Source organism: Anomaloglossus baeobatrachus, chromosome 3 (genome assembly GCF_048569485.1).
Source record: "Anomaloglossus baeobatrachus isolate aAnoBae1 chromosome 3, aAnoBae1.hap1, whole genome shotgun sequence".
NCBI lineage: Eukaryota > Metazoa > Chordata > Amphibia > Anura > Aromobatidae > Anomaloglossus > Anomaloglossus baeobatrachus.
This window is the reverse complement of record NC_134355.1, coordinates 182,437,988-182,510,076: the sequence shown is the minus strand read 5'-3', so window position 1 is coordinate 182,510,076 and position 72,089 is coordinate 182,437,988. Positions and strand designations below refer to the sequence as shown.

Here is a 72,089-nt window from a genome sequence, read left to right as displayed (position 1 = left end):
TTGGCCCTAGGCTTGGAGGGACCGGACCGACGGGCGGTACGCAAAGTCTCAGTGTCCCGTATCAAGTCCTGTGTAGCCACATGCCGCTCTACCAGGGACACTAATTGGTCCAGGGTACTCGGGTCACCCTGTCCTTCCCACCGTTGAACGGTGACGGGTAAAGTGCGCACAAAACGATCCACTACTACCCTTTCCACCATTTGCACAGGGCTCAGAGTTTCAGGCTGCAACCACTTTTTTACAAGATGCAACAAGTCATAGGCCTGGGAGCGTACGGGTTTGGCTTCCTCATAGAACCACTGATTTACCCGCTGAGCCCGTACATAGGTATTCACCCCCAACCGAGCCAGTATTTCGGCTTTTAGGGTCACATAGTCAATGGCGTCCTCGGTACAGAGGTCAAGGTACGCTTTTTGGGGTTCCCCCGTCAGATAGGGCGACAATACCTCAGCCCACTGGGGGGTCGGCAGCTTTTCCCGCTCAGCCACCCGCTCAAACACCGCCAGGAACGCTTCCACATCATCCCCCGGGGTCATCTTTTGCAACGCTTGTCTCACCGCTTTCCGGACGCTGCCGTCGTCACCCGGTCCCGGGGTTGTTGCTGCCGGTCCGGCACGGATCGACTTGGCCAGGAGAACCATCTGTTCTTGATGTCTTTGTTCCTGCAATTGCAAGGCTTGCTGCTGACGTGCATTGGCCTGAACCAGCTGTTCTTGGTGCCTTTTGTCCTGCACTTGCAAGGATTGCTGCTGACGTTCCAACGCCTGGAGCAGGTGTGCATTGATCTGTTGCTGCTGCTTTAGTATGTCCTCCATGGCGTCACCGGGTTTGGGCTGTAGTATAGCCGCTCGAATCCAGGACATGTGCTACCGGGTCACCAGGGATGGATGCTACACCTCACCGGGCTGGCATGCCCGCATTCTCCACCATATGTGAGGTAGCGTGGTGGGCTGCGCAGCAGAAGACACGGGATCCAGGCATTAAGGTTCACAGCACACGGTTTAATCCAAAACAAAAGTCCACAACAATATACATGTGCCTCTCCAGCCGAGAGCTCAGGGAGTTGTGTTCACTCCCTCACACCCGGCACACCTGCCCTTGTTCCTGTTTCCATTTAACCCTTCCTTCAGCCTGTAGGGAAACAGCATTAACCCTAGAGTGGATTTACTTTCTATCATGGAGTGAGCACAACCGGGGCGAGACATACCGGCCGTCATAGATAACCCCGGTCACAGTCTCACAGCATGTACAGTATATATATATATGTGTGTATATATATATATGTGTGCGTATATGTATATATATGTGTGTACGTATATATCTGTGTGTGTGTGTTTGTGTGTATAGGTGTGTGTGAGTTTGTGTGTGAATATATATATATATATATATATATATATATATATATATAGCTACTTACATAATCACCAGGTTCTCCTATTCCGTGATGCACTGCGGCATTGTCCGTTGCGGAGCCGCAGTTCGAACGATGCTCCGCCTTCCGGGTCCTCACTGCATGCATGCATGCATACACACACATACACACACAGCAGATACACATAGATACACCGAGCACATACACACACATAGCGCACATGCACACAACACAACCACACACACTGCTGTATACTCACCTGTCCGGGGCCGCCGCTGATTCTGCTGTCAGCCCTTTACTGCAGTTGAATGCTTTGTGGCGCCGTAAAGCATTTAACTGCAGTAAAGCCATGACATCAGCCTGCAGCGGCCGCTCCGTACACCGCACGCTATCATGGAGGAGTCTGTGTGCTGCAGCTGGAGGTTCCGCGGGCACGGAGCACAGGTGAGACACGACGTAATAGGGCACAGAAGGGAACCAGCAGGAGCACATTACTAAACAATGTGCTTATTGCTGCAGGGGACATCAGCCTCCCTCCACCAGATCTGTATACCCCCAGCCCCCCTCCCCCAGATCTGTATACCCCCAGCCCCCCCAGAGCTGTATACTCCCAGCCCCCCCAGATCTGTATACCTCCAGCCCCCCCAGATCTGTATACCCCAAGCCCCTCACCAGATCTGTATACCCCCAGCCCCCCCACCAGATTTGTATACCCCCAGCCCCCCTGCCAGATCTGTATACCCCCCACCAGATCTGTATGCCCCTAACCCCCCACCACATCTGTATGCCCCCAGACCCCCCACCAGATCTGTATGCACCCCACCAGATCTGTATGCCCCCAACCCCCCTACCAGATCTGTATGCCCCCAGCCCCCCCACCAGATCTGTATGCCCCCAGTCCCCCCCCCCCACGAGATCTGTATGCCCCCAGCCCCCCCACCAAATCTGTATGCCCCCAGCCCCCCCATATCTGTAGGCCCCCAGCCCCCCCACCAGATCTGTATGCCCCCAGCCCCCCCATATCTGTATGCCCCCCACCCCCCCACCAGATCTGTATGCCCCCAGCCCCCACACCAGATCTGTATGCCCCCAGACCACCTCCCACCAGATCTGTATGTCCCCAGCCCCCCCACCAGATTTGTATTCCCCCAGCCCCTGCACCAGATCTGTATGCCCCCACACCAGATCTGTATGCCCCCAGACCACCTCCCACCAGATCTGTATGTCCCCAGGCCCCCCACCAGATTTGTATGCCCCCAGCCCCTGCACCAGATCTGTATGCCCCCAGCCCCCACACCAGATCTGTATGCCCCCAGACCACCTCCCACCAGATCTGTATGCCCCCAGACCACCTCCCACCAGATCTGTATGTCCCCAGCCCCCCCCCACCAGATTTGTATGCCCCCAGCCCCCCCACCAGATCTGTATACCCCCAGCTCCCCCCCAGAGCTGTATACCCCCAGCCCCCCACCAGATCTGTATACCCCCAGCCCCCCACCAGATCTGTAGCCCACACCACCAGATCTGTAGGCCCCCCAGCAGATCTGTATACCCCCAGCTCCCCCCCAGAGCTGTATACCCCCAGCCCCCCACCAGATCTGTATACCTCCAGCCCCCCCAGATCTGTATACCCTCAGCCCCCCCAGATCTGTATACCCTCAGCCCACCCAGATCTGTATACCCCCAGCCCCCCACCAGATCTGTATACCCCCAGCCCCCCCACCAGATGTGTATACCCCCAGCCCCCCCACCAGAGCTGTATACCCCCAGCTCTCCCGCCAGATCTGTATACCCCCAGCTCTCCCGCCAGATCTGTATACCCCCAGCCCCCCACCAGATCTGTAGCCCACACCACCAGATCTGTAGGCCCCCCAGCAGATCTGTAGGCCTCCCAACAGATCTGTACGCCCCCCACCAGATCTGTAGCCCCTCCCATCAGATCTGTAGCCCCCCTGCCAGAACTGTATTCCCCTAGCCTCCCCCACTAGATCTGTATGCCCCCAGTCCCCCCACCAGATCTGTATGCCCCCAGCCCCCCCACCAGATCTGTATGACCCCAGACCCCCACCAGATCTTTATGCCTCCCCACCAGATCTGAATGCCTCCAGCCCCCCTCACCAGATCTGCATGCCCCCAGCCCCACTCACCACTGCTCCTGTCAGCAGCACTAAGTATAGACAGATATTTTTTCACCGTGGTCCCGATACGATAGCATCGGGCCTATTTCTAGTTTATATATGTCACGCTCCCCGGGTCCCCTGTGCTGCCCTCCGGCTCACCTGTCACGCTCCCCGGGTCCTCCGTCTCGCTTCCCGGTTCCTTGGTCCGGTCACCGCCGCTCCCCGCTCTCCAGCACCCCTTGCCAGCGCGTCCCCAGCGTCCTGGTCCCCGCACCCGGCGTCCGTCGGCTTCACAGCCCCATCCTGGCCCTGCTGCTTCCTCCTCGCAGCTTCCTGCTCTGGCTTCTGGCACTCGGGCAGCGCGCATGCGCATTAGGGCGCGCGCGCGGTCATTGACCCTTTCTTAAAGGGCCAGCGTCCATTAACAGGAAATGATGCAAAACAGGTACAGGGTATAAAGGGGGTTTATGTCCAAGGGGGCGGGGCCTGATCTTCGTGTTTCTTAAGCTAGGAGTCAGGTCTCCTGGTGTATATGTGTATATACTCACCTATCTCTCTTGTAGAGCCGTGCCTGCCTCGCCATCCGGTCCAGACCGAATCCCGAACCCCGAACGCAGTCCATCTGCCATCCTGACAGTCCGTACCATCTCGGATCCCTGCGGGGACCTGTCATCTCGCTCCAAAGGTTCCGGACCCCGCCTGACATCTTCTCGGCTTTCGAACCTGAGCTGCGTCACCCGGACTACCACCAGTGACTCCGTAGTCCCAGGGACTTCTCCGTTATACTCCTGTGCACGGACTGTTCTGCTGCCTATAGTGCTCCAGCTACCGGACCCCTTACCACCATCTAGGAGTTCGGCCCAGTGGATCCACCTCCTGGGTCTGCCCGTCCACCTGGCCCTGACAGTAAGATCAGGCCATGGATCACGCTGCAGCACTAGCAGCCGTACAGGAGGAACTCCAACGCCAGCGTGAGACTCAGACCCGCATGCTGCAATTTATGTCTTCTGTGGACGCCCGCCTGAACACGCTACAAGCGGCAGTCACGTCTTCAGCATCCCGGGCCTCCACTAGTCAAGCCACGGCTCCAGCTCCCGTGGCGACTTCTTCAGATACTTCCAGACTTCGTTTGGCCTCACCACCCCGGTACGCCGGAGACCCCAAGACCTGCAGGGGATTCTTAAACCAATGCTCCCTCCATTTCACGCAGCTGCCGCATTTGTTTGCCTCTGATCAAGCCACGGTCGCCTTCATCATGTCCCATCTAGAGGGTGAGGCACTGGCGTGGATGAACCCCTTGTGGGAGAAGGGGGATCCTGTGACCACGAACATCCAGGACTTCCTGCAGGCATTCCGTGGCACCTTTGATGAGCCCGGACGCGCCTCCGCGTCTGCTTCGTCTCTTCTCCGGCTGCGTCAGGGGACTCTGACGGTGGGCCAATACGCAATCCGGTTTCGCACCTTGGCTTCGGAACTCGGGTGGAACAACGAGGCCCTAACCGCCGCCTTCTGGGAAGGACTCTCGGGGCGAATTAAAGATGAGCTGGCGGGTCGTGACGTACCGACCACCCTGGATGCCCTGATTACCCTAGCGACCCGAGTGGACATCCGCTTTCAGGAGCGATCCAAGGAAGTGTCCCGTGAGAGACGTCCGGTACGGCATTCCTCTCCTCCGCAGAAGCCCTCCGTACTTCAGTCATCAACAGCTGGGGCCCCCGTCCACGAGCCCATGCAGATCGACAGAGTGCGGCAGTCTGAACAACGTAGAGCTGAGCGGCTCGCCAAGGGCCTCTGCTTTTACTGCGGAGAGGACACACACCTGCTACGCTCCTGTCCTGAGAGGCCGGGAAACTCCAAAGCCTAGGGTTGGTAGGAGAGGCCACCCTAGGTGCTGGGACTCTCTCAGACCCGGTTACATGGACTGTGCAAGTGACAACGGGAGAGACGCGGTTCACGGCTGAGGCATACCTCGATTCCGGGGCAGCAGGCAATTTCATCCAGCAGGCCACGGTGGACAAGTACCAGGTGCCTGTTACTCCACTTGACAAGCCCCTCGTGATTGCCTCTGTGGATGGGAGACCCCTCTCTGACACCATCTCCTGGATCACCAAGCCGGTGGAACTGCGTATCGGTGCCCTGCACACCGAGAACATCGCTCTCTACGTCCTCCCACACATGTCCCATCAAATCCTGCTGGGACTTCCCTGGTTGCGGACACACGAACCATCAGTCAGCTGGGGCACTGGCGAAATCACCCGATGGGGCTCTTCGTGCCATGAGAAGTGCCTGAAGACCATACAACCCATCCGACGACCTCCGGTTCCAGAGAACCTACCGGGGCTGCCCTCGGCCTATTGGTCCTTTGCAGACGTCTTTGATAAAAAGGAATCCGAGGTACTTCCGCCACATCATCCCTACGATTGTGCCATCGACCTGCTCCCTGGAACTACACCACCTCGAGGACGGATATATCCATTGTCTCCAGCCGAAACAAGGGCCATGTCTACTTACATCACAGAGAGCCTGGCAAGGGGATTCATCCGGAGATCCTCCTCTCCTGCTGGAGCAGGCTTCTTCTTCGTTAAGAAGAAAGAGGGCGACTTACGCCCATGCATAGATTACCGGGGTTTGAATCAAATCACCGTAAAAAACAAGTACCCTCTGCCGCTCATCCCTGAATTGTTTGACCGGCTTAGAGGAGCTCGTGTGTTCACCAAGCTGGATCTTCGGGGTGCTTACAATCTGGTCCGCATCCGCTCTGGGGACGAATGGAAGACCGCGTTCAACACTCGCGATGGGCACTATGAATACTGCGTGATGCCCTTCGGCCTGTGTAACGCCCCAGCCGTCTTTCAAGAACTGGTGAACGACGTCTTCCGGGACCTTCTTTACCTCTGTGTGGTAGTATATCTGGATGACATCCTTGTCTTCTCTCCGGACCTCCAGACCCACAGAGAGAACGTGCAGCTGGTTCTACAAAGACTGAGAGAGAATCGTCTGTACGCGAAGTATGAGAAGTGTGTCTTTCAGCAGTCTTCTCTCCCCTTCCTGGGGTACATCATCTCTGATACCGGACTGCAGATGGATCCAAAGAAGGTCTCCTCCATTCTCAACTGGCCTCCTCCTTCTGGACTGAAGGCAATCCAACGCTTCCTGGGATTCGCCAACTATTACCGCCAGTTCATCCCTCACTTCTCGGCTCTGACTGCTCCTCTCTCCGCTTTGACCAAGAAGGAGGCTAATCCAAAGGACTGGTCACCTGCGGCCGACGCCGCGTTTGGCTCGCTGAAGCGGGCATTTGCCTCCTCTCCTGTACTTCACCGTCCGGAGTTAAACCGCCAGTTCACCTTGGAGGTGGATGCCTCCTCCTCAGGAGCCGGAGCAGTGCTCATGCAGAAATCCTCCTCCGGGAAGATGGTGACTTGCGGATTCTTCTCCAAGAGCTTCTCAGCGCCTGAACGCAACTACACCATCGGTGACCGAGAGCTCTTGGCAGTCAAACTGGCTCTGGAGGAATGGCGCTACCTTCTGGAAGGAGCAGTGTACCCCGTTATCATTTACACGGACCACAAGAACCTGGAATACCTGCGGTCTGCTCAGCGACTGAACCCACGGCAAGCCAGGTGGTCCTTATTCTTTGCCAGGTTTGATTTCCAGCTCCATTTCCGACCCGCGGACAAGAATGTACGCGCTGATGCCTTGTCCAGGTCTTTCATGCCCATGGAGCAGGAGGAGGAGACTACCCAACCCATCATCTGTCCTAGCAAAATCATTCCGGTGGCCCCTGTCACCCTGGCCCAGATACCGCCCGGGAAGACCTATGTCTCTGAGACAGACAGGCAAAAAGTGTTACACTGGGGTCATGCCTCGAAAACAGCCGGTCATGCTGGTCAGAAGAGAACATGGGGTGCGATTGTACGCCATTACTGGTGGCCATCCCTTCGCACGGACGTCGCTGCTTTTGTCTCTGCCTGCTCCTCTTGTGCCAGGAACAAGACGCCCAAACACCTGCCATATGGCCGTCTTCTGCCTCTGCCGATACCTTCAGTTCCGTGGCAACACATAGCGATGGACTTTATTACAGACTTGCCATTGTCCTCCGGACACACAGTCATATGGGTCGTGGTGGATCGATTCTCTAAAATGGCTCATTTCGTCCCTATGGCTGGATTGCCCTCTGCTCAGGAACTCGCGGACGCCTACATACATTACATCTTCCGCTTGCATGGCTTTCCATCTCACATCGTATCCGATAGAGGAACTCAGTTCACCTCCCGCTTCTGGAGGGCTCTCTGCAACCATCTGGGAGTGACTCTGGACTTTTCATCTGCATACCATCCTCAGTCTAATGGCCAAGTGGAGAGGGTCAATCAAATATTGACCTCTTTCTTACGTCACTATGTCAACGCCCATCACGACGACTGGTCCACGCTTCTTCCTTGGGCTGAATTCTCCCATAACCACCACATCAGTGAGTCGTCCTCCAGCTCTCCCTTCCATGTCGTTTACGGACTTCAGCCCTCCGTCCCATTGCCTGTATCTCCTTCTTCGGATGTCCCTGCTGCTGATACTGTAGCCCGTGACTTTGCAACCATTTGGGACTCTGTCAAGGCGTCCCTTGGGCGTGCTTCCCTGCGGATGAAAAGACACGCAGACAAGAGACGTCTGGATCCTCCGTGTTTCTCTCCTGGAGATCTAGTCTGGCTTGCATCCAAGTACGTCCGATTGAAGATACCATCCTACAAGCTGGGTCCTCGCTACATCGGGCCATTTAAAGTCCTCAACAAGATCAATGAGGTCTCCTACAAGCTACAGCTCCCGGCCACGATGAGGATACCCAACTCATTCCACGTCTCCCTGCTCAAGCCGGTTGTCCTGGGTTCCTTCTCCGCTGCTGCCAGTTCGGCTCCTCCACCTATTGCCGATGACGACATCTATGCGGTAAGGGATATCGTGGCCATGAAGACCGTACGGGGTCGACAGTTCTTCCTGGTGGACTGGGCAGGGTATGGTCCTGAGGATAGGTCCTGGGAACCCCGGGAGAATGTGGGTACTCCGCTGATCCGTGCCTTCCTGTCCCGGTTGCGGGGAGGGGGGCGTGGGGGGGGGTACTGTCACGCTCCCCGGGTCCCCTGTGCTGCCCTCCGGCTCACCTGTCACGCTCCCCGGGTCCTCCGTCTCGCTTCCCGGTTCCTTGGTCCGGTCACCGCCGCTCCCCGCTCTCCAGCACCCCTTGCCAGCGCGTCCCCAGCGTCCTGGTCCCCGCACCCGGCGTCCGTCGGCTTCACAGCCCCATCCTGGCCCTGCTGCTTCCTCCTCGCAGCTTCCTGCTCTGGCTTCTGGCACTCGGGCAGCGCGCATGCGCATTAGGGCGCGCGCGCGGTCATTGACCCTTTCTTAAAGGGCCAGCGTCCATTAACAGGAAATGATGCAAAACAGGTACAGGGTATAAAGGGGGTTTATGTCCAAGGGGGCGGGGCCTGATCTTCGTGTTTCTTAAGCTAGGAGTCAGGTCTCCTGGTGTATATGTGTATATACTCACCTATCTCTCTTGTAGAGCCGTGCCTGCCTCGCCATCCGGTCCAGACCGAATCCCGAACCCCGAACGCAGTCCATCTGCCATCCTGACAGTCCGTACCATCTCGGATCCCTGCGGTGACCTGTCATCTCGCTCCAAAGGTTCCGGACCCCGCCTGACATCTTCTCGGCTTTCGAACCTGAGCTGCGTCACCCGGACTACCACCAGTGACTCCGTAGTCCCAGGGACTTCTCCGTTATACTCCTGTGCATGGACTGTTCTGCTGCCTATAGTGCTCCAGCTACCGGACCCCTTACCACCATCTAGGAGTTCGGCCCAGTGGATCCACCTCCTGGGTCTGCCCGTCCACCTGGCCCTGACAATATATATGTGTGTGTGTGTGTGTGTGTGTGTGTGTGTGTGTGTGTGTGTGTGTGTATATCTAATATATAAAGCTGAATGTGTGTGTGTGTGTGTGTGTGTGTGTGTGTGTGTGTGTGTGCTCTGTCCGGGATTGGCACCTGCACCGTCACAGTTACAGCCACAAAATTTTGCATAATCGCACTTCTGGACCCCGAGAGCATCATAGGCTATGTTTTGAGGGGAAATTTTAACCCCGCGCTTTACAGTTATTCACCAAAAAACCTGCCTCCATTAAAGCGAATGGAGCTGGGAGCCACAGTGCAGCCAGAGCTTCAGAAGAATGCGCAGCCCTTATATGGAATGTTGGCGTGTCACAATGCAGCCAGGGAAAGAGACAGACAAGACAGGGAAACAGGCAGACACAGACAGGGTAAGAGACAGACACAGACAAAGAGACAGACTGAAAGGGAAAGAGACAGACAGGGAATGAGAGGGAAAGAGAGAGACAGGTTAAGAGACAGACACAGACAGGTAAAGAGACAGACACAGACAAAGAGACAGAGACAGATACAGGGAAACAGACAGACAGGGAAAGAGAGCGAAAGAGACAGGGTAAGAGACAGACAAAGACAAAGAGACAGACACAGGGAAAGAGACAGACAGGGAAAGAGAGGGAAAGAGACAGACAGGGAAAGTGACAGAGATAGATAGACAGACAGGGAAAGAGATAGACAGACAGGGAAGGAGATTGAGACAGACAGAGAAAGAGACAGTCAGAGACAGACAGAGAAAGAGACAGACAGACAGACAAAGAGATAAAGAGAGAGACAGAGAAATATATACAGAGGGGGAGACAGACAGAGAATGGGATAGAAACAGAGAGACAGTTACTATCCCGGGCGTTAATACATTCGATTTATACATTCTATCCCGGGAATGTTAATACATTCTATTTTGTTAACAACAGTTATTACCCCAGGCGTAGCCAAATCCAGGAGTGGGTGATAAATACAGAAGTGGTGCTCATGTTTCTACGTGTTTCTATTATACTTTTCCACTGATTGTTCCACTCCTGGTTTTGACTACACATACTGAGGTAAACAACTGACCAAATACTCAACATGTGCACGGGGCTTTAGAAGAGAAAAATGGACCTCAGATAGTTCTCCATATAGTATAATGAAGAGGCGTTTACTAGTTTTCACCAGACAACCTCTGTAAGTGCATATGTGCTACAGTGTAATAATCACAGGACAGGGAAGGGTTAAACATTCAAGTATTTAATCTCTATTGGAAATAAAGAATCTTTCCCATATTGATATCAGAGAGAAAAAGTGACCTCCATACACAACACAATCTACTATACCAAGACCAATAATGCCACATACAAGGGGGAAATACCGCCACACCATGACCAGACAACATATTACCACCACATAGTGACCGAATACAACCACATACAAAGGAAGAAATAGTTCAACACTATGACTAGACCACATAGTGACCGAATAATACCACATGCAAGGGAGAAATACCGCCACACTGTGACTAAAACACATGGTGACCAAATAATACCACATAAAAAAGTAAAAAACCACCATATCGTGACCAGACCATATATTAACACGACATAGTGACTGAATACAACCACATGCAAGGGTCAAATACCAACATGCCATGACCAGACCACATACTGACTGAATAATACTACAATAATGATCATGAATAAAAACACAATACTAATAAGACTAATATTACCATCAGTGCCATTATACACAGGAGCTCTGTATATAGATAGTGTCAGTGTACAGGTAATACAGTGATCACCGTGACATTATACACAGAAGCTCTGTATATAGTATATGTGTATAGTGTACAGGTAATACAGTGATCACCGGTGATATACATAGGAATTCTGTATAGAGTGTACAGCTAATACAGTGATTACTGGTGAGTTTATAGACAGGAGATCTGTATATAGGTAATACAGTGATCACTAGTGACATTATACACAGGAGTTCTGTATATAGTGTATAGTGCGTGTGTGTGTGTGTGTGTGTACATGTAATACACTGACTTACCAGTGACGTCTCTAGCTGACGTTGTTCACCTTCGCTTTTCCTCAACATCTGGTGCTGACCGCCATCACTTCTTCCAGCCAGAACATGCCTCTGCAGAAAATAAAACACAGTCACCTAAAGCTGATCACTACCAGGGCAAATTCCACACTGTTTCCCCGATTTCTTCACTACATCAGACTTTTGTTCCCACCATGGAAGATAGTATCCTAAAAAATAAACTATATTTCATCAGTAATAATGTCCCCTAATTTGCCCCTTCAGTAATTATCTCCACTATTTGCCATCATAAACCAATGATGTATGTTCCTCACTCTGGCCCATATAGTAATTATGTCCCCCATCCTAGCCCCATATATTTAATAATGTCTCCCATTCTGGCCTCCTATGTTCCTCCATCCCAGGCCCCTAAACTGCCTCATTCTGGGCCCCTATGTTCCTCCATCCCAGGCCCCTAAACTGCCCCATCCTGGGCCCCTATGTTCCTCCATCCCAGGGCCCTAAACTGCCCCATCCTGGGCTCCTATATCCACTACTCTGTCCATTCACAGAGGGAAAAACAAAAAGATTCTTCCCACCTCCCTGCGCTCCCCCCCTCCACCCTGCGGCTTCATATCCCGTGTGATCAAATGGCCACCCCACCCATCCGAGGCCACGCGATGACATCAGAGCGGGGCGCATAACAGCGATATTTAAAGATGTGATGTAGGCCCACATACATGCATACACATGCAGACAGGCACACACTGACACATGCATGCAGACATGCACACACGTACACATATGAAGATGCACTGGCATGCAAATGTATGTAGACACACATACATGCACACACGCTTACATACATAGACAAACATATACAAAGACAGACAAATGCATGCAGACAGGCACACAGACACATGCAGACAGGCACACAGACACATGCATACAAATGCACACAGACATGAACACTCATGCAGACAAGCACACACACTCATACATATCTAAACACACACGCATGAACACACAAAGACATGCACACAGACACGCATATGCAGACACAGAAATGCGCACATACACACATATACGCTTAAATACATAGACACAGAGACAAATGCACAGACCTGCTGACACACACACAAACAGGCACACGTACACATAGGCAGGCACACAGATATGCACACATGCAGAAAAATTTACATACATGCAGACAGTTGCACGTAGACACACATGCACATATTCACATAGACACGCACATGAACGCAGACATACCCACATACATAATCATGCAAACAGATGCACGCACACAGACATTCACAAGAACGCAGCCAATCACTTGCACTCACACGGATACAGACAAACATGTCTGCTAACAATGACACTAGGCCAACACACAAACAGAATTAAAAGGTGCAGTATTGGACTGGCAGCGTCACTACTAGCAGACACATCGCAGTGTACTATGTGCTGCCATTTCTTTTAGTGATGAACATCACGCAGTGCAGCCTGCTTAGCCACATGCTCTGGATAAGCTGCATGGGAGAAAAGCAGTGAAGGTGAGTGAGGCTGCTGCCAGTTTCCCCATAATAAAAAGATCTCTAATGTGTCTTGTGTGTTCATGTATGATGTGTGTATCGACATGGCTTTCCCGAAAATAAGCCCTAGTTGCAGTTCAGTAATGAAGTGTCCATGCAGCTAAAAAGGTGAAAGAATAATGCAGGGCACTTCATTATAGAAATCATACACCCACAAAAGAGGGAAGACCCCACAACCATACTCACCCGACCCCGAACCGGAGGACCTGTGGTGGAATGTGCACACACATACTGCATACCCATACTGCTTCGAGGACCTGGGACGCAGTGGAACGCAAGAACCTGCGATTGAACGCATTGATGCATTCCACCGCAGGTCCTCCATGTGTTCCACGTGCTCCACTGCGTCCTAGGTCCCCCTGCCAGCCGAAAGCAATACAGTATTACCGGTTGTTTTGTGTGTTTGTGTGCGCTGTCTGATGTGTGTGTGTGCTGGTTGGAAGGTGGGGAGGACCACTGTAGAGCACACCCGTTGGGAGCACCCACCGAGCATTGCAGGAGAACCTGGGAGCAACACAGATGTCCAAATTCTGGTATGATTCTCCTCTGGGGGGGGGGGGGGTCTGCCTTCCCATGTTTACCCAGGGAATAAGCCTTATCCCAAGAATAAACCCCCTCTTTCTCCCCTGAGGAAGCCACTTCTCTAAGTGGCGATACGCGTGGCGTCGGGCAATCACGCCAGAACCCACCCTCACTCTACCTGTGCCCGGTTAGGTAATTCGTTCCTATGGGATTCTATACCTAGCTCTACTTTTTGATGCATCACAATTGCTATCATTAACCGTGGTTTGCTAGCCTGTCTATCTTGCTTTGCAGCAGATAACCTGAGCACCATTGGCTCAGCTTACTATAGGTGGCTATCATAATTTATTGTTATCTGTCCTTTAGCTCCTTGGACACAGGTGCACCTGTGTTTCCTGGGAACTACTTTAGAACAGTGTTATTGTGTGTCTATCGTACATTATTCTTTTTTATACTGTACCTACACTGACATTTGCACTTGCACATTTCTACCATAATTTATAGAGTGCATAGGACATAATTTGTGTATGTACACTGTATTGTACTGGGCTAGCACAAATTTGTTAAACTAACAGTTTGATCACCTTGGTCTGAGCTCCCATTACCTTTATATACGTACCGGTTAGACCTGGGTCATTCATCTATCTCTGTCATCTTACGGTATTATATGAGAATGTTTTTGCTCCGCCCATAGGTGGCAATGTTATTACAGAACTTAATGTTTAGGTTTTATCAATCCCCTACCTACCGGTTTCACCTTTGAGAGGCTTTTTGAGCATATTATTTGCCATTATTTTTTCACTAGGGGTTCTGACTTTGAAATGAATGCCTATTTGGCTTTTTAACTGTTTTTAATGTACAATTCATATGTGTCCCACATTACCAGTGTGTTTGGTAGTGCGGTCTTTGTCCTCTCTAATAAAGATTTTTTGTACCTATTTAATATTTGTTTTTGGTGATCCCTATTTTGGTATATTCCTTCCTTTGTTTAAAAAATAAACCCTAGCGCATATTTTGGAAAAAGAAATAATTTAAGACAGTGTCTTATTTTCGGGAAAACACGGTATGTATGTCATTGTATATGACTGTTCACATTTATGTATGTTTACTAGAAGGTAGCCCCATTCTAACGTATCGGGTAGTCTAGAATGTGCATGTAGGTTAGCAGACTGAATAATAAGGTAATGAAGGGACTGGATGGGTTAGGTTTAATTTAGTATTCTTATAATTGTTTATTGGTTTTAAAATGACAAACAACAGAAGGAACAGTTTTAATAGGTGAGTCTAATGTTTAATGATGTCCATGGCTTGTAATGAAAGAAGGCCTTGAACAGTGTAAAGTTAAGTAAAAATATGCTGATGCTGTGATGTGGCCCAATGCTGGTATGTGCCCCCATCGTGGTGCAGCCACCATCCTGACATATGCCCCCTTCCTGCGGGGTAAGGGCGCTTTCACACTTGTGTTCAGCGCAATCCACCACTATGGAGAATAGCGCAGTCCGTTAACGCACTGCGCTATTCTCCATAGACTTGTATTGACGACGTACTGTAACGCAAGTGTCTGCGTTGCATCCGCTGGACAACGTTGAGTCTTTATTTTGACGCAGCGTCGGGAGGGAACGCTACATGTAGCGTTTTTTGGGTCGTTAAAATAACGCACATTGACAGATTCCGTTCGAATCTGCCAAGGTGTCTAATGATTGTATATGGTAGCGGATTCCGCCGCTATGCGCGAAGCGGCGGAATCCGCTGACAAATTCTGTCACGTTCTACTGAGCATGCTCAGCATGTCCAGCAGAACGATCTGAATCATTTAAAATCACTCCTGGTTTCTCTCCCCCCCTGTCTCATACTCACCGATCACGGGCGCAACGCTGCATAGTTGTCACAAAGCTCCAGCGGCTTTTCCTCTTTTGAAAATGCCGGCAACTCATTATTCAATCTCGTATTCTCTGCTTCCCCCGCCCACCGGCGTCTATGATTGGTTGCAGTCAGACCTGCCCCCACGCTGAGTGACAGCTGTCTCACTGCAACCAATCACAGCCGCTGGTGTGCGGGTCTATATAGTGCAGTAAAATAAATAAATAATTTAAAAAAAAAATCCACGTGCGGTCCCACCCAGTTTTGATACCAGCCAAGATAAAGCCACACGGCTGAAAGCTGGTATTCTCAGGAAGGGGAGCCCCACGTTATGGGGAGCCCCCAGCCTAACAATATCAGCCAGCAGCTGCGCAGAATTGTCGCATCCATTAGATGCGACAGTCCCGGGACTCTACCCGGCTCATCCCGAATTGCCCTGGTGCAGTGGCAATCGAGGTAATAAGAAGTTAATGCCAGCAGCTGATAGCTGCCACTAAGTCCTAGGTTAATCATGGGAGGCGTCTCCCCGAGATACCTTCCATGATTAACCTGTAAATTAAAGAAAATAAACACATACACCCGAAAAAATCCTTTATTTGGAAAAAAAGACAAAAAAACCTTCTTTCACCACTTTATTAAACCCCCAAATACCCCTCCAGGTCCGACGTAATCCACAGAGGTCCTACGACGCTTTCAGCTCTGCTACATGAAGCTGACAGGAGCGGCGGTAGAACACGACCGCTCTCTATCAACTCCACGCAGCAACTGAAGTGAGCCGCGCGATCGGCTGTGCCCTCATTCAGTTTACCTGCGGACATAGCTCTTGGGTGGAGGACTTCAGCTGTGGCCGCGGGTCACCTGAGTGACGACACAGCTAATCGCGCGGCTCACTGCAGTCACTCAGGGGATTTGCGGTTACTTCTCTCTCCTCCCGACCGCAAATCTCCTTTTCCCGGCAAAACATTAAAAACAAAAATAAAAACGCAAAACGTTTTTATACAGGAATCCGTTACTTTATTAGCACACTATTTGCAACGCATCCGTCACGTGCGTCACACAACGCACTGTGATGGATGCCTCACAACGCAAGTGTGAAAGCAGCCTAATGTGTGCGGGAGGCGGAGTGCGGGGTGGGTGGAGTCGAGCGGGGCCATGGCGCTGAGGACGTCAGTGCCAGGGACTGCATGGCTGGGGACAGATGAGTGTGTGTGTGTGTGTGTATGTGTTCTGTGTATACATGTGGAGTGCGGGGGGGGCCGAGCTGGGAAGTGTCGGGCGTCGACCTGTTGGCCCGTAGTTCAGGCTGTTCAGTGAGGCTCCCTGCACACGTAACCAGGGTAAGTATTGGGTAACTAAGCAAAGCGCTTTGCTTGGTTACCCAATATTTACCTTTGCTACCAGAGTATACCGCTTAGTGCTGGCTCCTTGCACACATAGCCAGGGTAAATATCGGGTAACTAAGCAATGCGCTTTTCTTAGTAACCCGATGTGTACCCTGGTTACGTGTGCAGGGAACCTTAGCTGAACCGTTGGTCGCAGGCTCTTTAGCTCACGCGCTGTGGCGACGGTTGTCACTGTAATGGTGTCATTGTGGAGCAAGACAGACAAAGGCAATTATATACTGTACTTGAAGGTGGTCCGATTCTACGCATCGGGTATTCTAGAGTTTACGTATTGTGTAGTTAATGTATGATTTTTGTTTATATATATATATATATATATATATATTAGATATTATTGTCTGTAAGTTACCAAGTGTTTGTGTAGGGCGCTGTACATGTTCTGGGTGTTGTCTGGGTGTGGCGGGGGGTGAGAGCGGTGTTGTATGTGTGTTGCGTGTGTTGCGTTGTTTGTGGAGCGCTGTGTGTCTGTAGCGTTGTGTGTGTGTGTGTTGCGCGGTTTGTGTGGGTGTGGTGTGTTTTGGGGGGAGGTATGTTTTGTGCAATGTGTGTGTGTTGCGCGGTATGTGCGTATATTTATGTATGCCGCGGTGTTTGTGTGTAGGGTGTTGTGTGTGTGCAGCGTTGTATGTGTGTGTGGGTGTCTGTGTAGGGCGGTGTTTGTGGTTCCCAGTGTGTGTGGTGTGTTGTGTGTGTGTGTTGGGGGGAGGTGTGCACCTCCCATCGTGCTCCATCCCCCATGCTGCGCACACCCCATCGTGCTCCATCCGCCAAGCTGCGCACTCCCAAACGTGCTCCATCCGCCATGCTACGCACTCCCAAACGTGCTCCATCCGCCATGCTGCGCACTCGCAAACGTGCTCCATCCGCCATGCTGCGCACTCCCAAACGTGCTCCATCCCCCATGCTGCGCACTCCCCATCGTGCTCCATCCTCCATGCTGCGCACCCCCCATCGTGCTCCATCCCCCATGCTGCACCAGCATCAGCCTCTCTGCCCCCAGCATCAGCCTCTCTCCTCCCAGCATCAGCCTCTCTCCTCCCAGTCTCAGCCTCCCCCAGCATCAGCCTCTCTTCTCTCAGCCTCCCCCCTCCCAGCCTCCCCCAGCATCAGCCTCCCCCTCCCAGCCTCCCCCAGCATCAGCCTCCCCCTCCCAGCCTCCCCCAGCATCAGCCTCTCGCCTCCCCCAGCATCAGCCACTCTCCTCCCAGCCTCCCCCAGCATCAGCCTCTCTCCTCCCAGCCTCCTCCAGCATCAGCCTCTCTCCTCCCAGCCTCCCCCAGCATCAGCCACCCTCTCCCAGCCTTCCCCAGGATCAGCCTCTCTACTCCCAGCCTCCCTCCTCCCAGCCTCCCCCAGCATCAGCCTCCCCCTTCCCAGCCTCCCCCAGCATCAGCCTCTCTCCTCCCAGCCTCCCCCAGCATCAGCCTCTCTCCTCTCAGCCTCCCCCAGCATCAGCCTACACCCTCCCAGCCTCCCCCAGCATCAGCCTACCCCAGCATCAGCCTACACCCTCCCAGCCTCCCCCAGCATCAGCCTACCCCAGCCTCAGCCTACCCCAGCATCAGCCTCTCTCCTCCTAGCCTCCCCCAGCATCAGCCTCCCCCTCCCAGCCTTCCCCAGCATCAGCCTCTCTCCTCCCAGCCTCCCCCAGCACGCCGTGCTCCTCTGCCGACACTCACAGATCCGATCACATACACTCACACACACACACACACATCAGAACACACTCACACACACCCGATCGCATACACTCACACACACACTGACGATATCGGACATACGCGCTCACACTCACAACATCCGGAGATACCACATGCTTCTGGCCATGTGATCCTCCGGCAGGTCCTGGAAGCTCACAGCACAGTATCGCCGCCGAGAAGCAAGCGATATCCCAGGATGTTGTGAGTGTGTGGATGCGATGTGATGTGTGTGTGAGAGTGAGTGTGATCTGATGTGTGTGTGTGTGCTGTTATGTGTGTGCGTGTGTATGTTCCGCCGCTGCAGGACCTTGATGCGCTGGTAACTATGCTACCATGGTTACCAGCGTATCCCGTCCCCCGCTCGCACGGGAGCCCACACCAGCATACGGCGGTAACCCCAGCAATGCGAGGGTATGTGTCGGCTGGGTTGGCGGCGTACGCTGATGTGGGCTCCTGGGGGTACAGTACTCACCTGGGAATCGTGGCTCCATGTCGGTTCGGGGAATGCGTGCGGGGCCAGAGCGAGCGTAAATTGCGTGAGGGGGCGGGGCGTGGCCGAGTTGCCAATGCGTGCAGGGTGCCGGGGCGAGAGGCCAATCCGTGTGGGGGGCGGAGCCTGGGCGAGCGGCCGGCCAATCCGTGTGCGGGCGGAGCCTGGGCGAGCAGCCAATCCGTGCAGGGGGCGGGGCCATGGCGAGCCCAGCGGCCAATCAGCTTTGTGTCACCGTAAGGACACAATTTTGGAGCAAGACAGACAGACAGACAGACAGACAGAATAAGGCAATTATATATATAGATATGTTTGTGAATTTGTCTTCAAATATGTACGTATGCCTGTATGTGTATGTGCGTGTGCATGGGGCCCACAAAAACCTGGACCCGGCCCTGCCACTCGGTCTTGTCACTGACACTGTGGGTGCTGTGAGGATTTACAAGTCTGCAGTCACCTAAAATGACTGTCTGCAGGACATAGTGAATCACATGCACAGCCCCTTTAGGAGCACAGGATCAGCTCCAGCCTGTTTTGTGGGGTGAGGAGAGTAGAATACATCCCCTCACTCGTCACCTCAGCACTGAGCGGTCTATAATGCCCACAGCAGCAGCTCGGTTCTGGGGCCCATTGTCTCTCACAACGTCTACAACGAAGATCAACGCAGAACGGGCATGCGGTAATAAGGACCAGAGAGCTCGCAGCCTATCACAGATCTTGTTAGTGTCCTCTGTTGAGAGACATCCACAGCTATTGGCTGAGTCGCTTGTACATAGGCGGAGTGTGCGGCGAGGGCGGGCGCAGGGAAGTGTTAGTAGTGTTGCTAGCCAGCTGGGCAGTTTCCGGTGCGCGGTCTGCAGTGCTAGTAACCAGGTATTTATCGGTTCCCCCGGCTCCGCCTGTGGGTCAGCGCGTCTCCATTGTATTGTGACCGTGTTGTATTGTGCAGGTGCCGGAGTACCGAGGCCCCCCCAGCATGGATGCCGAGCAGAGCATGGAGGGAGGACAGAGCCAGGTATTTTGCCGCACCATTACCGCTCATCAGCCGTGCTGTGGGTTTCCTGCCTGACGCTGACTAGTCTTTTATTTTACAGGTTGCGGAAAATCCCCATTCTGAATTTGGTCTCACAGAAAATGTTGAGGTACCAGACCAGCCGCTGCTATGAGGTCCTTGGTGGTCTGCTCTCCCTGCAGTGTGTAGTGGTGGTCTGCAGCTAGACAGGAGGGGTGCTCGCCCTGCTCTGGACCGGTGCATAGCAACGTCTATCCTGGAACACTGTGGCCCCTGCCGAAGGGTTACCCTGCTCTGGACCTGTGTATAGGGGGGGGGCGGGGTTGCCCTGCTCTGGACCTGTGTATAGGGGGGGGGGCGGGGTTGCCCTGCTCTGGACCTGTGTATAGGGGGGGGGGCGGGGTTGCCCTGCTCTGGACCTGTGTATAGGGGGGGGGGGCGGGGTTGCCCTGCTCTGGACCTGTGTATAGGGGGGGGGGGGCGGGGTTGCCCTGCTCTGGACCTGTGTATAGGGGGGGGGGCGGGGTTGCCCTGCTCTGGACCTGTGTATAGGGGGGGGGGGGGCGGGGTTGCCCTGCTCTGGACCTGTGTATAGGGGGGGGGGGCGGGGTTGCCCTGCTCTGGACCTGTGTATAGGGGGGGGGGGCGGGGTTGCCCTGCTCTGGACCTGTGTATAGGGGGGGGGGGGGGGGCGGGGTTGCCCTGCTCTGGACCTGTGTATAGGGGGGGGGGGGGGGGCGGGGTTGCCCTGCTCTGGACCTGTGTATAGGGGGGGGGGGGGGGGCGGGGTTGCCCTGCTCTGGACCTGTGTATAGGGGGGGGGGGCGGGGTTGCCCTGCTCTGGACCTGTGTATAGGGGGGGGGGCGGGGTTGCCCTGCTCTGGACCTGTGTATAGGGGGGGGGGGGGGCGGGGTTGCCCTGCTCTGGACCTGTGTATAGGGGGGGGGGGGGGGGGGGGGCGGGGTTGCCCTGCTCTGGACCTGTGTATAGGGGGGGGGGGGGGCGGGGTTGCCCTGCTCTGGACCTGTGTATAGGGGGGGGGGGGGGCGGGGTTGCCCTGCTCTGGACCTGTGTATAGGGGGGGGGGGCGGGTTGCCCTGCTCTGGACCTGTGTATAGGGGGGGGGGGGCGGGGTTGCCCTGCTCTGGACCTGTGTATAGGGGGGGGGGGCGGGGTTGCCCTGCTCTGGACCTGTGTATGGGGGGGGGGGGGGCGGGGTTGCCCTGCTCTGGACCTGTGTATGGGGGGGGGGGGGGCGGGGTTGCCCTGCTCTGGACCTGTGTATGGGGGGGGGGGGGGGGCGGGGTTGCCCTGCTCTGGACCTGTGTATGGGGGGGGGGGGGGCGGGGTTGCCCTGCTCTGGACCTGTGTATGGGGGGGGGGGGGGGCGGGGTTGCCCTGCTCTGGACCTGTGTATAGGGGGGGGGGGGGCGGGGTTGCCCTGCTCTGGACCTGTGTATAGGGGGGGGGGGGGGCGGGGTTGCCCTGCTCTGGACCTGTGTATAGGGGGGGGGGGGCGGGGTTGCCCTGCTCTGGACCTGTGTATAGGGGGGGGGGGGGCGGGGTTGCCCTGCTCTGGACCTGTGTATAGGGGGGGGGGCGGGGTTACTCACTCTACTATAGGGGTGTGTGTGTGCGTATATAGAAAGGGGAATGATTACTCTACTATAGAGCTGTGTATAGAGGCATGGGGGGGGGAACTCTATAGAGCGAGGGGTGACTCTAGACCTGTGTATTTTGCCTAATGTGCTTTAGATCTCTTTACCTTAAATGGAAATTACCTCTGTAGAGCACCTGACCTGAACATGGCTAAGTTAAGAGACTGCACCACTTGTTCTTTTGAAGTCAAATCTTTTAGGCTATGTGCACACTAGCAAAGTGATTTTTCTCAAGAAAATTGCATGAGAAACTTCTGGGAGTTGAAGATTACCGCACCTGTGGTAAAAAACCGCACCAAATCCGCGGGAAAAACGCATGCATTTTGCTGCGGTTTTTCCGCAGGTTGGTCCCTGTGTTTTTTTTTTTTATGCTGTAACTGCAATAAATAATATAGATAATAGTAATGGATAGAGGGATAGATGAATAGATAGATGAGAAAGACCTATATAATGTCCCACCTCCCTGCATTTTCTAAGCTGGCACCCTTTAGTGACTTTCATGTGGCACTAAAGGGTGCTTAGCCTTGTATTTAGCCATAAAATAAATAAATAATTTAAAAAAAAAACCATGTGAGGTCCCCCCCCATCTTTTGTAGCCAGCTAGGGTAAATCAGACGGCTGCAGACCACAGCTGGCAGCTTTACCTTGACTGGTAATCCAAAATAGAGGGCACCCCACGCTGTTATTTTACATTAAATAAATAATTTAAAAACAAAAAACGTGGGGTCCCCCCCCAATTGGATCACCAGCCAAGGTAAAGCGGACAGCTGTGGTCTGGTATTCTCAGACTAGGGAGGTCCACTGTTATTGGAAACTACCCAGCCTAAAAATAGCAGGCCGCAGCCGCCCCAGAAGTGGCGCACCCATTAGACGTGCCAATCCTGGCGCTTTGCCCGAACTCACCCCGTTGCCCTGGTGCGGTGGCAAACGAGGTAATATATGGGGTTGATGCCAGATGTGTAATGTCACCTGGCATCAAGCCCTGGGGTTGGTGAGGTCAGGCGTCTATCAGATACCCGACATCACCAACCCAGTCAGTAAGAAATAAAAAATAGACAACAAAAAAAGTGTTATTTGAAAAACCACTACCCAAAACATTCCCTCTTTCATAATTAATTAATTATAATAATTTTATTCATTTATATAGCGCTATTAATTCCACAGAGCTTTACTTACATTTCACCAATTTATTGAAAAGAACAATCAATTCCACGTCCGGCGTAATCCAATGGGGGGGGGGTCCCACGGCGATCCATACCATAGTCACTGTCCCATTCAGTGAAGAACAGAAGGTTCCCCATTGGCTGGGAGAGCAGTGCAGTGACCTGAGCTAACATCAATAGCCCAGGTCACTGCAGGGGATGACGAGCGCTGCTGTCGGGAGGATAGATGAGATCATTACCTGCTGTGACTATCTCCTAGAGTCCTGCCATCAGCGCTGTCACTGCCTTCTATGCCCGCCGCGTTGTCAGCAGTATCGCGAGAGCCCGTGACATCACTGCTAGTGACAGTCTTGGGCCGCTCGCGACACGGGCATAGACAGCAGTGACCGCGGTGACGTCAGGAGGCAGGAGATCGTCACAGCAGGTAATTATCTCATCTCACCTCCTGACAGCAGTGCTCGGCATCCCTGCGGCTTCACGCACTGCTGTGTATCAGTGTCTGCCTGCGCTGCAGGGTGACAAGTGCTGACACTGTGGGCAGACACTGACACACAGCAGGGCTGGCAGCGGCGGGGCCAGAGCGGGACACAGACTGCACGGGCACCTGAAGGTCACACTGAAGCGCTTCTGTGCGGTGTCCAGGGAGTGTGATGTGTGTGTTTACTCTGCTCCGCTTCCTCTTCTGTCATAATGACATCACTTCCTGCAAAACCGCAGGCAGCGATGAGCATTACCGCAGGTAAATCGCAGCTATACCGGGGGGTATACCGCACATCATTTGCTACCTGCGGTATACCCCCGGAATTTCGCGATTACATTACAGTGAATGGAGTTAAATACCGGGGGTATACCGCAGGTACCTGCGGAAAAGTGACATGCACATTTTCAAGAAATTTTCACACAGCTATTTTTTTTTTTTTTTTTTTTTTTTTCCTTCCCATAGGTTTTGCTGGGAAATGTCTGCAGAAAGATTTCAAACATTTCTCAAGAAATTTCCACAGCAAAACCGCGGGTAAATACGCGGGTAAAACTGCCTAGTGCGCACATAGCCTAAATTGCTCAGTTCCATGGGCAGGCGTCACAATGTAACGGCCTGTTTCGGCTTGAGCACAAGCCTTTCTTAACCCCTTCAGCCCCCGGGCACTTTCCGTTTTTGCGTTTGTTTTTTGCTCCCCTTCTTCCGAGAGGCGTAACTTTTTTTATTTTTCCATCAATCTTGCCATATGAGGGCTTGTTTTTCGCGGGACGAGTTGTACTTTTAAATGAAACCATAAGTTATACCATATAGTTTACTGGAAAACGGCAAAAAAATTCCAAGTATGGAAAAATTGCAAAAAAAGTGTGATCGTACAATAGTTTTTAGGATATTTTATTCACGGTGTTCACTATATGGTAAAACTGAGATATGTGATGCCTCAGGTCAGTGCGAGTTTGTAGACCCCAAACATGTATAGGTTTGCTTGTATCTAAGCGGTTAAAAATTCACAAGCTTGTCCAAAAAACGTGGTGGACGTTTTGCGCCATTTTCCAAAACCCGTAGCGTTCTCATTTTTCAAGATCTAAGGCTCAGTGATGGCTTATTTTTTGCGTCTCGACCTGACGTTTTTAACGGTACCATTTTTTTGCGCAGATGCTACGTTTTGATCGCCTGTTATTGCATTTTGCGCAAAATTTGCGGTGACCAAAAACGTAATTTTGGCGTTTGGAATTTTTCTTTGCCGCTACGCCGTTTACTGATCAGATTCATTGATTTTATATTTTGATGGATCTGGCATTTCTGAACGTGGCGATACCAAATGTGTGTATTTTGTATTTTTTTTTTTAACCCTTTAATTTTCAATGGGGTGAAAGGGGGGTAATTTGAACTTTTAGGTTTTTTTTATTTTACTAGTTCCCCTAGGGGGCTATAGCGATCAGCAATCCGATCGCTCTGCACATCTCAGCTACAGAGCTGAGAACTGCAGATCTGCTGCTTTACTTTCAATGGCGGCTGTATTCCGGCATTGAGAGGAAGTGAGTGAGGTTAGCTACAGGCGTCATCACATGACCCTGTGCTACCATAGCAACCACCGAAAGTCACGTGATCATGTCACGTGACTTCCGGTGGGGGCGGGGTAAGTGACTGTCATGGCGGCGCCCATATACATATCACTGCCAGATTTTGGCAGCGAAATGTAAGGGGTTAATGGCCGTGGGTGGAAGCGATTCCACCCGCGGCTAGCAGGCACACATGTCAGCTGATATGTGCGCGGATCGCGGCCACCTGCAGGGGGCGGGGCTTACCGGCACATGATCCATGACGTACCCAGTATGTCATGGGTCGTTACGGGGTTAAACAGAAGATTATGGCTAGGTTCGCACACTGCGTCTTTTTGACGCTGCGTTTGTGCGTTTTTGGCCTAAAACTCAAACGCACCTGCGTCAAAAAACGCATGCGTTTTTGCTGCGATTTGGTGCGTTTTGCTGCGTTTTTCCAATGCATTGCATGGGCGAAAAACGCAGGAAAGAACTGACATGTCCATTTTTTTTTTTTTTTTTTTAACAAACGCAGGTAAAAAAAACAATGTGTGCGGACAGCAAAAATGAAAACTTATAGACTTTGCTGGGGAAGCAAAGTCCTGCAGTTTTGAGGCCAAAAACGCGCAAAAACGCTGCGAAAAATGCACTGTGCGCACATAGCCTATCACTGCAAAGGTCAAACACTAAAAAAACTTAACTGACAATCGCAGCATTGTTTTTTTTTTTTTTATTCACTTTCTACTCATCCAATTTTATAAACTCGTGTGCAAGAGCCTCTGTAGGGACTGTAGTTTTAAAACTGCCTTCTAGTCATTCATCCAAGGCTCCCACTTTGAGTTTATGGTGACTGTACTTACCCTGCTTCAAAAACACAGCATGTTACAGTTCCAGTAAAGTGAGAATTTGTAAAAACTTCCTGCATGCCATGGTTTTTTTTTTGTTTTTTTTTTTTCAACTCTGCATAAACTGACCTGCGGTGTGTGGTTTCATTCAAATCCGTAGCATTTAAATTTCTCTTGTGGGTACCCTAAGTTATGTGCAGATTTTCCTCATAGACTTGTGTTAGAAGTGGAAATTCCACAGGTAAACGCACATACACTTATTGCATTTTTGAGGCGGAAACACATCAAATGCATGTGACCAGCACATAAGTATCAGTCTTTCTTCAGCGCTCTATTGGGAGACCCAGACGATTGGGGTATAGCTACTGCCCTCTGGAGGCCACACAAAGCACTACATTAAAAGTGCAAGGCCCCTCCCCCTCTGGCTATACCCCCCCGTGGTATCACGGGTTCTCCAGTTTTAGCTTTGTGTGCGAAGGAGGTCAGACATTCCATGCATAGCTCCACAGATTTTAGTCAGCAGTAGCTGCTGACTGTTTCGGATGGAAGAAAAGAGGACACATATAGTGTCCCCAGCATGCTCCCTTCTCACCCCTGGATGGTGTTGTAAGGTTGAGGTACCTATTGCTGGTACAGGGCTGGAGCCTGACATGCTGTTTTCCTTCCACATCCCCTGGTAGGGCTCTGTGGAAGTGGGATCCTGCCGGCCTCTCAGCTCTGATGCCGGGCTCCATCCACAGACCCATTAGAACCTGATGGAGACGGAGCAGGAGTACGATCAGGGACAGGCCCTGCATCATACAGGTACTGTGTCCCCGGCAGGCACAGACACACTCCGGGCTGGCTGGGTGTTGTAGTGCGCCGGGGACCGCAACGTTGGAGTTAGTGTCCCTACAGATTACTGGGGGACTTTTTTGTGTATGGGAACGCAGCGCCGACCCCCTCTGGACCGGGCGGCGCTGCTGTGACTTGTGGTGCGCCGGGGATCCGCCGTCCGCGCTTTTACGGCGGCGGCGGTTATAAATTTAGTCCCCGGCTTTTTGGGCCTAGGACGCCGGCAGCTCCGATTCGTTCCCGCCCCCACCCTGTCATTCAGGGTAGGGGAGAGACGCTGTTCGCTAGCAGCGACGAGGGCTGGAGCCTGATTTACATGCTCCAGCCCTCTCACTTGGCACAGAGGGAAGCAGGCTTCCCGCTCTTGGCCAGGAACGCCCAGGGCCCGCCCCCCTTCCTCTCTCGAGACGCCGGCAGCCATTACATGCATGCCTGGCTGGAGGAAGGACGCAAGGCTCTGGGAGACCTGGACTAGGGGCTATCTGGCGACCACACACCCGCTTTTTTAAGCGGGCGGTAAGCGATTTTTCTGTGCTGGTCCCTCTAGTGCCTCACGGTGTATCGGTGTACTGTGTACAGATATATAGATATTGTATTTCTTGCACTGTGAGGTGCGCTTCTGGCTGCATATCCCAGATCGCTCTGTGGAAGCAGCAACATGTCATCCTCAAAACGCAAGGCGGCCAAGGCAAAAAGGGCTGTGTATACTGCGTGTGCTGCATGTGGGGCTAATCTACCAGCAGGCTCCGATGACCCCCATTGTGTGCAATGCTCCGACCCGGTGCTGCTTCGCCAGCCGGAGTCAGGAGAGGTAGCGACCCAGGCTGAGACGCTTGTAAGTTCTGCCCCGGTGACAGGGACAGACTTTGCAGTTTTTGCAGATAATATGTCTGTGTCTATGGCAAAAATCCTTGAAACCTTGCAATCTATGCAGGGGGCTCAGTCTCTGGGCACGGCGAGGCCTCTGTCCTCAGGTCCCCCTTACTTGGAATGTATCCAGCCCACAGGGGGGTCCCCGGCTTCACAGGCCGAGGATTATGACTCAGATGATGGCCCCAGCCACCCTAAGCGAGCTCGCTGGGAAAGACCCTCGACGTCTTCACACTGCTCAGGGTCTCAGCGCAATCAGTCTCCCTGTGATGTGTCTGATGAGAGTGATCAGGAATCCACTCCTGGAACCCCTCTCAACCTGGATACCCCGGATGGGGATGCCATGGTAAACGACCTTATCTCAGCCATCAATAGGCTGTTGGATATTTCTCCCCCAGCCCCTTCAGCAGAAGAGGCGGCTGCGGAGCAGGAGAAGTTTCGTTTCCTTTATCCCAAGCGTAAATTGAGTGCCTTGTTAGATCACTCTGACTTCAGAGAATCAATCCAGAAGCACGACGCTCACCCAGAAAGGCGTTTCTCTAAACGATCTAAAGATACGCGTTTCCCTTTCCCCCCTGAGGTGGTCAAGCGCTGGACACAGTGTCCAAAGGTAGACCCCCCGATTTCCAAACTTGCAGCTAGATCCATAGTTGCAGTGGAGGATGGCGCTTCACTTAAAGATGCCAATGACAGACAGATGGACCTTTGGTTAAAATCTGTCTATGAAGCTATCGGCGCGTCGTTTGCTCCGGCATTCGCAGCCGTATGGGCACTCCAGGCTATTTCAGCCGGCTTAGCAAAAGTGGATGCTATCATGCATCCAGCAGTGCCGCAAGTGGCGCACCTTACCACGCAGATGTCGGCGTTTGCGTCTTACGCTATCAATGCGGTCCTAGAATCTACCAGTCGCACCTCAATGGCGTCCGCCAATTCGGTAGTTTTGCGCAGAGCCTTGTGGTTAAAGGACTGGAAAGCAGATGCTAGTTCCAAAAAATGTTTAACCAGTTTGCCTTTGTCTAGAGAGAGACTGTTTGGCGAGCCATTGGCTGACATCATTAAGCAGTCCAAGGGTAAAGACTCCTCTTTACCACAACCCAGAACATCCAAACCTCAGCAGAAAAAGTGGCAGCAGAGGTTTCAGTCCTTTCGAGGTTCGGGCAAGACACCATTTACCTCGTCCAAAGGGACTCAGAGGACGCAAAGAAACTCAGATTCGTGGCGGACTCACACACGCCCCAAGAAAGCAAATGGAGGTACCGCTTCCAAAGCGGCTACCTCATGACTTCCAGCCCCCCCCCTCCGCATCGCCGGTCGGGGGCAGGCTCTCCCGCTTTTCCGGCATTTGGATGTCACAGGTCAAAGACCGGTGGGTGACGGACATTTTGTCTCGCGGGTACAGAATCGAGTTCAATTCTCGTCCTCCAGCTCGGTTCTTCAGAACCTCCCCACATCCAGACCGAGCAGATGCTCTGCTGCAGGCGGTGGATTCCCTAAAAGCGGAAGGAGTGGTGATCCCAGTCCCTCCTCAGGAACAAGGGCAAGGGTTTTACTCCAATCTCTTTGTGGTTCCAAAAAAGGACGGCTCGTTCCGTCCTGTTCTGGACCTAAAACGGCTCAACAAACATGTGCACGCCAGGAGGTTCCGGATGGAAACCCTCCGCTCTGTCATTGCCTCAATGTCCAGAGGAGACTTCCTTGCCTCAATAGACATCAAAGATGCTTATCTCCACGTGCCAATTGCTACAGAACATCAACGTTTTCTACGTTTTGTGATAGGAGACGACCATTTTCAGTTCGTAGCTCTTCCATTTGGTCTGGCGACAGCCCCACGGGTCTTCACCAAGGTCATGGCGGCGGTGGTAGCAGTCTTGCACTCTCAGGGACACTCGGTGATCCCTTACCTAGACGACTTATTGGTCAAAGCTCCCTCTCAGGAGGCATGTCAGCACAGCCTGAATGCTACGCTGGAGACTCTACAGTCTTTCGGATGGATCATCAACTTTCCAAAGTCGATCCTATCACCGACTCAGTCACTAACGTATCTTGGCATGGAGTTTCATACTCTAGCAGCGATAGTGAAGCTGCCGCTGAACAAGCAGCGGTCACTACAGACAGGGGTGCAATCTCTCCTGCAGGGCCAGTTGCATCCCTTGCGGCGTCTCATGCATTTCCTAGGGAAGATGGTGGCAGCCATGGAAGCAGTTCCCTTTGCGCAGTTTCATCTGCGCCCACTTCAATGGGACATTCTCCGCCAATGGGACGGGAAGTCAACGTCCCTGGACAGGAAAGTCTCGCTTTCCCAGACGGCCAAGGACTCTCTACAATGGTGGCTCCTTCCCACCTCATTATCTCAGGGAAGATCCTTCCTGCCCCCATCCTGGGCAGTAGTTACGACAGATGCGAGTCTGTCGGGGTGGGGAGCAGTGTTTCTCCACCACAGGGCTCAGGGGACGTGGACTCCGCAGGAGTCCACCCTTCAGATCAATGTTCTGGAAATCAGAGCAGTGTATCTTGCCCTACTAGCCTTCCAGCAGTGGCTGGAAGGAAAGCAGATCCGAATCCAATCGGACAACTCCACAGCGGTGGCATACATCAACCACCAAGGAGGGACGCGCAGTCGGCAAGCCTTCCAAGAAGTCCGGCGCATTCTAATGTGGGTGGAGGACAGAGCATCCACCATATCCGCGGTTCACATCCCAGGCGTAGAAAACTGGGAAGCAGACTTCCTCAGTCGCCAGGGCATGGACGCAGGGGAATGGTCCCTTCACCCGGACGTGTTTCAGGAAATCTGTCGCCGCTGGGGAGTGCCGGACGTCGACCTAATGGCATCCCGGCACAACAACAAGGTCCCGGCATTCATGGCGAGGTCGCGCGATCAAAGAGCTCTGGCGGCAGACGCCTTGGTTCAAGATTGGTCGCAGTTTCAGCTCCCTTACGTGTTTCCGCCTCTGGCGCTCTTGCCCAGAGTGCTACGCAAGATCAGATCCGAGTGCAGCCGCATCATACTCGTCGCTCCAAACTGGCCGAGGAGGTCGTGGTATCCGGATCTGTGGCATCTCACGATCGGTCGACCGTGGTCACTGCCAGACCGACCAGACTTACTGTCCCAAGGGCCGTTTTTCCATCAGAATTCTGCGGCCCTGAACCTGACTGTGTGGCCATTGAGTCATGGATCCTAGCATCTGCAGGATTATCTCAAGGAGTGGTTGCCACAATGAGACAAGCTAGAAAGTCGAATTCTGCTAAGATCTACCACAGGACGTGGAAGATTTTCTTATCCTGGTGCTCTACTCAGGGAGTGTCTCCCTGGCCATTTGCATTACCCAAGTTTCTTTCCTTCCTGCAATCGGGGTTAGAAAAGGGCTTGTCGCTCAGCTCCCTTAAAGGGCAAGTTTCGGCACTATCCGTGTTTTTTCAGAAGCGTCTAGCACGTCTTCCTAAGGTGCGCACGTTCCTGCAGGGGGTCTGTCATATTGTGCCCCCGTACAAGCGACCGTTAGATCCATGGGATCTGAACAGGGTACTAGTTGCTCTCCAGAAGCCGCCCTTCGAGCCTCTGAAGGAAGTTTCCTTTTCTCGGCTGTCGCAGAAAGTGGCGTTTCTTGTTGCGATCACATCGCTTCGGCGAGTGTCTGAGCTGGCAGCTCTGTCATCCAAGGCTCCCTTCCTGGTGTTCCACCAGGACAAGGTTGTGTTGCGCCCTATTCCGGAGTTTTTTCCTAAGGTCGTATCCTCTTTTCATCTTAATCAGGATATCTCCTTGCCTTCGTTTTGTCCTCATCCGGTTCACCGGTATGAAAAGGACTTACGTTTGCTAGATCTGGTGAGGGCACTCAGAATCTACATTTCCCGCACGGCGCCCATACGCCGTGCCGATGCACTTTTTGTCCTTGTCGCTGGTCCGCGCAAGGGGTTGCAGGCTTCTAAAGCCACCCTGGCTCGATGGATCAAAGAACCAATTCTAGAGGCCTACCGTTCTGCGGGGCTTCCGGTTCCTTCAGGGCTAAAAGCCCACTCAACCAGAGCCGTGGGTGCGTCCTGGGCATTACGTCACCAGGCTTCGGCTCAACAGGTGTGCCAGGCAGCTACCTGGTCCAGTCTGCACACTTTCACCAAGCATTATCAGGTGCATACCTATGCTTCGGCGGATGCCAGCTTAGGTAGAAGAGTCCTGCAGGCGGCAGTGACACCCCCGTAGGGGAGGGCTGTTTTGCAGCTCTAACATGAGGTATTTATTTACCCACCCAGGGACAGCTTTTGGACGTCCCAATCGTCTGGGTCTCCCAATAGAGCGCTGAAGAAGAAGGGAATTTTGTTACTTACCGTAAATTCCTTTTCTTCTAGCTCTTATTGGGAGACCCAGCACCCGCCCTGTTGTCCTTCGGGATGTTTTTTTGTTGTTTGCGGGTACACATGTTGTTCATGTTGAACGGTTTTTCAGTTCTCCGATGTTATTCGGAGTTAATTTGTTTAAACCAGTTAATGGCTTCCTCCTTCTTGCTTTGGCACTAAAACTGGAGAACCCGTGATACCACGGGGGGGTATAGCCAGAGGGGGAGGGGCCTTGCACTTTTAATGTAGTGCTTTGTGTGGCCTCCAGAGGGCAGTAGCTATACCCCAATCGTCTGGGTCTCCCAATAAGAGCTAGAAGAAAAGGAATTTACGGTAAGTAACAAAATTCCCTTCTTTGTCAAACCCAAATACTAGAAAGTATCAAAAACAAAGCAGCTTTATATAAAACATGACCTACCAGGAAAACACAATTGCCGCAATAAAAAAAAAACACATCACAGAAAATCAACTAAAAGATGCGAGTAGTAGGCTAACTTCCTACAATAAGCTTTTGATGTTACAGAATTTCTGCATAAATTTAAACTGGGTTAAAGGGAACCTGTCACCAGATTTGGTGACTATAAGCTGCAGCCACCACCAGTGGGCTCTTTTATATACAGCATTCTAACATGCTGTATACAAGAGCCCAGGCCGCTGTGTAGAATGTAAAAATGACTTTATAATACATACCTAAAAGGTAGGTATGGGTCAGATGGGTGTCTCCGTTCTCCAGGTGCAGCGCCTCCTTTCGGTCGTCTTCGTCGTCCTCCTGCTGAGGCTGGGGTGCATGACGCGTCCTTCGTCATGCGCACGTGCCGGCATTGAGGTCCTGCGCAGGCGCACGATTATACTTTGATCTGCCCAAAGCACAATAGTGTGCCTGCGTAGGACCTCAATGCCGGCGCGTGTGCATGACTTAGGACGCGTCATGCACCCTGGCTTTCGAAGGAGGACGAAGCTGGCCGAAAGAGAAGGCGCCGCACCCGGAGAACTGAGACACCCATCTGCACCGTATCTACCGTTTATAATACTTACCCAAAGTGATTTTTACGTTCTACACAAGGGCATGGGCTCTTATATACAGCATTCTAACATGCTGAATATAAGAGCCCACTAGTGGTGGCCGCAGTCTATAGTCATCAAAATACGGTGACAGGTTCCCTTTTAAGGATGTAGTGAGCATTGTTCATGTACTGTGCAAAAATTGCAATTTAATTTTTTTTTTTCCATTCGTGTGCAGTTTTGTGCCAGTTGTGTTTTCTAAATACTTCTGCTTTCTTAAATATTCTCCATGAGCCCTTAATCCTTTGATTGGACACTCAATAGGGTGAAGGAGTAACCTGCTCACTAAAATTTGTGCAAACTAATTCACAAGAACCAGTCCATCCACTGGCCATGTTGGCAATCTGTGGCCACTGGATGGAAGCCCTAATAAGAGACTTGCCAAATGGCATTCACAGCTCTTCTGATTAGCTTGCCTAGTGCAACATCGCATGCACACCATGCTGTAGTGATGACATGCATGATAGGATCCTTGACTGCTTTTGATTAGTCAGCCTATCAGGTAAGAAGTAGTTCTTAGGAATGTACTCGGTGACTGGAGATTAAAGACTGGTTTTAGAAATCTACTTGCAACTCTAATACACCCTTTTTAAGACCATTTTGGGATTTAAAGCATTGGTTGATAGTTATGGAGAATCTAAACTGGGAGTGGGGAGGTTGACAAATCCTGCCCTCAAGTTGGGACCTCCCATTTAGGGGGGAGGGAACCAGCTTTAAAGAGGCCCTTTTCACTTTTTTTTTTTTCTTCTTGTTGAACTGGATACTATATAGTAACGGCAGCAGAGCCTCTGGAGATATTGGCAAATAAAGAAAATTGTCACTAAGAGCCAAATGCTTTAAGGGGAACCAACCATCAGGATTTTCACATATAAAGTAATGGCGGTGCCATACTGGCGCAAGCATGGTGAATAAAACCATACCCTCAGTTTCCAGATTGGATGTTTTGATCGCAGAAGGGAAAAAAAGGTTCTCAAAAGGTCCAGAAATCTGCGCATCGCTTGATTATGTGAAGCAGGGTGGGCTTTCATGGGTTAGGTCCTCTGTGTCTATTCCTCCTCCTGGTTTGCCCCCCTTTATTTAATTTTTTTGTGCCCTGCTATTGTGATGCAGTCTTCATTAAAATGGCACCGGAGTCAGTGGATGCATGTACTGTAATCTCTGGCACCATTTTATTGAAGACAATGTGGAGATGGAGTGGCAGGGTTTTTTGCGCAGATGGGGGGTGGGTGGGGGGGACTAATTCAATCTGTGCATGTGCCAATGCTGCTCAGTTGTCTCCAGTGTTTTCATTAAAATGGCACTGGAGATAGCGGTACACATGTGCGCCGACTCCAGCACCATTTAAATGAAGACACTATCAAATAGTAATGTGCAGCCAACATCAGCAATGACAGCGCAGCACAAAATTTAAATAAAAATGAGGCAAGCCAGGAGGAGGAATGTACCCAAAGGAGTGCCCCGCTGCATACATCAAGCAATGCACACATGTCTGGACCTTGTTTTGAGAATTTATATTTTTTTTTTCTGCAATAATGATAGTGTTTAGTACTAAAAACAATAAGTGAATGAATAATATAAAATACTAATTTAAAGAATAAATACGCTTTATTTGTTACATACACTTTGAAACTGATGATCGGGGTTATACTCACACAACGCCACACGTAAAACTAGGCTCATAGTCACGTGAGCATGCTGATAATGAAAACAGTCAAATTTTCAGTGGGAAAAAAATGAACTAACTGAAACCACAATACCAAATGTCAATGAAAACAGAGGTGCCACTGTATATAAAAAAAAAATTTAAACTCTGCAGCTTTTATTACCTAGTTTCCAGTGTTCAACATGAAGTTTAGTGAAGGTAGTCTTTACTCCTTCACATTGTCCCTGCCTATGTGAGCTCACATGCCAAGGCCCGTATCTTTCCCAGCAGATGACAGCTGCTTTAATTAGCTATCATGTACCTTAACAGCCGAGGGTGGAGCTCCGCCCACAACTGCTGACCTGTGAAATGCTTCTGTCAATCTAAGGGTACGCTCACACGAGCGTGAAAATCGGACGAGTGCAATGCGAGAAATTCTCGCATTGCACTCTGACCAATGTTAGGCAATGAGGTTGAGCTGTTGGTCAGCTTTTCTTGCATCCAGATTCTGGATGCGAGAAAAGCGGCAGCATGCTGCGTTTTGCTGCTACCGCCGTATCTCTCGCACCCATTCAAGTGAATGGATGCGAGAGATACATCGGACTGCACTCTGATGTTATCCCAGTGCAGTGCGATCTACGCACAGGCTGACAGTGGAGGAGATGGGAGGATTAACCCCTCCCTCTCCTCCGCAGCGCCTGCACTCAGCTTCACAGCTGTGACCCGATCGGGTTACAGTCGCATGACACCCGGCTCACGCTCGCAGCAGAGCCTGAGCCGGGGGACATTAGCATATCGCATCCGATGCTCTCGCATCGGATGCCATACGCTCGTGTGAGTCCAGCCTAACAGTCACAATGATCATTCCATGTGCCAATTGGGCAAGCCTGTGATTTAATCGCAGATTAGTTCCCATGACAGCTGGGGATCTGCTGAAGACTCCCGTGCCTGTCATTCCGACACTCCTGTGAAAGCCAGCATTTAGCTGGTGTTCATAGATTGTGATTTCTGCTATGCAAAGCAGTATTGATGCACTGCTATGTATAGCACACGTGATCAGATGTTAAAGTCCCATAAAGAGACCTATTAAATACAATGTAAAAAAAAAATTGAAATTATGAAAATACAGTACCAAGTTCAAATAGCCACCCTTTCTTTGTCGCTCCATTGGGAGACCCAGACAATTGGGTAGAACCAAGAGAAAAGTACGATGTCCGCTCACCTGTAGCCGAAGAGGGAACCACCACATCCAGGACTTGTGCACGGAAAGGAAAACCGGCAATCCAAGTAAGTGTAGATAGAAACTCCAGCAGCAAAGTCCAATGGATAATAAAATCAAATTTTCTTTATTAATTCATTTTAAAAAAACATAAATAAAATATCCAGACAGGGTCCTATGCAAGAGAGGACGCGTTTCGAACCAGATGGTTCTTAGTCAGTCTCTAGGGAATGAATGAAACGTGAGTTGATTCAAATAAGCTGAGAACCCAGTAAGGACAAGATGGGCGGAGAGAGAACACCAGGAGGAAAAGGAGGGGCAAGAAGAAAGAGAGAGGAGAGAGAAAACAAAAAAAAAAAAACCAAAAAAACTGATTTCATACATATATGTTCAATAAATAAAATACAAATCACTCTTGCGATTCATACCTAATGGAAATCTAGTATTCATAGTGAAAATCCAAAAAGTCTCTCTATGCAACAATAATTCTTTCAAATTGCCCCCTCTTTTAGGCAATCTAACTTTTTCTAGTGCAATAACCTGCAGTGTATCCGTATTACCGGCATGTTTGGAGAAAAAATGGTGTGATGCTCCAGATAAATTCCTAGTGGTTGTAGTATGACCAGAATCATACACATGTTCTGATATCCTCCGTCTTAGGGGCCGGGTCGTACTACCAATATATTGGAGGCAACATTCACTGCAAGAAATACAGTAAATTACATGATCGGTGCCACAATTAATCATATTATTGATTTTAAAAATCTTTCCATTTACAAAAGAAGAAAATTCTTGCGCACCGATCATGAATTTACAAAGACCGCAGGATCTACTACCACATTTATATGAGCCACATGTAGGGAGCCAATTTGAACCTCCACTAAGGGTAATGTTTTTCCGAACTGGAATGGTATGATCGCTAGGGGACAGTTGGTTGCCTAGAGATGCATTTTTCTTTGGCACAAACTTTACACCTTGGTCAAGAATTTTATGCAATATTTCGTCTGAAAAAAGGATAGGGAGAAATCTTTTAATCACACCTATCACCTGATGGTAATTCCTGCTGTATTTGGTAGAAAAAACCACTGCAGATTTTTTGTCAAAGGTAGGGGGATTTTTTCTCCCTTTTACTGGCATTTTGAGATATTGTTCTCTATTTTTGAGAACAACTCTGTCCTTAGATTGATCCAAATGGGCTTGGGAGTAACCCCTTGCCCTGAATCTCTCATCAATAGTGGTGAATTCATTAGCCAAATCGACAGCAGTATTACAGCATCTAATGGCCCTGACATATTCACCCGACGGTATGTTACGTATTACATGACGGGGATGGCAACTTTTAGCATGTAATAATGAGTTTCCAGAGCAAGATTTGCGATATAATTTACTCTCAATAACACCCGTGATGGAATTGCCGTATAGGGACATATCAAGGAAACTGATCTCCACAGTATGGTGTTGGTATGTAAATGAAAGATTATGTGCATTATTGCTGATATAATCAACAAAATCCACAGCTGTCTCCTGAGTTCCCTTCCATATAACCAAGACATCGTCCAGATATCTCAGATATATGGCAATGTCAGACAAAAAGGGATTAGAAGAACAGAATATATATTGTTCCTCCCACCAGTGCATGAATATACATGCTAATGAGGGTGAAAATTTTGCACCCATCGAGCATCCTTGCAACTGGAGATAAAAAACCCCTAAAAATGAAAAATAATTATTTTTCAAAAGGAACTCTGTCACCTCAAGGATGAACAGCTGTAGATCCGATGAGTAACCAGTATATTTCTCAAGTAGACTCCTAAGAGCCAAAAGAGCCAGATGGTGTGGAATACTGGTATATAAGGTCTGCACATCGCAGGAAATCCAACTAAATTCATTACACCATCTAATACCAGAAATGATATTCAAAACATGTTTGCTGTCAATTACATGGCTTGGAGAAGCCTTGGCCAGTTCCTGCAGGTGATCATCTAGCCATTCTGATAGATGTTCTGTGATTGACCCAATACCAGAAACAATGGGACGAAATTTTGGGGGGAAGGAATTCTTGTGGGATTTGGGGAGCGCATGTAATAGCGGGGTCAATGGGCAAGATGGAAGAAAATACTCCTGCTGCTTCTCATTGAAAAATCCCATATATAAACCTTCCTGTATCAATTGCTCCAAGGAATTTCTAATATCCTGTACAGGATCCTTATGAAGCCTTTTATATACATTCTCATCATTAAGCATTAGGCACAATTCTGACTCATATAGACCAACATCTAACACTACCACAGCACCCCCCTTGTCCGCATTTCTAATAATGATGTTAGGATTATTTTTTAATGACTGTATAGCAATTTTCTCCTGACATTGCCATATATCTGAGATATCTGGACGATGTCTTGGTTATATGGAAGGGAACTCAGGAGACAGCTGTGGATTTTGTTGATTATATCAGCAATAATGCACATAATCTTTCATTTACATACCAACACCATACTGTGGAGATCAGTTTCCTTGATATGTCCCTATACGGCAATTCCATCACGGGTGTTATTGAGAGTAAATTATATCGCAAATCTTGCTCTGGAAACTCATTATTACATGCTAAAAGTTGCCATCCCCGTCATGTAATACGTAACATACCGTCGGGTGAATATGTCAGGGCCATTAGATGCTGTAATACTGCTGTCGATTTGGCTAATGAATTCACCACTATTGATGAGAGATTCAGGGCAAGGGGTTACTCCCAAGCCCATTTGGATCAATCTAAGGACAGAGTTGTTCTCAAAAATAGAGAACAATATCTCAAAATGCCAGTAAAAGGGAGAAAAAATCCCCCTACCTTTGACAAAAAATCTGCAGTGGTTTTTTCTACCAAATACAGCAGGAATTACCATCAGGTGATAGGTGTGATTAAAAGATTTCTCCCTATCCTTTTTTCAGACGAAATATTGCATAAAATTCTTGACCAAGGTGTAAAGTTTGTGCCAAAGAAAAATGCATCTCTAGGCAACCAACTGTCCCCTAGCGATCATACCATTCCAGTTCGGAAAAACATTACCCTTAGTGGAGGTTCAAATTGGCTCCCTACATGTGGCTCATATAAATGTGGTAGTAGATCCTGCGGTCTTTGTAAATTCATGATCGGTGCGCAAGAATTTTCTTCTTTTGTAAATGGAAAGATTTTTAAAATCAATAATATGATTAATTGTGGCACCGATCATGTAATTTACTGTATTTCTTGCAGTGAATGTTGCCTCCAATATATTGGTAGTACGACCCGGCCCCTAAGACGGAGGATATCAGAACATGTGTATGATTCTGGTCATACTACAACCACTAGGAATTTATCTGGAGCATCACACCATTTTTTCTCCAAACATGCCGGTAATACGGATACACTGCAGGTTATTGCACTAGAAAAAGTTAGATTGCCTAAAAGAGGGGGCAATTTGAAAGAATTATTGTTGCATAGAGAGACTTTTTGGATTTTCACTATGAATACTAGATTTCCATTAGGTATGAATCGCAAGAGTGATTTGTATTTTATTTATTGAACATATATGTATGAAATCCGTTTTTTTGGTTTTTTTTTTTTTGTTTTCTCTCTCCTCTCTCTTTCTTCTTGCCCCTCCTTTTCCTCCTGGTGTTCTCTCTCCGCCCATCTTGTCCTTACTGGGTTCTCAGCTTATTTGAATCAACTCACGTTTCATTCATTCCCTAGAGACTGACTAAGAACCATCTGGTTCGAAACGCGTCCTCTCTTGCATAGGACCCTGTCTGGATATTTTATTTATGTTTTTTTAAAATGAATTAATAAAGAAAATTTGATTTTATTATCCATTGGACTTTGCTGCTGGAGTTTCTATCTACACTTACTTGGATTGCCAGACAATTGGGTGTATAGGCTATGCCTCCGGAGGCCGCACAAAGTATTACACTAAAAGTGTAAAGCCCCTCCCCTTCTGCCTATACACCCCCCCCCCCCCGTGCTCCCACGGGCTCCTCAGTTTTTTTGCTTTGTGCGAAGGAGGCAGACATGCACGCATAGCTCCACAGATTAGTCAGCAGCAGCTGCCGACTATGTCGGATGGAAGAAAAGAGGGCCCTTAACAGGGCCCCCAGCATGCTCCCTTCTCACCCCACTGTGTCGGCGGTGTTGTTAAGGTTGAGGTATCCATTGCGGGTACGGAGGCTGGAGCCCACATGCTGTTTTCCTTCCCCATCCCCCTTAGGGCTCTGGGTGAAGTGGGATCCTATCTGTCTCCAGGCACTGAGACCGTGCTCCATCCACCGCCCCTGGGGATTCTGCTGGATAAGGAGCCGAGTATCGTCAGGGACATGGCCCTGCTACTTTGAGGTACTCTGTGTCCCCGTGGGGACCGCGCACAGAAACACTCCAGCATTGCTGGGTGTGTTAGTGCGCTGGGGACCGCGGCGCTGACCGCACTTGTGCCATCACACGCTGCAGCGTGGCTGGGTGTGTAGTGTATTGGGGACTACCGCGCTGACCGCCGCTACCATTGTTATACATGCGGCACGGCTGGGACTGTTAGTGCGCCGAGGACATCCGCGCCGACCGCGCTTATACGGCGGCCGCGCTTATAACTATAGTCCCCGGCTTCTGCGGCCTAGTCTCATTCTCTTCCCGCCCCCAGGCCTGCCAGTCAGGGGAAAGGCGGGACGCTGTACAGAATGTCAGCACTAAGGGCTGGAGCATGCTTTGCATACTCCTCCCCCCTCACTGTGCACAGTGGGGCACCAGTTTCCCGCACTTTCTAGGGCACGCCCACGGCCCCCTCCTCTCCTCAGGACGCCGGCAGCCATTCCTGTCAGCTCTTCTGACGCTGGAGAGGGGAGACAAGCTCTGGGAGACCCAGGCAGGGATTCTGGTGGCCACACAACCGCTTTGAGCGGCCGGTAAGCAGCACCTCAGGTGCTGGCCCCACTTGTGCAGAAGTGTACTTATAGATTATATGATTATAGGCTATACTTTACACTGTATAGTGCACGGTTGATTTTTGGCTATATACCCTCCTGGGTTGCTCAGGGGAGACAACAGCATGGCGCCCACAAGAAGCAGGGGTGCCAAAACACAGGCTTACTATGCTGCCTGCGCCGCATGTATGGCTTCACTACCGGCAGGTTCCACTGACCCTCATTGTGTGCACTGCTCGGCCCCTGTGGCACTGACTCAGCCGGAGCCTCTGCTAAGGGTGGCCCAGGGGGAACCACCTGCTAACACTGTCCAGGTGACAGGGACAGAGTTTAGTTTTTACTGAAAGGCTTTCTGAGACTATGGCTAAGATACTAGAAGCTTTGCAGTCCAGACCGGTATCTCAGACCATGGGCACTGTGGAATCATTGCCCCCTGGTTCCCCTCAGTTGGAACAACCATGTCCTCCCGGGGTGTCTCATAGATCCCAGGGTGAGGTCTCTGACACGGACCGCAGTCCCAGACCGCCTAAGCGAGCTCGCTGGGAAATTCCCTCGACATCATCACATTGTTCAGGGTCTCAGCGGGAGGACTCTCTGTATGGTGAAGCGGAGGTAGCTGATCAGGATTCTGATCCTGAGGCTGCTCTCAACCTTGATACTCCTGATGGGGACGCCATAGTGAATGATCTTATCGCGTCCATAAATCAAATGTTGGATATTTCTCCCTCAGCTCCTCCAGTAGAGGAGTCAGCTTCTCAGCAGGAGAAATTCCGTTACAGGTTCCCCAAGCGTACAAAGAGTATGTTTCTGGACCACTCTGACTTCAGAGAGGCAGTCCAGAAACACCGGGCTTGTCCAGATAAGCGTTTTTCAAAGCGCCTTAAGGATACACGTTATCCCTTCCCCCCCTGACGTGGTCAAGGGCTGGACTCAGTGTCCCAAGGTGGATCCTCCAATCTCCAGACTGGCGGCTAGATCCATAGTTGCAGTTGAAGATTGGGCTTCACTCAAGGATGCCACTGACAGACAGATGGAGCTCTGGTTGAAATCCATCTATGAAGCTATCGGCGCGTCTTTTGCTCCAGCATTCACAGCCGTATGGGCACTCCAAGCTATCTCAGCGGGTCAAGCGCAAATTGACGCACTCACACGTACGTCTGCGCCGCAAGTGGCTTCAATAACATCTCAAACGTCGGCATTTGCGTCCTACGCTATTAATGCTGTCCTGGACTCTGCGAGCCGTACGGCGGTTGCAGCCGACAATTCGGTGGCAATACGCAGGGCCTTGTGGCTACGGGAATGGAAGGCAGATTCGGCTTCCAAAAAGTGCTTAACCGGTTTGCCATTTTCTGGCGACCGTTTGTTTGGTGAGAGATTGGATGAAATCATCAAGCAATCCAAGGGAAAGGAAACATCCTTACCCCAGGCCAAACCAAACTTACCCCAACAGAGGAGGGGACAGTCGAGGTTTCGGTCCTTTCGGGGTGCGGGCAGGTCCCAATTCTCCTCGTCCAAAAGGCCTCAGAAGGATCAGAGGAACTCCGATTCATGGCGGTCTAAGTCGCGCCCTAAAAAGACCGCCGGAGGTGCCGCTACCAAGGCGGCTTCCTCATGACTTACAGCCACTTCACACCGCATCCTCGGTCGGTGGCAGGCTCTCCCGCTTTTGCGACACCTGGCTGCCACAGGTAAAAGACCGTTGGGTGAGAGACATTCTGTCTCACGGTTACAGGATAGAGTTCAGCTCTCATCCTCCGACTCGATTCTTCAGGACATCTCCGCCTCCCGAGCGAGCCGATGCTCTTCTGCAGGCGCTGGGCACTCTGAAGGCAGAAGGAGTGGTGGTCCCTGTTCCTCTTCAGCAACAGGGTCACGGTTTTTACTCCAACCTGTTTGTGGTTCCAAAGAAGGACGGGTCTTTCCGTCCTGTCCTGGACCTAAAACTGCTCAACAAACACGTAAAGACCAGGCGGTTCCGGATGGAATCCCTCCGCTCCGTCATCGCCTCAATGTCTCAAGGAGATTTCCTTGCATCGATCGATATCAAAGATGCTTATCTCCACGTTCCGATTGCTCCAGAGCATCAGCGCTTTCTGCGCTTCGCCATAGGAGACGAACACCTTCAGTTCGTGGCACTGCCGTTCGGCCTGGCGACAGCCCCACGGGTTTTCACCAAGGTCATGGCTACAGTAGTCGCGGTCCTCCACTCTCATGGTCACTCGGTGATCCCTTACTTAGATGAACTGCTGGTCAAGGCTCCCTCTCAAGAGGCATGCCAACACAGCCTCGACGCTACTCTGGAGACTCTCCAGAGTTTCGGGTGGATCATCAATTTTCCAAAGTCAAATCTGACACCGGCCCAATCGCTGACGTATCTTGGCATGGAGTTTCATACCCTCTCAGCGATAGTGAAGCTTCCGCTGAACAAGCAGCGTTCACTACAGACGGGGGTGCAATCTCTCCTTCAAGGTCAGTCACACCCCTTGAGGCGCCTCATGCACTTCCTGGGGAAGATGGTGGCAGCAATGGAGGCAGTTCCTTTCGCGCAGTTTCACCTGCGTCCTCTTCAATGGGACATCCTACGCAAATGGGACAGGAAGCCGACGTCCCTCGACAGGAACGTCTCCCTCTCTCAGGCAACCAAAGCTTCCCTTCGGTGGTGGCTTCTTCCCACTTCATTATCGAAGGGGAAATCCTTCCTACCCCCATCCTGGGCGGTGGTCACGACGGACGCGAGTCTGTCAGGGTGGGGAGCAGTCTTTCTCCACCACAGGGCTCAGGGTACGTGGACCCAGCAAGAGTCCTCACGTCAGATCAATGTTCTGGAGATCAGGGCAGTGTATCTTGCCCTGAAAGCGTTCCAGCAGTGGCTGGATGGCAAGCAGATCCGAATTCAGTCGGACAACTCCACAGCGGTGGCTTACATCAACCACCAAGGAGGAACACGCAGTCGGCAAGCCTTCCAGGAAGTCCGGCGGATTTTGATGTGGGTGGAAGCCACGGCCTCCACCATCTCCGCAGTTCACATCCCAGGCGTGGAAAACTGTGAAGCAGATTTTCTCAGTCGCCAGGGCATGGCAGGGGAATGGTCCCTTCACCCGGACGTGTTTCAGGAGATCTGTTGCCGCTGGGGGATGCCGGACGTCGACCTAATGGCGTCCCGGCACAACAACAAGGTCACGGCATTCATGGCACGTTCTCACGATCACAGAGCTCTGGCGGCAGACGCCTTAGTTCAAGATTGGTCGCAGTTTCAACTCCCTTATGCGTTTCCTTCGCTGGCACTGTTGCCCAGAGTGTTACGCAAGATCAGGGCCGACTGCCGCCGCGCCATCCTCGTCGCTCCAGACTGGCCGAGGAGGTCGTGGTACCCGGATCTGTGGCATCTCACGGTCTGCCAACCGTGGGCACTACCAGACCGACCAGACTTGCTGTCTCAAGGGCCGTTTTTCCATCTGAATTCTGCGGCCCTCAACCTGACTGTGTGGCCATTGAGTCCTGGATCTTAGCGTGCTCAGGATTATCCCAGGAGGTCATTGCCACTATGAGACAGGCTAGGAAACCAACGTCCGCCAGGATCTACCACAGGACATGGAAAATATTCCTGTCATGGTGCTCTGCTCGGGGTTTTTCTCCCTGGCCATTTGCCTTGCCCACTTTCCTGTCCTTTCTTCAGTCCGGATTGGAAAAGGGTTTGTCACTCGGCTCCCTTAAGGGACAAGTCTCTGCGCTCTGTGTTTTTTCAGAAGCGCCTGGCCAGACTTCCACAGGTACGCACGTTCCTGCAGGGGGTTTGTCACATCGTTCCTCCTTACAAACGTCCGTTGGAACCCTGGGATCTGAACAGGGTGCTGATGGTTCTTCAGAAACCACCGTTCGAGCCAATGAGGGATATTTCTCTCGCACGCCTTTCGCAGAAGGTGGTTTTCCTAGTAGCAGTCACTTCACTTCGGAGAGTGTCTGAGCTGGCAGCTCTGTCATGCAAAGCCCCCTTCCTGGTGTTTCACCAGGACAAGGTGGTTCTGCGTCCGGTTCCGGAATTTCTCCCTAAGGTGGTATCCCCCTTTCATCTCAATCAGGATATCTCCTTACCCTCTTTTTGTCCTCATCCAGTTCACCAATGTGAAAAGGATTTGCACTTGTTAGATCTGGTGAGAGCACTCAGACTCTACATTTCTCGTACGGCGCCCCTGCGCCGCTCGGATGCACTCTTTATCCTTGTCGCTGGCCAGCGTAAAGGGTCACAGGCTTCCAAATCAACCCTGACTCGGTGGATCAAGGAACCAATTCTCGAAGCTTACCGTTCTGCTGGGCTTCTGGTTCCCTCTGGGCTGAAGGCCCATTCTACCAGAGCCGTGGGTGCATCCTGGGCTTTGAGGCACCAGGCTACGGCTCAGCAGGTGTGTCAGGCGGCTACCTGGTCGAGCCTGCACACTTTCACGAAACACTATCAGGTGCATACCTATGCTTCGGCAGATGCCAGCCTAGGTAGGCGAGTCCTTCAGGCGGCGGTTGCCCACCTGTAGGACGGAGCCGTTACGGCTCTATTATGAGGTATTATTTACCCACCCAGGGACTGCTTTTGGACGTCCCAATTGTCTGGGTCTCCCAATGGAGCGACAAAGAAGAAGGGAATTTTGTTTACTTACCGTAAATTCCTTTTCTTCTAGCTCCAATTGGGAGACCCAGCACCCACCCCTGTTTTTTTGTGTACACATGTTAATGTTGAATGGTTTCAGTTCTCCGATATTCCTTCGGATTGAATTTACTTTAAACCAGTTTATAATTTTTTTCCTCCTTCTTGCTTTTGCACCAAAACTGAGGAGCCCGTGGGAGCACGGGGGGTGTATAGGCAGAAGGGGAGGGGCTTTACACTTTTAGTGTAATACTTTGTGCGGCCTCCGGAGGCATAGCCTATACACCCAATTGTCTGGGTCTCCCAATTGGAGCTAGAAGAAAAGGAATTTACGGTAAGTAAACAAAATTCCCTTCTTTGCCCCATTAAGAATAACAATTTAAAAAATGCACATATGGGAGTGTTGCATTTGATAAGTCCTATCAGAATACAAAAATGAATGATCAGTAACCAGCATGAGAAAATCGAATAAATTAGAGTTTTGGCCTCTGCAACATTGCAATAAAATAAAAGGCAGTCAAAACATTGCATTTATCCCAAATAAAATGGTTTTCATAAATGTTAGCTCAGGTTGCAAAAAATAAGGGGTCTCTGAAAATGGTGACACCACTTAAATAAAAAAAATATAAATACATTGTAAATTATGTAAACAGGGTCACAACAGGGGGTGCTGTGGTCAGTGTCCTGCAACCCCCTGGTCCTGCTATGAGCAGATTGAGGGCCCAGTAGATGTCAAGAGTTCGTCCACTTACCTACCATCTCGGGATCCTTTGACTCCTTGTTCAGGGTCAATCAAAAAGATGACTACAATCAAATTTTCTTTTCTTTAACACAACTTTACTGTACTTTTATGGCAGGGTTCTCATGCAAGTTACAATCACTTTAAAATCTTTCCTCTTTATCCATTCCTATATCTGTCCCTTTTAGTAGTTACTTTCAAGCTGCTCCTTTCTTCCTGTGCATACTAGCACAATACTGCACTTCCTCTGGCTGTCACTGCTCCTGGCTGTGTTCTGTTACCAACCGACTAGTCCATTCCCATTAAACGCCTGGGGTCTTAGTAGCAGTGCTCGCTGCCTTGTGCCCAGTGGGTCCTACGAAACCCCTATGTCGCCCAGCAGGTCACCGACAACAGACCTGCTCAAAGTGTGATCGGTCTACCCCCGGCACTACGCACACCCTGCTCCTAAGGCTAAGAACACACATCCGGCTTTTCTGCCGTTTGTCGGATCCGGCACGCCCCAGTACAGTGTATACAGTACAATGGCAGCGCGACAAGCTCCAGTCACGTGCTGTCATGTAAAACAAGAATGCCGCGGAGACACAATCACATGTTTCAATGCTGGCAGGAAACTAGCCAGGTCTTTCACCAGGAAGGAACAACCACGGGAAGGGCAGTCTCCAGTCAAGGAAACCGCCGCCTATACCAAAACATGGTATCCATCCACAGACAGCTGTTTCGGGGTATTTGCCCCCCATCAGTGTGGAGTAGGAAACTAGTTGCCAGTTTCCTACTCCACACTGATGGGGGGCAAATACCCCGAAACAGCTGTCTGTGGATGGATACCATGTTTTGGTATAGGCGGCGGTTTCCTTGACTGGAGACTGCCCTTCCCGTGGTTGTTCCTTCCCGGTGAAAGATCTGGCTAGTTTCCTGCCAGCGTTGAGAAACATGTGATAGTGTCTCCGTGGCATTCTTGTTTTGCATATTTTCCCAGGGGGCCTTGTTCTAGTGTCACTGCATTGAGAAACACGTGATGGTGTCTCTGGTGTTGGGTGTTTATCTCCCCGAGGTCAACCATCCTTACCTACGTGCTGTTATGTGACTGGAGCATGTGACCAGGAAGTTGCAGCGCAGCCACTATACTGTATACACTGTACGGGAGCGCGCCGTATCCAACAAATGGCAGAAAAGCCGGATGTGTGTTCTTAGCCTCAGGCAGCCATCTTCTCCCCCACCATTTCCCTCATCACAGGGACCTAGTCTCAAAGCTCCTCCCAGGGGCTAAACCTTGCCTAAACCCCTAGTGTACCTGCTGTGGAAATGCCACCGAGCTACAAGACTATTGCAATCCACCAGCACTATTAATCTACCTGCACTTTAATAATTCTGCTACATCTTTGTCTATACCCTTCACACAATGTAGTATGTCAATATAAGATACAAGACAGTACACTTTAAGGCCCCTTTCACACGTCAGTGATTCTGGTACCTTTTTTTTTTTTTTTTAACATACCAGAATCACTGACATACGCAGACCCATTATAATGAATGGGTCTGATCACACATCAGTGATTTTTCACTGCACGTGTCTCCGTGCGGCGTACCCGCGTATGCGTGATTGCTGCACGGAGACATGTCCATTTTTTTTTTTCTGGCATCACTGATGTCCCACGGACCACTCAGTGGTGTGGTCTGTGAAACACGTGCCAGAAAAAAACGTGCTTTTAAAATAAAAATCATTTTTACTCACCCGGCTCCAGCGATGTCCTCTGCAGCCCGTGCAGCCTGCTGCTTCTGAGCCGGCTCATTACTGTCGCGCATATTCATGATGCACGACACAGCCGACCCGGAAGCAGCTGCTGCGGGGGTCAGCGCCGGCCGGATGCTGCACCGCGGGAGCGATCAGCACCATGGAGAGCGGGAGCGCACACAGGTGAGTTAATCTCTAAGTGCAATCACGGGCCACGGAGAACTGATCCCGGATTGCACTTAGATAACCCACGTGTGCCATGAATCACGAACACTGAGGGACATGCGTGTTTTACACGCCAGTGAAAAACGTCAGTGTTTTTCACTGATGTGTGAAACTGGCCTAAGGCCGTTTCACACGTCAGTGAAAAACACTGACGTTCTTCACTGACGTGTAAAACACACATGTCCCTCAGTGTTCGTGATTCACAGCACACGTGGGTCGTCCATGTGCAATCCGTGAACCCGTGATTGCATATGGACATTACTCACCTGTCTTCACTGCTGCTGTCCATGGTGCTGATCTCCACGGCTCTCCAGCGTCCGCCCACCGCTCTCAGCACCTACTTCCTGGTTGGCAGTTCCTGCTCTCGAATATTCATGAGCCAGGCAGGAGAGATGAAAGCAGAGGCTGCAGAGCGAATCGCAGGCAAGTTGATAGTTTTTAATATTTAATAGGTCCGTGATTTTCTTGTACGTGTTTCACTGATCACACACGGATCACACCATAGTGTGGTCCGTGGATCATCAGTGATGCCAGACAAACTGACATGTCTCCGTGCAGAACCATGGCCACGCGTGCACGCTGCACGGAGACACGTTCAGTGAAAAATCACTGATGTGTGAGCAGACCCATTGATTAGAATGGGTCTGCGTATGTCAGTGATTCTGGTACGTTTTAAAAAAAGCACAAACGTACCAGAATCACTGATGTGTGAAAGGGGCCTAAGGCATAGAAACACACATTCAGCATTACAAACAAGTGTACCCATTCAGCCACTAGATGGCACCGGCTGCATTTACAATGTCCATATAAAATGGCATAAAATCTAAATCTGGGTTGGAGGTCTTCAGAGGGGGTTTTTTCATACCACAACCACCCCCTTACATATACATAATGGTACTGATCTGAATAATCATTTTCACAGGTCATCCCTACTGTGTAGGGAACATGGTAAATAAAAGAACAGTGAAAATGCACTTGGATTTTTTTTCCTGCCTTTAGAAGTACATCACATGATAGAATGAACTGTCATTCAAAAGTAAAATTTGTCCTAAAAAAAGTATTTGACTGGATAGGAAAATAAGTTATACCTCTTACAAGAGTGCAGAAAACCCCACAAAATTTACCTTGTGAAGGAGTTAGAGGGGCTGTCAACACAGTGACTCTAAAAGTACAGGCGCTTGGTGCATAATGGCCAGGCCCAACACTTAAATACTTTCCCACCTGCTTGTTTTTCCTCTATCTCCACCCTCCTTTCTTCTTTGACAGCTCTGTCTTTATAGAGCCAGAGAAGGGTGGAAACAGATGGAAAACAAGCAGGTGGGAAGGTGTATAATTAGCCCCACCATATGCATGGCGTCTCAACTCGGCTTGAACAGTATTTCTGTGCTGACAATCTCTTGAAAGGCAATTATGAAGGCATGTGGGTAGTGTTTTGACTGTCTCCTACAAATGTGTGAAATCTAAAATTTCACTGAGGTGTGTTTTGTCTTTTTAATTAGCAGTAGTAAAGTGACATAGCTGGCTTCACATCAGCGTTTTTCTGCCGGTCGGCAGAAAAACTTAACTCATGTTGCCGGATCCATTGTCAGCTAAATGTCAATGGACTTGCGGCAACATGCGTTTGCATGCGGCAGAGTCTGGATCTGGTGAGTTGCAGTTTTTTACCATGTTTCAAAACCGCAATATGTAGCGTTTTTTGCCTCCATCCAAAAACTGCAGCTCACCGGATCCTGTACATTGCAGCACTAGCTGCAATGTATTTCAATTAGTGCCGGATCCTGTTTTCTCACTTGCGGTTGTATGCGGCTGGAATGATCCTTTTTGCCGTTATAAACATGGTTTGAAGCACATGTTTTGGGTTTTTTTTTGTTTTTTTTTCTTTTAATCTCTATCCTCTATCCTCTAATCTCTAATTCATGAAGTTAAATAAATAAAAAAACGACGTGCGGTTTCCTCCCCCCCCCCCCCCCCCCCCCAATTTTCATACCAGCCAGGGTAAAGCCACATGGAGGCTGGTATTCTTAGGATGTGGAGCCCCACGTTATGGGGAGCCCCCCAGCCTAACAATATCAGCCAGTAGCCGCCCGGAATGGCCGCATCCGTTAGATGCAACAGTCCCAGGACTGTACCCGGCTCATCCCGAATTGCCCTGGTGCGTTGGCAATCGGGATAATAAGGAGTTAATGGCAGCAGCCCATAGCTGCCACTAAATCCAAGATTAATCATGGCAGATGTCTCCCCAAGATATCTTCCATGATTAACCTGTTATAGAAAATAAACACACATCCAAAAAATCCTTTATTTGTAATAAAAGAAAAAAACAGCAACCTCTTTCACCATTTTAATAAAATCCCCAAATACCCCTCCATGTCCGATGTAATCCACAGAGGTCCCACAATGCTTTCAGCTCTGCTACATCAGAAGCTGACAGAGCGGTCACAGACCACGACCGCTCTGTGAGCTCCCCGCAGCGACTGAAGTGAGTCGCGCTATCAGCTGTGCCGTCACTCAGGTTACCTGCGGCCACAGATCTCAGCGGGAGGAATTCTGCTGTGGCTGCAGGTAACCTCAGTGACGGCACCGCTGATGGCGCATATCACCTCTGTTCTTGGGATTTGCGGTCACCAATGAGATCTTCACCGGGGACCGAAAATCAGGGGCCATGCCACAGACAGAGCCGCGGGATGACAATGAAGTTGGGTGAAGTTCATCCGACATCATTCTTATCGTGCGGCTCTGTCTACTGTCAGCGGCCATGTAGCAAAGCTGAATGGCAGATGACATAGAAAAAAACGGATCCGTCAAAACGAAGCCAAAAAACTGCAGGCAAACGCAAGGGAACGGTACGTTTTTATGCTGGATCCGGTAGACTGATCCAGTTAAACGTTCAGGTCACAAGCTGTGGCATGTGTTGGAATCCAAAAAAAAAACGGATCCAGTAACGTGCAGTTTGCGTTTTTGCCTTCAGGCAAAAAAAGCTGATGTGAAGCCAGCCTTACACCTATTGCTGCACTTTGATCCCTGTCATACACCTCCGTACCTGTGTATTACACTTGCTGGTTGTACACACATGTACATGCCCACTGTTAGACCCAGAGTGTGTAGAGCAGGATGTCGGTTGGTAGGAGTAGTGGAAGTGTCAAAGTGCACTCTTTGTGAAGTAAATGGAAAAGGAACCTGTCGCCTGATTAAAAAAAGTAAAAACAAATATGCGATTAACCTACAGATACAGGGTAAACTGCAAATTAATAGTGTTAATCCTGCCTGGACACATTGAACTCAGTTCAGTCACCACTTAACTGCTGTAAACTGCCGTCACTGACTGCCACTCAGTATTAGTACCAGCTGTCAGTCAGTGCAGGGGGTATGCTAACAGCCGCAGCTCTACATTCACAGTGTGGTGACTCCCCAATTACTATTCCCCCCCCCCCCCCCCCCCCCCTATGAAACTCAACGGTCTCATGAGAGCAAAGTTCACTTTTGTCCTGCTGTGGAGTTTGGTCAGGCACTGGGCAGGATTCAAACTCTTAACCTGCAGATTCACCCTTATATCTGCAAGTTAATAGCGCTTTTCCAGGTGACTGGTTTCCTTTAATTATAAGGAAAATGTGTGGGGCAGAAATTTCAATGAGAAGCTGTGCGATCCACAAGATGGCAGCATGCTTCAATTGAAAATTGGGTACCAAAAATCAAAGTTGTGTGTTTGTTTGTTTTTTGTTTTTTTTGTGTTTTTAGATACGATCTAAAGTAAGGAAATGCATATAATTAGACTAAAGTTTAATAAAACCTCATTTTTGGTAATGCGTCCCCTTAAAACTACCTGAATTTCACCACTTTCTGCAGGTAAACTGATGTTTTTTTGATTCTTTGCTGATGGTTTCCCTTTTCATAGGTGCAGTACTTGCAGTATTTGCTTATCTAAGTGAAGATCTGATTCTGTGAAAGTTTTGTAAGTTTTTAAACATTTGTGATGCCTAAATTGTGCTTTCTTTTAGAGAATAGTTGAAAATGAGAAGGTGAACACAGAAAAAGTATCCAAGCAGAAAGTGGATTTACAGGCTCTGCCTACACGAGCATATCTTGATCAGACAGTGGTTCCAATACTTCTACAAGGCCTTTCTGTGCTAGCAAAAGAGAGGTAAAACCAACTGAAGTCGTTACATTTTCCAAGGATATGAAGTTATCTTGAGCAGTACAAAACTTACCACTTCTGAGGAATCATGTTAATGTAATGGGCCATGAAATCTTATTCAGCGGTCATTGATCGTTTTGTTTTTATATGTAAAGAGTGAGAGGTTTTTATTGGTTTATCACTTTTATCAGTGTTTTAAAAGGGTGGTACACCCATATATCTAGATCAATATTATATTGAGAAACCATGTTTCTCTCCAATATCTTATGTTGGCAATAGTGCCTGTGAGAGGCACTATTGCAGACCGCTGTTCTTCATGCCTACCCCCCCCCCCATGCTCTGTGACCTCGGGGATCCGGTGACGACAAGTTACTGACACCGTGGCTGGCCGCAGTGTCTGTGAGTGGACTGTGGGTGGTGTTTCACCGCTCGTCACAGCCCATCAGCTCCCTCCTCCCTCACAGGAGAGCGCAGCAAGCATGAGACACACTCTGCTGTGACAAGCGTTGAAACACCGCCCACAGCCCAGTCACTCAGGAAGACTGGGGCCGGCCGCAATGAGACATGAGCAGGAACTTGACGTGACGTCACCGGATCCCAGAGGTCAAGGAGCCCCTGGGGCATGGGGAACAGTGGGCTGTAATAGCGCTTCTCACAGGCACTATTGCCAACATAAGGTATTTGAGAGAAACATGGTCTCTCAATATAATATCGATATAGAAAATGAAAAAATATGGGTGAACCACCCCTTTAAGTAGTTCTGTTTCTCGGATGAAAAAAAAAGGTGTTAAGAAGTTGTTTTTTTTTGTTTTTTTTTAGCTTAGTCACAAATCTAAGACTACCCATATCAAAAAGTCAGGTTTCTGTAAGGCTATATGCGCATGTTATGTTTTTTGCGCAATTATTTTTGGGTGCAGTTTTGGGTCTCAAAATTTCATTCCCCAGCAAAGTATGAGATTTAACTTTTGCTGAGTTTTTGTGGTGACCACAAAGATGCAGCATGTCAATCCTTTTTGCATTTTTTTCACTCAATGTAATGGAAAAAACGCATAAGTAAAACACCTCAAAATGCACAAACACATGTGTTTTTTGAGTTATTGCTGCTGAGTTTTGTTTTTTGGGGGGGGGGGCGCAAAACGCTACATTTTTGTGGTTAAAAAAAACACATCACACAGCATTGTCACTTATGGTTTGGGCTTTTTTTTTTTTTTTTCTCTCTCCTCCTTTTGCATGGAATATATAACTCCCTAACTTAATTAAAGTAATGATGCATGTAACATTAAGCACTAAAATAAGAATGTAAAACTGACAAATTGACAAATTACTAAGGCCTTAAAATGGAGAAAAATTGACTATCCTCATTTCTGGAGCTCTTCACATGTACATGTTTGTTGACTCTTGGCAAAATAAGTAATATGGAGACATGTCTGGTTTGGATCTGGGTAACAGATCAGTTATCAATAGAAGCGTGCGTGTGTGTTTTGTACTGAGCCAACGAGCTTTTATATGCTTTAGTAGCTATATCAACTGTATGGTGGCCAGGTGATGCAGATCTACTCATATACAAATACCATGGGTTACAATAAAATGATACTGGCTCCACATGCAACTGGACACGCTGGGGGTGGCAATGCCCACTCATTAAATTCATGACTCCTATTTCATTTGGGGACTGGAGTGAAATTGGTGCTCATGCACATGACACTCCTCTGATGTGCTTGATTCATTTGTGTACTCCACAATGAATCATGTGCCTCTAAACTTCATGTCCTCACATCAAAACTAGCATGAATAATAGTCTTGATGAATAGGGGCCATTGTGCTTTGCTTATGTCCATATTTGAGGGTTTGCGGGTAACAAGAATAAGATCTTACTCCTGTACTTAACACTTTGTGTGACGAGTCATATAAACTTGTGTGCCTTATTCAGCCAACTGCTAATTTAACTATGTCCAAGGCCTCTTTCACACGTCAGTATTTTGCATCAGTGGTTCATCAGTATTTGGATGCCAAAACATGTTGTGTTTTGGAGACTCTTGGTGTTAGTCTTAGTTCCTCTCTTGGTTCCATCCAAATACTGATGAGACACTGATTCAAAATGCTAATATGTGAAAGAGGCCTAATGAGTTTATGAACCTAGGACTCTGCTTGACCCCCATTTTGTTTTGTTTTTTTTTTTGTTTTTTTGTTTTTTTTTGACAGTTCTATTGTCAATCTACCAGAGGGATTGAAATGAAGTTCAAATGTTCACATTTTAAAAATATCTAAAGTTTTTCCAGGTATTTTGCATGGAAGCCCCTGATAAAGTGCTCGTTGGGGAACAGAACCTGCTTTGAATGTTGCCTTAGTGGGAAAACCATCCAGATGCAGTTTGTAAATGCACCTTTGACAGAAGCAGACCACTTGGTAAAATGCCTTCTAAAGGGTACAGACTGCCTGAGCGCCAGTGAGACCTGCGACCATATAGATATAAGCTTATTTGGGGCAGGAGACCCATGACCAGTATGAACATCTCAGACCATGAATGCTACTAGCATGAAAGAAGCCGTATGGACACATTGTTAGTAGGATACATTGCTTATAACTTGGCTCAGCTTGACTTGTCTGGCTGATCTTTTTATGCTGTAAAAGCGAGTGCATAGTAGCTTCACGCTTTGTACTCTGGGGTAACACTAAGCACTTATTTAAAAACTGTTAACATCAATAACTACTTTACTATTAAATGTCATTTTAAGGTTTCTGGTATTTGACGGTAAGGCTGTGTGCGCACTTTGCGTACTGCTGTGACAAATATTCTGCAGCGATTTGGCAGTGCATGTGCGCTTCAAATTGCTGCAGAAACACTGCATAATAGATGCAGCGTGTCAGCAGAAAAAAATGCTGATTTCATGCCCTCTGGATGCTGCCTCTCCCATAGACAGTGGGAGCAGCATCCAAAGCGCACCAAATAAGTGACATGTTGCTTTTTTGAGCGCAGCGTTTTGGATCAAAATTTCAGCATGCAAATCGCTGTGCTCTCAAACGCAACGTGTGGATGGATTATGCACAATCTTCATAGATTGTGCTGAGGACGCATGCATTTACGCTGCAGTGCAATATGCAGCAGAAATGCATGAAATTACGGAACGTGCGCACTGCTTAAGGCTGCAGTCACTGACTGCAGTGTTATGAATTCTCCCAGTGCACACAGTGCACTGCAAGAATTTGACGATTTCTGAGCCGTGAACAGCTGAAACATGACTGCAATTGTGCTGTATGTATGTTCCCAGCCAGAAACCAACAACTGGGTATTGCCTCTCAATACAAGTGTAAGGCTGCTTTCACACTTGTGTTGAACGGCATCCGTTGCTATCCGCCGAATGGAGGAATTATGGTAACCGTTGCAGGAAAGTTTTATTCCTCATAGACTCATTAGCTATGGATAGCAACGGATGGCCTTGTGCTGCATCCGTCTGCCGACGTTGCGTTGCACCCACCTGGCGGATGGAACGCTGCATGTAGTGGGTTTTTTTCTGCGCTTGGCGGAGTGTCAAAGCAACCTGCAGGATTCCGTCGGCGTCCGTTGTTTTTATAATGGACGCCTATGGTGGTGGATTCCGTTAGAATCTGTCAGGGCTGTGGAGTCTGAGTCGGAGCTCATTTTGGTGCAGTCTGTATAAAATGCACCGACTCCAACTCCTAAAATATATAATAAATTGGGGACAGTAGTGCAATGCAGAATGTGCTGAATAATTTACTAAATAATATTTAGTATGCTTATATTTAAGTGAAAAATGTATTGTAGTACAATGTGAACAGACATTTAATTATTTTTATGATCCAATAATCAAGATATTTAGATAGAACATAAAATATATTTATTGGAATACAACCTTAGAACACAAACTAATTGTAAATATGTAATACAAGATGTATAATCTACTGTATATTACATAGTGTATTACATATTACAGTTCTAAAGTTGTATTCCAATAAATCTATTTTGTTCTATCCAAATATATTGATTATTGTATCATAACAATTATTAAATGTCTGATGCTCACATACACGTTCATGTACTACAATAAATTTTTCACCTAACTATAAGCAATATGTCTGAGTCGGAGCAAGAGAAATTGAGGAGTCTGAGTCAAAGATTTGGTTTACCGACTCCACAGCCCTGGAATCTGTCGTTTGACGAATTCCATTAACGCATCCGTCTTTACACAACTGTGCATGCCTAGATGTGCACAGTCAAGAAAAAAAATAACTGATTGCGTTATTTTGTACAATCTGTAGCATCCGTTGTGCCACTATATGCAACGCATCCATTGCATCTGTTACACAACGCAGTGCGACGGATGCCCTTCAACGCAAGTGTGAAAGCATCCTAAGCAAGTCACTGGTTATCAGGATTTCTCAGTATTCATTTCATGCTGATCCGCTGTCAGTTCACCATTAAAAGTAGAAGCAGTGAAAGATTTTTGTACTTTCCTCTGTTAAATTCTAGCACTACACAAAGCTGGCTAAGTGTGAGGCAGATTAAGAGCATGGAGTCTACAACTGGGCATCTGTAAATAGCCGTTTGTTATAAGTTTGACTGATGTGGTAAAGAAAAGTGACATTTATTGACATTGTGAATGTAAGGATAAAGGCCTGCTATAACTATACTTAGTATTAATCCCTTCCCGACCATGGATGGAAAGATCAGTCATGGTGCCCTGGGCCTTAAAGACCAAGGACTGATCTTTCCGTCATGGCGGAATCGCGGCACCAGAGCCTCCGGTGACTGCGATCAGTTAACACAAACCGCAGATTCGGGGAGGAGGGAACCTGCACCTGACCTCAGGAGGGGTGGTGCCTCCTCCCCGGACCTACGGAGACTGTGATTGGTTGAGCGGCGTTCGTCAGTCAATCACAGCCACTGTAATGTTCCAGCCATTTAAAGTGACTGAAAGATTGAAATCCAGCCCTGTCCAGTGCAGCTGTAGCACTGGCCATTGGCTGGAGCTGGGTGACCTCACTGGATCACCCTCCCCCAGCTCCAGTAGCTCTGATTTGGAGAGATCTGCCTTGTAACCGATCTCTCCAATCACAGTGGACCTGTTGTCGGTGACCGCCCCCATCAGCTTCACTTGTCGGTCCCTGCAGCACGCCAGCACAGTGAGTGTATAGACAGTGCAATGGCAGTGCGACAAGCTCCGGTCCCATGCTGTTATGTGACCGGAGCATGGGACCCAGAAGTTGCCGCGCTGCCATTGCACTTTATGAAACCGGCGAAAAGCCTCCCGATCCGCCGCCCTCCATCTGCCACAGTGCCACCGCTGCCCCTGATCTGCTGCCCAGCCCCTTTCCCTCGTGATCGGCTGCTCGCCCCCTCACCTCACTTATGTGCTGCTTGGCCCCGCCCCCTCTCCTCCGTTATTTGCTGCGCGTCCCCCCCACCTCACCCCCGTGATCGGCTACCCGCTCCCTCTCCGGTCGCCCCCGTGATGTGCGCTCCCTCTCCGGTCGCCCCCGTGATGTGCGCTCCCTCTCCGGTCGCCCCCGTGATGTGCGCTCCCTCTCCGGTCGCCCCCGTGATGTGCGCTCCCTCTCCGGTCGCCCCCGTGATGTGCGCTCGCGCTCCCTCTCCCACCTCTCACCCTCCCCGATCTGCTGCCTCCATCTCCTGTGATCCTGCTGCCTAGATCCATCCTGTAGGGTAACTATCCCCAATCTCACCTCCCACCCCCCCATCCTCTGCCGCTCCTGCATCCACTGCGCCTTCTCCCATCCGCCCCACCGTATCCCAGCCGCCACCGTCTCACATTCACAGATGCTCCCTTTTTATATGCCGCTGCTGCCCCCCCATCTGCCGCTGTTCTGATCCACCCTGTAAGTATTGTTCGTGGCTCTTTTCTAACTATCCCCAATCGCATCTCCCACTCCCACCCCCACCTGCTTGCCGCCAAGTGCTGATCAGCTACGTGATTGGCTGATCAAGTACATAATTGTTGCTCTAGTTTTTGCTTTTTTTGTGCACCCCAAATAAACAACTTGAACAATTGGGTACCTGATCAGCAGTCGTACTTGACTTTGGTTTGGACAGGACATTTTTCCATACCCCCCCTCCCCCTTTTTTTCAGAACATTCATGCGTGCGCTCGTTTTTTTTTTTTCGTTTTTTTTTCTATGCCATGAGGGGTCTAGTTTCCAAAATGGGGTCACATGTGGGGGAGCTCCACTGTTTCAGCACCTCAGGGGGTCTCCAAACACAATATGGAATACGCTAATTATCCCAGACAATCTTGCGTTTTGAAACGTCAAATGACGCTCCTTGCATTCTGAGCCCTGCTGTGCGCTCAAACATTTGATTTCCACCACATATGAGGTGTCTGTACTCAGAAGAAATTGCACAATACATTTTATGGTGCAATTTTTCCTGATACCCTTGTGAAAAAAAAGCTACCTGGTTGAAGTAACAATTTTGTGGTTAATTTTTTTTTTTTTTTTTTTTTTTCACGGCTCAACTCTAACTTTTGTGAAGCCCCCAGAGGTTCAAAGTGCTCAATAAACATCTAGATAATTCCATGAGGGGTCTATTTTACAAAATGGGTTCACATGTGGGGGAGCTCCACTGTTTCAGCACCTCAGGGGCACTCCAAACGCTACATGGTGCGGCTAACAATTCCAGCTAGTTTTCTGTTCAAAAAGTCAAATGACACTCCTTCCCTTCAGAGTCCTGCCGTGCTCCCCAACAGTGGTTTTTCGCCACATATGAGGTATCTGCGTGTTCAGAAGAAATTGCCCAACAAATTTTGGGGGTTCATTTAATCCTGCTACCCTTGTGAATATGCAATATTTGAGGCTAAATAAACATTTTTGTTGCAAAAAGTAAAATGTTCATTTTTTTTCCTTCCACATTGGTTTAGTTACTGTGAAGCACCTGAAGGGTTAATAACCTTCTTGAATGTGGTTTTGAGTAGCCTGAGGGGTGCCGTTTTTGGAATGGTGTCACTTTTGGGTGTTTTGTGTCATGTAGACCTTTCAAAATCGCTTCAAATGTGATGTGATGTCCCTAAAAATAAGTGGCTTTGTAAATTTTGTTGTAAAAATGAGAAATTGCTCAAACTTTGAACCCCTATAACTTCCTTAAATTTTTATTTTTTTTTCCCCAAAATTGTTCTGATGTAAAGTAGACGTGGGAAATGTTATTTATTAATTATTTTGTGTCATATGTCTCGTTGGTTTTAGAGCATAAAAATTAAAAGTTTGAAAACTATAAAATTTTCAAAATTTTCACGAAATTTCTGTTTTTTCACAAAGAAACGCAAAAAATATCGGCCTAAATTTACCACTAACATGAAGCCCAATATGTCACGAAAAAACATTCTCAGAATCACCGGGATCCGTTGAAGCGTTCCAGAGTTATAACCTCAAAGTGACACTGGTCAAAATTGCAAAAAATGTCCTGGTCTTTAGGGTCAAAATAGGCTTGGGGATGAAGGGGTTAACAATACACACTGAAATCTATAATATGTTTATGGTAAACCTTCAGTAGGAGGTATGGTTTTAATTTGGATGTTTTTCTGTACAAAAAGTAATTGTACCTTTTTTTTATAACAAATTAAAATGTTGACTTTTTGTCAAGTTCTAAGTAGAGATGAGCGAACTGGTCGTGGTTCGGTTCGCCGAACGGAGGTCTCGTTCGAGTTCGGTTCGGCGAACCGCATAGGAAACAATGGAAGGCAATCACACAACACCTAGAAAACACCCTCTCAAAGGTGTCGTCCAAAAGGTGACAAACAACTCACAACACAAACACATGGGAAAGTGGCAAGAACAAATTCTCATGTCAAAACAAAACAGCGTTACGAGGAAAAAGAGGACGAGACAGATATAGGCATGGCATGCCCTTCTAAAATCATCTAAAACACCGCAAGGTGACTCCAAGCGGAGTCTCCCTTTTTTCCAAAAATTGGGCCCCACACACACCCACCCCTTCAGTGGCAGCACTTGTGCCCCAGTTGTACACTTCCCAGGTAGATTTTCATCAAGCACATTCAAAAATACGCCATACTTAACCGTCCCCCAGGATGACACCGGGGTAGTAAATTCCTTGTGGATCCTTGACTTCATCATTTTGATGAACGTTAGTCTGTCCACATTGTCACTGGACAGACGCGTGCGCTTATCTGTCAGCACACACCCAGCAGCATTGAAGACACGTTCAGAGACAACGCTGGCAGCTGGACACGACAAAATCTCCAAGGCGTAAGTGGAGAGCTCTGGCCATTTTTCAAGATTTGAAGCCCAAAATGAGCAAGGCTCCATTTGCAAAGTAATGGCATCGATGTTCATTTGGAGATACTCCTGTATCATCCTCTCCAGCCGTTGACTGTGTCAGACTTGTTGTCTCTGGTGGCCTTGAAAAGGATGGTCTAAAAAAATTATGAAAAGATTCAATAAAATTGCCGTTACCAGCACCAGATACGGTGCTGCTGGTACGGTTAGACTGTTGAAGATGACGAGACCGTCCCATGTTTATAGAGTTACAACTGGGAGATTCACTCCATGCAGCAGGGTATTTTGTGGAAAAGCCGAGTTAAGATCGAGTAACAGCTTTTGCTGATACTCCTGCATACGTGCGTCCCTTTCTATGGCTGGAATTGTCACAAAATTTGGACTTGTACCGGGGATCTAAAAGTGTGGTCAGCCAGTACTCATCATCACTTCTAATTTTGACGATACGAGGGTCATGTTGGAGGTAGTGCAGCAAGAAGGCGCTCATGTGTCTGGCGCAGCCATGTGGACCAAGTCCACGCTGTTTGTGGCATAGAAGTGCTACCCGTTCTTTCTTCCTCTGACATCTCCCCCCAACCTCTTTCAACTGAAATTTGACCAAGGTCTCCCTCATCCGCTGAGTCTTCCATGTCCATGGACTGTTCTTCCTCCATTTCTTCATGTTCTAATGCACCTTCGTCAACATTTCGCCTGCTACCATGTGCCCTTGTTGACCTGTTCCCCCCCCCCCCCCCATGGTCCCATGCCTGCCGCCTTGGTGATTTGTTGTCTCTTGCACATATGAATCCTCCTGTAGTTCCTCCCCTTCCTGTTGTCCCACCCCCTGAGTCTGACTAGTGTTTAGCGTGTGCTCCAGCATGTAAATGACTGGAAAGGTCATGCTAATAATGGCATTGTCAGCGCTAAACATATTCGTCGCCATGTCGAAACTGTGCAGAAGGGTGCATAGGTCTTTGATCTGAGACCACTCCATGAGGGTGATCTGCCCCACCTCTGCATCTCGTTGGCCCAGGCTATACGTCATGACGTATTGCACCAGGGCTCGACGGTGCTGCCACAGTCGCTGTAACATGTGGAGAGTCGAATTCCAGCGTGTCGGCACATCGCATTTCAGGCGATGAACCGGCAGGCCGAAAGACTTCTGGAGCGATGCAAGTCGCTCAGCTGCAGTGGTTGAATGGCGGAAGTGAGCAGACAGTTTTCGTGCCCTGTTCAGAAGGCCATCTAGGCCGGGATAGTGTGTTTAAAAATTGCTGGACAACAAGGTTCAACATGTGAGCCATACAAGGCACGTGTGTTACCTTGCCCAGGCGAAGGGCCGCACCCGGGTTTGCAGCATTGTCGCACACGGCCATACCAGGCTGCAGGTTGGGTGGAGATAACCATTTATTAAACTCAGTCTCCAGAGCTGCCCACAACTCAGCCGCTGTGTGATTCTTATTTCCAAGACATTTCAAGCTAAAGACCGCCTGATTCCGTTGCGCTCTGCTGCCAGCATCGTAATGAGGGGTGCGTGATTCCTTCTGCGCAGTGCAAACGCTGGTGGCCTGACCAGGCAGGCTTGGGGCGGAGGTGGAGGACCCAGATGAGGTGGAGGAGGCAGAAGCGGTGGTGGAACTTGGACAGACAGAGGATTGACACACAAGTCGTGGGGACGGAAAGACTTGTGCAGCAGACACTTCACCATCTATCACCATAGTTATCCAGTGCCCAGTCAGCGACATGTAACGTCCCTGTCCATGCTTACTGGTCCAAGTATCGGTGGTGACATGCACCCGTTCACACACAGAGTTTCTCAAGGAAACGGTGATGTGCCTGCGCTACACCAGCATATCGCACACAACACCTTTCTTAGAGAAGTAGTGGCGACTGGGCATCTGGTACTGGGGCACAGCGACACATAAGGTCTCTAAAATCCTGTGTCCACCAGGCGGAAAGGCAGCATTTCCGTAGCCAAGAGCTTACAGAGGGATAAAGTCAACCTCTTGGCTTTGTCATGGGTCGCAGGAAATGGCCTTTTATTTGTCCACATCTGAGGGACAGAGATCTGGCTGCTGTGTGTAGACGGTGTTGAGTAGGGTGTCCCTGGAAAAATGCAGGTTTGTGAGGAAAGTGCAGGCGTAGACATGATGTTGCCTTCATCCAACGTTGGTGCTATCGATGTCTGAGAGAGCTGTACACATGCACTTGTTTCCCCTTCCAAACCAACTGACGACCTACCAAGCAAACTGCCTGTTGCGGTTACAGTGGTGGAAGTTGTGCGTGGAAAACCAGGTGTGACAGCTGTCCCCACAGTCCTAGAAGATGAAGAGCGCGTGGATGCACTGGAAGGGGCAGGCGGTGGATGGTCCACTCCGCTAGGCCGCATTGCAGCACGGTGAGCTTCCCACTGGGACATATGATATTTATTTATGTGACGATTCATGGAAGAAGTTGTCAAACTGCTGAGGTTTTGCCCTCTGCTAACAGAATCATGACAAATTTTACATATCACATGATTTGAGCGATATTTTGCCATGTCAAAAAAGGACCAGGCTAGGCAAGGCTTAGAGGGCATGTGACCTGCTGAGCCACCCTGACTAGTGCTCAGAGGCACAGTGGTTGCTGAGGATGCAGTTGTAGACGTGCTACCAGTACTCCGACTCTGTCCAGGAAGGCGCAAGGTAACTTCATCGTCAGTAGCATCCTCCTCCACCGCCTCTGTTGACCACCTCCGAGTGCCTGACTGTGGGTTGACAGTAGGTGAGATCTAGAACTTCCTCATCAAGCGTTGTGATTGCACTCCCCTCCCCCTCAGACCGAGCCTCTTCTTGCCCTGACCGAATATTTAAGTTGTCATCCCAATCTGGTATCTGCGTCTCATCGTCATCAGTATGTTCCTCATTGTCTATAACCACAGGTGTTACAGTTTGTGACAAAGGGTCAACATTATGCTCAGAAACTTGGTCCTCACGGCCTGAATCAGAGTCACAAAGGTTCTGGGCATCACTGCAGACCATTTCCTGGTCTGTACTCACTGTAGCTTGGGAGCAGACCTCTGATTCCCAGGGTATAGTGTGACTGAACAGCTCTGCAAACTCAGCCATCTCTGTTCACCATACTGTGCAGGGCGGATGGAGACTCGAGAGCTGGGAGAAAGCAAGTGTGATTGGGCTGACAACTCAGAGGACTGGTGTTTTTTTGATGCGGTAGTTGAGGTGGAGGAGAGGGCACTTGTTTGGACCACTTGAGATCCATTCAAGCATTTTCTTCTTTTTTTGGGCAACATCTACCTTTTTGTTCCAGTTGTTCGTGTTCGTAAAAAAGGGAGCACATCCGATTTGTCCACGGAAAGTAGTAAACATCTTACTTTTGCTTGAAGATGGTCTATCTTCAGCAGATGTTAATGGAGCTTTGCCACCTTCCCCACGGACACCTTTTTTTTTTTTTTTTTCCTTTTCCAACACTCCTGTTTTCCTTTCCACCAGCATCTGTCATTTTGCCACTCATTTTGCTAGCGACAATGTCCACTTAAAATGTGTTAGTAAAAATTGAGAGGTGGTGTAGATTGCAGCGGTGGTCTACCTTTGACAGCAGAATAAATAACTATCCCGGACAATGAAACTATGGCCCTTAAAATGGCAGCAGTTTGCTAGTATAGCTTAGTAACAATGAGTTTGAGTGTGCAATGCAGAGGTGCTGCACATAGATTTGCACCAGTGGGACACTAATGGAAGTCCAACAGCCACTTTTAGGATGCCACCAAGTTTCCTCAGTGTTTGGTATTCTAATGGCTTTGTAACAATGAGCTTGTGTGCAAAGGGCAGGAGGGTACAGTGGCCGGGTTGTGGGTCAGTGTAGAGGAAAATGAAGCCTCACTTTCTATCCCTCCTAATGGTGAAATGCAGCAAGGAACTCCCTGACCTTAGCTACACAGACACTCTTATCTGTAGCTGTTAAAAACACTTTCCACGGACCTGACTGTCACCTATGGCTCTGAGCCTGCTGTAATTAGCCTTTACAAGGGCTGAAAGAAACTCCTATCCCTATTCTGTATAGCGCTGTGTGTAGAGCGTACACAGCAGTATTGGAGACAGGAGCTGCACTAGCGTTGACTTACACCCAGACGCAGATGGCAGATAATGGCGTCCAGACGGGCAGATGCCTGTATTTATAATGCAGGGACATGTGACATGGACATCCTATCACACATGCCGTTGCTTCTCTGGCTAAAAGTCCACTTAGCTGTGTGTGTATGGGATTGGCTGACATGCTGGCCCGCCCCACTACACACGCGCTTTGGGAGGGAAGGAACAGAAAAAAATAAAAATGCTGATCGCCATTATCCCAGCAGCAGTGATCGGAACGCGCTGTTCCCGCAGACTATGCGCTGAAATTTCATAAGGGTGAGTCAGAATGACTTGCACTATTACAGTGGAAAGCCAGCTAGTAATTAGCTTGTCTTTTTGCTGCTAGAACCGTTCTCGAATGTAACTAGAACTATCGAGCTTTAGCAAAAAGCTCGAGTTCTAGTTCGATCCAGAACAGCCCCCAAAATCACTCGAACCGCGAACTGGAGAACCACGAACCGCGCTCAACTCTAGTTATAAGGCTATTATTTTCAATAATAAGGGGAAGAGGAGGCAATGAACCTTTTTAAGAAATGGTTAGTGCTGTCCAGTGTTTTTTTTGTTTGTTTTTTTTTATTAAATTTGATCAGATAAAGATCAGACATCTCTGAATTTGTGCCAACCAAATTCTGTCTGCAAACATACATATTTGTGAACAGTCCCATTAACTAGAATAGGAATGAGTTCTACAGATGAACATCAGATGTTGTACGAGAGAAGCTGGCATCTGAGTGAGACCTTAAGGAAATTTGTGAGACTTTTCAAATGTGGACAGAGTAGTTGTCCCGACCCCCACCTCCCATGACAAGGCTTGATGAATTCAAGGGAACCCAGTCCCTTCCAGAAATGCTATTTAACTGAATATTACCCCCTTAATCTGCAGATTGAAATAGTGGCAAACTGATATCTGCTCTCAGCCTTTAAGTTATGAACAACTTTCTTTTCCTCCCTTTTTTCAAGAGCTGAACTTCCAAGATCTGACTTTTTCAATGTAAACAAAAGGCTGTTTTCTCTAATATTCTGTTTCAGTGAGCACTTCTACTTTGCTGAATCCATCCACCTTGCTGTGTAATCAGCATCCAATGCCAGACCTGTGAGGTAGATGGATTATTTTGTGTAAGAAGTGCTCAACACTGATGTAGACAAATTTGTGAACTATTTTAGAGAGAAAAAGGCCTTTTAGTGTACGTAGAAATTCTTAGGTCTTTGAGTTCAGGCTGTTAAAAAAAAAAAAGCAAAAACGTGTTTTTGTATAGTCCAAAATGCAGTAAATAATTGAACTATTTGCGTGTACACTTTCCAAAAAGTTTTGTTGGAGGCTTTTTTTTTTTTTTTTTTTTTTACTATATTTAAAGCCTACTCTAGAAATCATTACAAAGGCTAATAAACTATTCTGTTTTCTTTATCCCACTACAGGCCTCCAAATCCAATAGAATTCCTTGCGGCTTACTTGTTAAAAAACAAGACCCAGTTTGAAGAGCGAAGCTAACTATCAATTGTTGTTGAAATTTATACATGACTTTTTTTTTTTCATTTTTTGTCAAACAAAAAACTTGAGTCAAATCGGTGACCTTCGATCATAGTGGACTGATTTTATTTAACTTTTTACATAGTATGTCTCTTGTGCACTTGTCAGATTTGCAAAAGTGACAAAATAAAGCTTTTTAAAATAATCCAGGTATCTGTATCTCTTTAACTGGAATGCCTAGTATTGGGTACAGCTAGAGCATGTTTCATAAATTGATGTGTTAAAGTGCAAAAGGGGGATCATTTTACGAACATCTAGGTTTAGTGTAAAACACATGCCCTTAAAGGGACTCCGCACACTGTTCAAACAAAGTACAGGCGGTTGTGCATCGTGGTAGGGCTAACCATTTACTGTAGCTTCCAGACTTCAGATTTGTCTCTATCCCGGACCCAGCACCTAGAGGTCATTGAAACCGTGTAGATCCGTACTTTTACCGTACAGATCCGCTCAGCCCTATTCTCTGTACAATAAAAGCACTTAAACACAGATGTGCATCTGAACCAAAAACGCATTAAATAATGGAGAAAAGGTATAAAAAATGCAGCAAAAATGGAATAACCAGAGAAGATTGTTATTGTGCAGTTTGGTGCAAACAGCGGCAGAAACAAAAAACAGAATTTAGGCAACGTGTGAACACTGCTTATAGGCACAAATAAGCAACATGTCATAGTGACTCTTATATAAGTATAAGAAAATTCTGGCTGCTGTGACTATGAATAAATAGTCCGAGGCATCTGCTGAATGTCCCTTACTGCGAAATGGGTGTGGCTAGGGTCACTGTCAAAATTTTGCCACGGCATGTTGTGCAGTTTGTCCCTTTATCCTTTCTTCAAAGGTTGGGAGGTATGCAATAAAGGTTACATTTTATTTCCTATATACATATTTCGATATTGCTTTTGGTAATTTTGGCACCTCCTTATAATAAACATGCCCTATGCTTTTATAATAATTCATCTTTACCTTCCTGTGTAATGCTAAAAATCCCCCACCCTTTCTCCTGATATTAGTGCCTCAATACCTCTTTATTGCAATAATGCCCCTGAGCAGGGGCATACATAGAAAGCACAGGGGCCCCATAGAACTTTTGCTATCACGGTACAAAGTCTCAGTTACAAGAGGAAATACCTCAAACTTTTTGAAACATCACAGTAGGATATCTATGATATCCATGCCCCATACAGTATGATGGTCAAACCTGCTCCTTGTAAAGTACGGTATATTAGTTAACCCAGCCCCTCCCTATACAGTATATCCCCCCCCTCAGCCCCACATACAATCTGATGGTCCACCACAGCCACCACATAGTTTGTAATGATCCAACTATAACCACTGCCTCCCATGTGGTATAATAGTCCTCCCACAGCTTCCCATGCGGAATGATGGAACCCCCTTAAGTTCAATGCAGTGACGTCATCACACCATCAATATCCCTATAGTGGCGCCAGCCTGTGGCAGATAATGTGGCCCACGACCGAAGCGAGTGCTTCATTTGGCATTTGTCCAGTTTGCTGAATGTCCTTTCCGGCACTGAAGAGAACTGTTAAACAGTCTGAGAACGATATAATCAAACACAAATAATTCAAAATTTTGACACAGATTGCACACTGTTATCTGGATAATTTTTTTTTCTTACAAAACTTATACCGGAAAGAGTTGGGGCCCGAATAGACTAAACATGTGCATATAAAACCACACGTTATTGAGAATAATAAAAAAATGGATAAAGGAGAGAGGTCACACGAGTAAAACCCAACTGAGGTAATTACCCACAAGTGCGCCAAAAAACGTTACATGTATAGCACAACAATGTATAAATATTCAACAATATTGATCCACAAAAATCAGGACACAGTAATAATCAAAAAGCAGAAAAGGGAGAAAAAAATCTGGAATAGGTGAAAAAAGTTCTTTCAATGGAAAGAAATGTAATAACACATTGTAAACTAGATGGAAGATACTGAATGCAGGTGCTGGGAGTGTATATTACTAGAGAATAAATGCACAAGAAAAGTGTGCTGCTGGTCTATAGCAAAATTAGTCAGACAGATGCACAAGGTGCGGTTATGTGGCACACGTTTGCCAAAAGCCATTTGCAAATAGAATGATGGGGGGAGGGGGGGACTGGATGCCACTTTTTTTTTTTTTGCCTTCAAATCTCCCTTTGATGGTTTGTTTGTTTTTTGTGTTGAACAATATGGCACTCTACAATTAAAGGCTGTGTAGTCATTCCCTAGTCTCTGGGGTACAACACTAGACTCAATTTCTTAAAGACTATATTGGTGTGGCACTGTCTTTACTAAGACAGGAAATAAGTGGGACCATCAATGACTGATGAAAATGGCTCACATGAAGTCTGCCCCAGGAAACAAAGATGACCTCTATTGCTCAGTATAAGTTTCTCAGTTACCAATCTCAGAATCCAGGGGAGACTACGCAAAGCTGGTTTTATGGTCAAATTGCAGAAAAAAGACACTACTGAGGATTGAAGAAACTTGTTTGGACCAAGTAACACAAGGACTGCAAATAAGAAAAGTAAGAAATCTGTACTTTGGTCCAGGCGTGAACACAAACAGAAGAGAGACCCTGAGAGAGAACAATATATGGGCCTTGTACAGTCCAATAGCTCATCATAACGGACTATTCCACATGCTTTGGCACTGGAAGTGGAGACCCTTATTTCTTGGACCCCTGTGCAGCTGCCCAGGTTGTACAATGGTATGTCCGCCTCTGCTTTTGGTCTGACCAGTAGAAATTTGACATGTTATACGGTATATCAAAAATCATGTCATTGTGAGATTTAGGAGGTGGTGTGATAGTTTATGGTTCACACCCAGGATGAGACTACCACAGTATTCTGCCATGACATGCTAAAAGTGGCATCAATTTCTGCTACAACAGTGTACACCTTATGGCACTTAGCGGACCTCCTTATCAGTACCAGGGTTCTGTCTAGAACTCTCGTGTATATTAGGCAATATTTTTTATAAACGTTCAATCTTATTGTGGTTATCGTTAAGATCAAAGGTGATGAACTGAGGTGTACGAAGTATAGTCTGGCTTTTCAAATTAGCAGCTCAGAAATATTTTGGATTCACCCCTTCAGATTGTAGTAGTTTGCTGCAGATTTAACACGTTTGCACAAGCATCTGTGATACGTTGTCATAGGTCCTGCAATGTTGGTGGAGGAGTCGCATACACCTGCTATTTGATGTGACCTCACAGAAGTCCAATGGGGTCAGGTGAGTGTGGAGGCCTTTCCACGCAGCCACCATACCCAGTGACTTGTAGATAGGTCTCCATGAGGTATCACTTCAAGTCCGCAGCCTTGTGAGTTTTACACTTTCTAATCATAGCATTTCTGTATGCAAGGTGTCGATTCGTATTGAATTGATGATGCCCTACAACTTTGTAATTCACTTTTTTTTCGCTCTCGTTCCGTTTTCTAAATAAAATGCTAACTCAGTTGTTGTCCACCAGGTGGCACTATAGGTGGTGTCGTTGCGTAGTGCATGATTACTTTACTATACCTAGACACCACTTCTATGCCTATAGCCGCCGCAGTTCTCAAGTTAATGGCGGTGGATGCACTGTATAACCTAAAGCCAGTGCTATACTGGCACTATCATGCTGATTCTATACACACGTTTAGTTGTCAGCTAGGATGCATAGGTTTTGAAACACAAGCAAGTTAAGCTTGTAAAATGAGCAGCTTTTTGATTGGCAGCACGTGCTGAGCAGTTAATAGCTGGGGTGGGTATTCATAGTGATCCCCACCACCTGCCTGTCCATCCTCCCACTATCTACTATTTATGCTAATTCAATTTTAGAAGGTTGTGGCTAAAAATCATGGTGGCCAAAAGGACCTGTGCTGATGTCATACCCATGTGACCAGAAGGGGTGGGGCCTCAGGCAACAGAAAAATATTGTTGCTTCCTGGTAGCTATGTTGGCTGAGGCCCCACCCCTTCTGGTCCCATCGGTATGATGTCAGCAAGGTCCCTTTTTAGCCACCGATTTAGCAACAGGCATAAGTAAAACACTTCTATAATAGAATTGGCATACAAAATAGTGTGAGGACACACAGGCAGGGGGGTGGGAATCACAATGAATACTCCCTATTCAAAAACACTGTTCATTTTACAAACGTTACTTACCTGTATTTCAAAACCTATACATCCTAGCTGACATCTAAAGATATGTATAGAAATAGCCTGGTTTTAGGTTATATAAGAAAATCCTGCTGCTTGGTGTACTTTAAAGTCCTCATGCAAAGCATGGATTCTACAGTGGAATACCTTTTTAGATTAAAGGAGCAAAGATTTTACAACATATGGCCTTAACCTTTTGGTTTTTAATGGTGAAAACCAGTGGCATTGAAAATTGCACGTACCCATTTCCATTCATGGTTCAGTCACTTTCTTACAATTTAATTCCAAAACCTACAGCTGCTGAAAAAGTTGTTTTTCTTGCAGTTGTTTACCCCTGCAGTTTACATCTGTAATCTTTTACTTTTATCTACAAAATGTAACACTGCGTCCCTGACTCTCCCCTCCTGCAGGTACGCACTGTCACTCTCCACTGTGGCAGTCTTCTTCCATGGTGCCCGGCGTCCCTGCTCTCCTCCAGTTGGAGTCTGTGCGCTCATCACAGGAGTTCTAGGAGTGTGCACGCTACTGCACCTCTCGCCAACGTGCCACTCCTAGGAAGTGCCTCTCAGCCTATTACTGAGAAGCACTGGTTGTTTAAGACAAACTTTAACACCATCAGTTTAGTCATTTGAGTTCTGTCTACAATCCCTGGCAGAAATTATGGACTCACCTGGCTCTGAGGATGTTCAGTCAGTTGTTTACTTTCTGGCTTTAAGAAACACTAAAACAAATTATATTTTCATGATGTGCTAGACCGTAATGGTTACTGTTCAAAACCAAATGGGGAAAAATAATGGAATCATTCAATTATGAGATAAAAATAATGGAATCACCCTGTAAATTTTAATTCCCAAAACTAACACCTGCATCAAATAAGATCTGCTCATTAGTCTGCATCTAAAAAGGAGTGATCACACCTTGGCTCCAACACGAGAGATGTCAATTGAAACAAAGGAGAGGATCATCAAACTCTTAGAGGGTAAATCATCACTCAATGTTGCAAAAGATGTTGGTTGTTCACAGTCAGCTGTGTCTAAAATATGGACCAAATACAAACATGGGAAGGTTGCTAAAGGCAAACTGGTAGACCAAGGAAGACATCAAAGCGTCAAGACAGGAAACTTAAAGCAATATGTCTCAAACAGGAAATGCACAAAACAAATGAGGAATGAATGGGAGGAAACTGGAGTCAGTGTCTGTGACCGAACTGTAAGAAATCGCCTAAAGGAAATGGGATTTACATACAGAAAAGCTAAACAAAAGCCATCATTAACACCTAAACAGAAAAAAAACAAGGTTACAATGGGCTAAGGAAAAGCAATCGTGGACTGTGGATGACTGGATGAAAGTCCTATTCAGTGATGAATCGTGAATCTGCATTGGGCAAGGTGATGATGCTGGAACTTTTATTTGGTGTCATTCTAATGAGATTTATAAAGATGACTGCCTGAAGAGAACATGTAAATTTCCACAGTTATTGATGATATGGGGCTGCATGTCAGGTAAAGGCACTGGGGAGATGGTTGTCATTACAACTTCAATAAATGTTTACATTGAAATTTTGTACACTTTTCTTATCCCATCAATTGAAAGGATGTTTGGGGATGATGAAATAATTTATCAAGATGGTAATGCATCCTGCCATAGAGGAAAAACTGTGAAAACATTCCTTGAAAGAAGACACATAAGGTCAATGTCATGGCCTGCAAATAGTCCGGATCTCAATCCAATTGAAAATCTTTGGTGGAAGTTGAAGAAAATGGTCCATGACAAGGCTCTAACCTGCAAAGCTGATCTGTCAACAGCAATCAGAGAAAGTTGGAGCCAAATTGATGAAGAGTACTGTTTGTCACTCATTAAGTCAATGCCTCAGAGACTGCAAGCTGTTATAAAAGCCAGAAGTGGTGTAACAAAATTCTAGTGATGTATTGGGGTGTTGTTTTGTTTGTTTTTCATGATTCCATAATTTTTTCCTCATAATT

The 72,089-nt window shown here is 48.5% G+C and overlaps 1 protein-coding gene across 1 annotated transcript; it reads left to right on the top strand.

The window, feature by feature from the left end:
* The first annotated feature begins 19,767 nt into the window (after positions 1-19,767).
* Positions 19,768-66,105, top strand: DPY30 (dpy-30 histone methyltransferase complex regulatory subunit). Its single transcript, XM_075338182.1, has 5 exons — positions 19,768-19,873; positions 19,950-20,015; positions 20,095-20,142; positions 51,923-52,065; positions 65,849-66,105. Exons 2-5 carry the CDS (start codon positions 19,977-19,979, stop codon positions 65,919-65,921), a joined length of 303 nt encoding a protein of 100 aa, XP_075194297.1. The 5' UTR covers positions 19,768-19,873; positions 19,950-19,976; the 3' UTR covers positions 65,922-66,105.
* Positions 66,106-72,089: the final 5,984 nt, after the last annotated feature.

Bases quoted from the DNA above. Each gene is read 5' to 3' on its own strand.
- DPY30 (XM_075338182.1), top strand. From the start codon at position 19,977: ATGGATGCCGAGCAGAGCATGGAGGGAGGACAGAGCCAG. The intron at 20,016-20,094 runs GTATTTTGCCGC...TTTATTTTACAG, and splicing joins TGGAGGGAGGACAGAGCCAG to GTTGCGGAAAATCCCCATTC. The intron at 20,143-51,922 runs GTACCAGACCAG...GCTTTCTTTTAG, and splicing joins GTCTCACAGAAAATGTTGAG to AGAATAGTTGAAAATGAGAA.